The 60,948-nt window shown below is 45.9% G+C and overlaps 4 protein-coding genes across 5 annotated transcripts; 2 read left to right on the forward strand and 2 right to left on the reverse strand.

Moving 5' to 3' along the window:
* The first annotated feature begins 29,439 nt into the window (after positions 1-29,439).
* LOC119396757 (FAU ubiquitin-like and ribosomal protein S30) lies at positions 29,440-32,980 on the forward strand. Its single transcript, XM_037664064.2, has 4 exons — positions 29,440-29,566; positions 30,135-30,217; positions 31,016-31,160; positions 32,744-32,980. Exons 2-4 carry the CDS (start codon positions 30,143-30,145, stop codon positions 32,929-32,931), a joined length of 408 nt encoding a protein of 135 aa, XP_037519992.1. The 5' UTR covers positions 29,440-29,566; positions 30,135-30,142; the 3' UTR covers positions 32,932-32,980.
* A 1,335-nt stretch (positions 32,981-34,315) lies between these two features.
* On the reverse strand, positions 34,316-36,802 carry LOC119396758 (gamma-tubulin complex component 5). Its single transcript, XM_037664065.2, has one exon. The coding sequence runs from the start codon at positions 36,651-36,653 to the stop codon at positions 34,464-34,466; it is 2,190 nt and encodes a 729-aa protein (XP_037519993.1). The 5' UTR covers positions 36,654-36,802; the 3' UTR covers positions 34,316-34,463.
* A 115-nt stretch (positions 36,803-36,917) lies between these two features.
* On the forward strand, positions 36,918-53,399 carry LOC119396759 (ATP-dependent RNA helicase DDX18). Of its 2 annotated transcripts, none has more exons than XM_037664066.2 (12): positions 36,918-37,134; positions 38,005-38,115; positions 39,301-39,351; positions 42,411-42,564; positions 43,287-43,587; positions 45,345-45,459; positions 46,575-46,714; positions 47,255-47,416; positions 49,262-49,414; positions 50,140-50,310; positions 51,317-51,494; positions 53,198-53,399. In XM_037664066.2, exons 1-12 carry the CDS (start codon positions 37,032-37,034, stop codon positions 53,347-53,349), a joined length of 1,791 nt encoding a protein of 596 aa, XP_037519994.1. In that variant the 5' UTR covers positions 36,918-37,031; the 3' UTR covers positions 53,350-53,399. The 2 variants fall into 2 exon arrangements, with proteins under 2 accessions (XP_037519994.1, XP_049273171.1); XM_049417214.1 differs by having other exon boundaries at positions 36,985-37,134; positions 39,304-39,351.
* Positions 53,400-55,262: 1,863 nt separating this feature from the next.
* Positions 55,263-60,233, reverse strand: LOC119396760 (tyrosyl-DNA phosphodiesterase 2). Its single transcript, XM_037664068.2, has 6 exons — positions 59,978-60,233; positions 58,728-58,822; positions 57,828-58,025; positions 57,277-57,487; positions 56,593-56,763; positions 55,263-55,792 (listed from the first exon to the last, which is right to left on the reverse strand). The coding sequence occupies exons 1-6, from the start codon at positions 60,113-60,115 to the stop codon at positions 55,508-55,510; spliced, it is 1,098 nt and encodes a 365-aa protein (XP_037519996.1). The 5' UTR covers positions 60,116-60,233; the 3' UTR covers positions 55,263-55,507.
* Positions 60,234-60,948: the final 715 nt, after the last annotated feature.

The raw sequence follows: 60,948 nt of genomic DNA on the forward strand, positions 1-60,948 counted from the left end.
CACTCCGTGGGCCCGCCGGACGGCCGTGAGCTGAGCGTCGAGGTTGGAACTTGTGAGGAGTTCTCGCCACTTCCCCGTTGTGATGCTAGGAGTAGAATCTTGGCTGTCGACCATAAAACCAAGCGAGGTGCAGAAAGCTTGCAACACCTCCGATACTGAAGGGGTGCAAAACCACTTAAGGGGCAGAAATATGTCGGAGGGCGGCGAGGGTGGATCAACACATCGACTGAGGAGAAAAAGAAGAAGATGGCTTTCGCCTTGAATCGTCTTAGGCGAATGCATAAGAGACGCTGTGAGGTTTTTTTGTTGTTGTTTTGTCTTTACGCATCCATTGCGAAGCTTGACTTTTTTAGGACTTGACCAATAAAGAAGAGGGAGGTGGGGATAATGCTGTATATCAGACTTTTCTGTCATATTTTGATTGAACAGAACAAATATTTCATTCGCACTTGGTGTTATTGTGCCAGTCATTCCTCGGTCAGGGGAAAACTGCACAATGTACTGCGTGAAAGACCGAGGAAAACGGGAAGAAAAACAAGATCGATTCGATTGTTTACCATTGAGACTTCGATAATTAGACATGAAGTTACTTGCCAGATGCATATCCGCGTTTTCTAATGAGTCGGCGAATAAGAGAATAACACCAACGCGCATAGTGTGTATATAGCGACCACCCATGTGATGGCATAAACACAGCGTCACGCAGCGCTAAACTTATACCTATTCCCGCGCGGGCGCCGCTCATCTGCACGCTCTACGAGTGAACAAAGCGCCATAATTGCACCCAAACGCGCACGGGTCGCACATCCGGTCAGTGCGTTGAGGGGGGGAAGGGGGGGGAGTGGGGGGGGACCTTGACCTGCGCGCCCGGTGTATCCGTCGTCATACCCAGATTAGGGCTTAAGCGGAGCCCGTTCGCCGTGAATGTGTGTGGACGCACAGGGCTCGCTGACAGGTATGCATGCGCGCGCTTTCATTAGTGTGTGCCACGTTGCGTCACACGTGAGACGGTAAAACCCGCAGCTTTATAGAGAGATATGAGAAAATGCCGGAGCCGCCTGCAGCGTGGTCGTCACTACGACGGAAAGGCCCAGTGGTCGCGCGCGGAATGCTATGGAGGAACTGAAAATGACGGGAACGACCTCGCCGCGCGTGGTGTGTCGGGCCTACAGGTCTTCCTCCATTCGTCTTCCAGCGTGCACTTATATAGGTTGTTCCGTTCGAGCAGCGGGGATTAGCCTCGATGAGGCAAGGATTAAGCGCAAGTCAGAGAGCCTTTCAACTTGCACCCATTGGTTCTTTTCTTATTTTCTCTCAAGTTTTAAGGCGAAAGCTTTAGATGTCCCATCAAACGCGAAAATCGACCGTCGGCGTCCCGCATCGGCGGCATCAACACGAGTGATGTAAAAAATCATCACGTGATCATGCCACCATGTGACGTCACTAAAGTGACGTCACATGGTGACGTACATCACATGACATCATCGCTTTGCACTGCCTCCGTGATCGACCGATCACGGAGGCAGTGCAAAACCACGTTAGGTCCAGAAAGCTTTCAGGAGGGGGGCCGGGGAGGAACAATGCATGGACTGAAGAAAAAAAAAAGAAGATGGCTTTCACCTTCGAGTCGTCTTAGGCAAATGCATAAGTGACTCTGTGAATTATTTGTTCGTTTATTTTAGTTATGTGTGTCCATCGCAGACATGAGCACCCTCACGAGGACGTTCTCACCGTCGCCTGCCATCACGATCACGTGACTCGTTGTTTACCCTTAAGACGAAAGCCTTAATCGTTGCACGGCCCCTTGTGAGAAACACGGCAGTCGAATGAAGTGGTACAAAAATCCACGTGACTTGCATCACTCATTACGTGATGCTGTGACATCACCATTCAGTGACGTCACCATGCGACGACGTCATCTGCTGACATCGCCGTTTGGTCAAAAGTGACCCGATCCCGGAAGTGGTGCGACACCAACTGCGTTGCAGAAAGCGTCAGACTGGAGGGGGATGGGGGAGGAAAATTGCAGATGACGGAGAACGTCAAGGATAATTGAATTCAAAGTCATTTAATGTGTGTCTCTCACATTGCGGCTCTTTATGTATTGCAAGAAGTCTGGTCCTTAATGCGTTACCAATTGTCAAGCAGGCTTTCGCGTTCAAGTGTTACGGATAATGTAACAAGGTGCCGAACTTTTTTTTATTTGTGCACTCCACACACTCGCAACAGCTACAGACGGTGAAAGGGCGTTCAGGTGGAACTTTCGGAGTCATAAAGAACTGAGCTTCACTCGCTCTGAAAGAAGGAAAAAGCTGTGCCCCTGTGTATTCGCAATGCCCACGAACTATAGGTGGCGCGCTGTGCAGTTCAAGATGGCTGTCCGGAGGAGGGTCAACCCGTCTGCTAGCACAAGGAAAGATAGGACGTGCGGACGCACGCCCTGTGCCACTTTCACTGAATGAAGTCATCAGCTGCACTGAAATTGATATCAGGCCGAAATACTCGCCCAGATCATCTAAGGTGCTAAATGATTGCTACCTCATTATTTACTGTGCTGTGAAATGTTATATTTCATTTCCGTTACCGTGTAGTCAGCGATGCTTGGCGAAATAGTGTGCGTGCTACAGAAAACGTATGAACTGAACGGCACTCCAAATATACGTACCGTGCCTGACGGACTTGCCGTAAAGCCGGAAAATGGGACTCCGCTCTTGTAAGTGCAATGTCTAAGAGCAGCACCGCGGGCTGTTACCGTTCATGAGAAGCAGCAAAATTGATTGAGTGGCATTCTGCGCAATTGGTGTGCTCACGTGTATTTTCGAAGCGCTCGGCGAGTCATCTGCTATTCGTGGCATTGAAGCCGCGCTATATAAATTTACTGCAGCGGTTTTGCTTTTATGAAATACGTCACACTAGCTAGTCTGTTGGGCGATCGACCATTTATGAAAGCTAAAGCATACTGGGAACTCGGACTCTCCGCCCATGGGCCTAGAAGAACACGACAGCGCCCCTTCTGTTCCTGAAACTTGCAGACATCGCTTTCTTTTTTGGGGGCCGGGGGCGGGGTCTAAATATAATAAATATATAATTTGGATCTTTTGAAAAAGTAGAACCGTATAGGGGGCATGGAAGCCCAGTTGCAACTCGACTTCTGCACTGTAGGAAGTTATTCAGCTAAGGCAGCTAGTATAATATTAGGGCCGCTTGCGAGCCCATGGAAGTTCTCACGAATGCAGTGTTTGTAATCCCGGCGCCTGTTATGCGTACGACTTTTGCACGTCATGCCGCACCTACCATATTTCATTCATTCATTCATCCATTCAATAACCTAGCTTGATCAGCCAATTAGCTTATACTGTTCGAACGACCGGAAACAAGGGGAAGCCAGCTCTTGTCCAGTTCTGTTGTTCTTCCTCACTCTCTCCATTTTATTTTCGCTGGCTTCACCTTTCGGATTCATTCATTCATTCATTCATTCATTCATTCATTCATTCATTCATTCATTCACTCACTCATTCATTTCTTTCTTTCTTTCTTTCTTTCTTCTTTCTTAGCTTCGCAATTCCTCACTTCACTGACACGGCACAACACCACCTATACACGGATTTCTCCCGAGGGCTGTCGAGCGAAGGCGTGACGCCACATCTCGTAAGAGGCGGCTATACGGGGCGTCCCCGTGTCGAGCCTATATGTTGCATATATAGGATACATTATAGCACGCATCGAAGGTGCCTCCCGTTTCGTGCAGGAAGCAACACGCTTCCGATTCGAGCCAGGGCGGCGCGCAACGGTACAGTGATTAACCTTCCGCGCCTCCGCCAGCAGCGTGAGCGTGAAGACCCCTTTCGGGCAGAAACAAACCTCCGGACGGGGCGTCTATTCGAGCGGTGTGCATAGTACAACACGAGACGAGAAAGCATGCTAGCACGCGCCGGCCTCGTCTCGACCGCATGATTCCGTTGCTGCTGCTGTTGCCGCGGGGTCGGCCGGGAAATGGGCCTTCAGGAAGATGCTACTTTGGGAAATCGCACGACGCCGCCGCAGCAGCTCTCACGCCTTGCCTGTACTAACCTCAGTCGCCCTCCGCGAAGCCCATCTTCCACGGGATCCCTTCGCCAGAGCTCTCGCTTTTCACTCATACGCACGTTCTCGCTTTTTTTTTTTTCTTCTGGCGCTTGTAGGAGGCTGCGTGTTGAGGCAGCGCATACACTACTGCATCACCTCTTTCTTTCGTGTCTTTTTGTACGTTATTCTCGGCTCTTTCTTTTCTTTTTTGATTTTTTCTTGCAATTTCGTCATTGTTATTGTTATGCTCACTGCTTCAGCGTGATGGAGAGAACACGAAGCGCTGTGTTTTTCGTGGTGTGTGTGCGGGAGTGTGGCCGTTGTCGTTGTCGTGCGCTTCGCAGTTACGCGCGCGCTCTAGAGATTGCTATACGCCGCCGTTTTGTACGCCACAGCGGGTGATGCCGCGGAGGCGCCGGGAGAGGCGTGCGGGTTATTTCACGAGGAAGCGCGGGGGTTCCAGGATGTTTCCCGTGTAGGCGTGCAAGACGCCCATGCGCTGTGCATGAGACGAGCGGGTCGACGGAAGCTGCTCTTCGAGTGACGAAAGGAAGGCGCTGCGCGCCTTCCTCTCGTCACTCGAGATGGTGAAACTGGGTGGCGAAATGTAAATCAAGTGGAAATGATTCGCATAGACTTGGCGACTTCGAACGTATGCACAGAGAGAGGATTTGGTAGAAGGCGGGGAGGTCGGCCCAAGCTAGTATACGCTCTACACGCCGCGATGGTCTTGTGGTTATATGGTGCTCGACTGCTGACCCGCAGGTCGCAGGATCGAATCCAGGCTGCGGCGATCGCATTTCGATGGTGGCGAAATGGTGACAAAATGAGAGTGGGTGGAGCACGGCCGCTGGATGAAAAAGCGCACGTGCGCTTTTTCATCCAGCGACCGTGGTTGGAGTATGATGATAGGGAGAGGAAGAAGGGCGTAAATACAATAACTACGTAACACAGTGGTTTCACTACAGCCTGGCGTCCGGTTCAGCGGTCTTGAGAAAATCTAAAATTGTCCACGTAGCAGTTGTTGGCACTATGTGATCGCGCATCGCGGACAAAATAAAACTTTCCCTTTGTGCTTCCACTCTGATGCCATGCCAGCGTTGAAGCCAGCGTCTTCCGTTGGGACGCGTAGAGTTGGCGGTCGCAAAATAGATTTGCCGATGTTCAACACACCTGGCAGCGTTCACAGTTCGGGGCGCGTTCGTGGCCCTCCCTATTAAGTCGGTGTATGGGGCAGACTTTACGCCCCCCCTCTTCTTAGGGGGGGGGAGGGGGCTCCCTCGTGCGCACGTCTATGAAGGCAAGGCACAGGCGAATCCAATGGAGCACACTGGCATGGCTTCGGTTGATTCTAGCCGGAAGGCGAAAAGCATTCACGGGGGCAAAGAAGAAGTGAATCGAAAGGGAAAGGAGGGGGAGGGAGGGGGAAGCCAGATTAACCAGAAGGAAAAATCCCACATGCTACCTGTACTGGTGTACAAGGGAAGGGGAAGTTGAAAGACAAGAGAGTAAAGAGAGGGGGAACGCAGACACACCGTCACAGCCGGTCACTACATTGCCGCTGACTGTCATTGCGCAACATCGCTTGTCCATCTACTGATGTCTATGGAGTGTATAAGAAAACTATCGGTGGACGCTGCAGTTGCAATTGACGTACCAAATGTGAACGCTTTAGTTCATTGAGGGCTGTAGTGTGATTTATCCCGGCCGCGGCAGCGGCACTTCGATGGAGGAGAATGCTCTCTCTCTCTCTCTCTCTCTCTCTCTCTCTTATATTTCAGGTTCCAGGTATGACCCACAGGAGAAGGCAGCCTGAAGCTCAGACCTGCAGCATAAAAGTAAAATCAAGACCATTTCGTGCTGAAATGTTTAATGTAGAGAGAGAGAATTAAACTTTATTGTCTGACCAGGCGCGCGTTCTCTTCGCCCAGAGGTGGGTGACTTCCTTATTCCAGGTAGCCATGGCTTGCAGCTGATGCCAGAACCCTGTCCACCAGTCGGAGCTGGTCCTCAGGGTTTAGTGACGTCAGCAACGCCTCCCACTGGTCTGCCGGATTTTCTTGGATGCTCTGTTCGTCTATGGGCGGGATACTTGGGTTGTTTCGGCATCCCCCATACCATGTGGTAAAGGGTGTTAGCACTCTCCGGGCAGTATCTGCAGTTCCTACTGAAGTTGCCGGGGTACATTGCGTGGAGTAGTGTACCGTGCGGATAGGTGCCTGCCTGGAGCCTTCTCCAAGTCACTGCTTGCTCTCTACTCAGCCTTTTGTGAGCAGGTGGATAGTGGTGTCGTTGCTTCCTGTAGTGCGCGAGTATTTCTGAATATTTCGTCGGTATTCGCTCCTCTGCGCTTCCGGAATCCGAATATCGCTGCGGGGTACAGCCCGGTGTGTGTGCTTTCGGGCTGCGGCATGCGCCGCTCGGTTCCCCGCTAGAGATTCATGCCCCGGTGTCCAGAGGATACTTGCGTCTTCGAAGTCGCACTTGAGAAGAACTTGAAGGGCTGATCTGCTAATTGTTCCTTTTAGGAATCTTCGACACGCTTCTTGTGAATTTGTCACGATGGTTACTGACGAAGAACTTGTGCTGAGAGCTAATGCAATGCCCAGTTCCTCTGCGGTGTTTACATCATTTGCATGTGTCGAAGCAGCAGCGAGCTCTCTACCTGTTTCATCCACCACGCTGGCTACATATTGGTTTACTCCTCGGTATTTTGCAGCATCCGTGTATCGTACGCTCTCATTGTTGTTATAGCTCGCTAGCCTCTGCTGTAACAATTGTGCTCGTGCTTGTCTTCGTCCCTTATCATGTTCCGGGTGCATGTTCGTAGGTATTGTATTTAATGTAGAAGGTAGAATAATTCTCAGCAACCGAGTTCCGTAACTTGAGCGTGGTGTCATAGAGGGCTCGAGTAAAAAAATGTCGTGATAAGCACGCATTTTTCTCATGGCATTATGTGTTATATTACTTGTCGCTGTGTGTTTTCATGTAACATTGACGCAGCCAGAAGGAGTTTTCAACTTTAAAGAATAATTTTTTGCGCCATTGTATGTATGTATGTATGCATGCATAAATATAATACACACACGCGCCCGTGAATACACACATGGGGAGACAAGGGGCGTGAAAATTCTTGGCATTGAAATATCATGGCTGCTCTTATGCACTGTAGAAATAAAGAGTACATATTACACTTCCTGGGAAGTCCGGACTTGTCACACACATAACTGTCAATAAAGATTCACGTTAACTCTCTTTCGGAGTGTCACGTCTTCCACAGAGTATAAAGATCTACAACGAGGTGACAACTTCAGGACTCATCAAAAAGAATAAAAGGACTCCTGCTTCTTTCTTTCTTTTTTTTGGGGGGGGGGGGGGGGTGACATGCGCGTATAGACTAAACGCTGATACAAAGGCTATAACCTTTCTCGTATACACTGCAGCGAGACAACGGAACAAACGCGCGCACGGCTTTCGGCCTGAAATCACAAGCTCGTGCGCGACGACAATGCCACGTTTATAGACTTCGTTTAATGCCTTCCTCATCATGCAAATTACAACGCATCGGCGAGTACACGCCCGCCGACACCGCGGGGAAGCGCTCTGTGGGCTATATAACGCGCATCCTATATTTGTCACGCTAGGCGCGCGTATTCTTGTAACTCACATCCTATATATATACATACACGTTTACCGTAATGCTCAATTTGTTGCTTGTCGAGCAAGACCGCGTGTGCTATAAAGGAGAATTACGGAGCAAGGAAAAATGCGAGTAACTCGCAGTACGCCCTCCCCCTCCTAGATCGTTGTTCTTCCTTGTGTCAAAATCTCTGACCTGGTGACGAGACTGGCTGGGCTTTCTTTCTTTCTTTCTTTCTTTCTTTCTTTCTTTCTTTCTTTCTTTCTTTCTTTCTTTCTTTCTTTCTTCCTTTCTTTCTTTCTTTCTTTCTTTCTTTTTTGTTCACCCATCTAACTCGGTAACGGCTTGCCCCTTCATCCTTTCCGTAACCGATGTCGACTCGGTTAGTTTCAAAAAAAGAAGTTTCGCGGAATGATTAGTGTCAGGATCTTGTACCGTTCTAAATAAGCGAAGCCACACGCGATTGGTTGATGCTCGTGTGTACGTTCCCCGTTCGTGATATGCGCGCGAGACTCGACCAATCGCTCGCGCGGAAAAAATCTTCGTTCGTTGATAGAAAGCGGGTACAAGACCCCAGCCCACAGCGCGCAACGGCGTGTCAAATGTCGCTTAAGAAAATTCTAACCACTCGCGTTTACTGCGAAAACGGGTTTGTGTACGCATCGAATGGGAGATGTGGGCTTCATGTGACTTGCTATATAGAATTATTGCTATATAGCTATAGGGTCTAACTGATGAACTTCGATCTAGTGTGCTTACGCGTAGTCCGCTTCATTATAGGGATATAATAAATGAGCTTGAAAATAAAAGAGGAAAACAAAAAATAAAACAATTGTGACGATGGTGAAGAAGATTAATACGATCGTAATTATGATGCAAAACAATCTCGAGCGCGAGTCGCTTCAAGTAAATCGGCAGAGAAACGACAGGGAGGATAACAGTGGTTGTACACGTTTTGCTGTTGCAGTAGGGAAGACGGGAGCGTAAAGAAAAGAAAAACAAAGGAAGAAGGGAAGGGAAAACAGGTGTGCATGGGCACACAACAGCCGTTCATCGCGTTATCACAGTCATAGAGTCATAGAGTTCAGTCGTCTTGACAAGAGAGGGAATTTGTTTACAGAAGGGCAGAGATGTCAGCCTGAGCGATAGTTCGCTCTGGATTGCTACTCTACGCTGGGGAAGGGGGACACGTGAGCGAAAGAGTAATGAATGACGATGGTTACTTAGGGAGGTGAGTATATGCAGTTCCGTCACGTTGGGGCAACTCTAAAGACGTGCATTCAGCCCAGTGGCTTATAGGAATAGTATACAATGCTCTGCTGGGCCGCGGTGAAGATGGCTGTCGAGGTCGTGGAGCCAGTACTTTTTCTTTTGTCTTCAGTAAACGCTCTGTCGTCCAGTGGGTCTATAGGTGAACGCAGTGCCTGTCTTTCGTTGGATAGTGTATATAGGAAGGACAGTATATATGTAGGTATATGTTATATGATCTCGTCGCAATCACTAACGCTGCACGAGGTACTGCCTGCATGCCTTTCATGCGGGTACGGAAACACTAGGCGATTGCAAGGGCGACGCCCAACAACGAGCGACAAAGTACGGCTGCGTCGCATCGAGGTATATGGACCAGGTGGCACGGCTCGTATGGCATTCTGAGTTGATGAGTTGTGAAGCGCTGAGGGCTCCCAAGCAAACTACAAGAACTTTTGGGGTTTTACGTGCCAAAACCACGGTGTGATTATGAGGCACGCCGTAGTGGAGGGCTCTGGAAATTTCGATCAACCGGTATTCTTTAACGTGCACTGACATCGCACGGTACACGCGTGTCTCTAGCATTTCGCATCCATTGAAATGCGACCGCCGCGGCCAGCATCGAACCCGCGACCTTCGGGTCAGCAGTCGAGCACTGTAACCGTTGTACTACCGTGGCGGACCCCAAGCAAACAGTGCGCTCGCAAAAAGAGGAAACGGCGTTGATTGCCCCAGACCTGCAGAGCCACCCGCTCTATCTACACGCGCGTCTCTTTAAATAATGTGGTTGCGCGAACAACCTAAGATAACTTTTCCTTTCACTGCGTCCCGGCGAGAAGTTGTAAGGGCGAGCAGCGATCGAAAGCGAACGTAGTCGCGCTCGAACTGGGGCAAGTTCACGGCTTCGAGCGCGGCCCTTATCCATTATGAGAGCGAGTAAACTAAAAGAGCGGCGCACGCGAGCACTTGGAGACTATCTTCGGTGCGTGGCGTGGCACGGCAGCTTTGTAAAGTCGGCGGGGGTGGCATTGACGGAAAGCAACTGGTGGCTGCGGTTCTTCCAAAAGAAAACTGGCTGAGCGCTCTCTCAGAAGCCGCATGGTCAGGAAGCGTTGGAGAGCAGGGGCTATTTCGGTTTGTGGAAGAAAGCAATTTGTGGGTAGGCCCGTGATGAACGCCGTGGCACTTTATTTTCTCGCACTTCAAAGGCGCTGTTCCGAACGACTCCGCGAATGCCGCTCCGCCCCGAGGTCGACCGTTCCAATGAACCAAAAATATCTGCTCAGCGAGTGCGTACTGCGTACGCAGTGAATGTAGGGGTGACAGCGGTATATATATGCATGCATATGCAGTAGTCGAAAGTGAATGCCCGTTGTGGATTCACGGGAACCTAGCGCCTATGCACGCAGAATGAAATCCCGAATGCGGATATACCTCATTGGCAAAAGCTATGAACCAAAATTTTCGCATGCGGCACAGCGCCACTGGGACTATGAAAATGTGAACGCCGCTCCTCTTTTACATTTAAGTATACGCTGCAATACGTTTCATTTGTACTATCTTTTTTTTTTGCGTTCTGGCAGAGCGGATATATTTACGTACCGCTTCCAGGCACAGGGGTTACGCATTCATGTACTGTGCATTTGTAGTGTACAGTGTACTTGCAGCACACTACCCTAGTGTTACAGAATATTCATCCCGTAGTGATGGTGCGCGAAGATAAGTGAGGCACGAAAAAGACTAAGGAACCAGGGCCAAGAGAGGGAGATAGAAATGATAAATACGAAAACAATGATGACCAACTACGAGGGCGTGTCGAGGAACGTATTGTAATCACGAACTGTCTGTCTGTCTGTCTGTCTGTCTGTCTGTCTGTCTGTCTGTCTGTCTGTCTGTCTGTCTGTCTGTCTGTCTGTCTGTCTGTCTGTCTGTCTGTCTGTCTGTCTGTCTGTCTGTCTGTCTGTCTGTCTGTCTGTCTGTCTGTCTGTCTGTCTGTCTGTCTGTCTAGTGCACCTCACAGATGATTGTCCATCATCGCGTGTCAAAATAATATATATGTGCAATCCGGTCCACTGTTAAAAAGCAACACATTTAAACTTTTGTACCCCTGCAGTAAAAAAATAATGACATAATCACTTAGATATACCTTTTCACACGATGGATTTGTCTTCGGGTCCTTGCATCGAATCTCAGAGATAATCGATGGCAGAAATCAAATGCTGTGCTGTCTTTAACAGTGGTTTTGCGACACAAAAGCGAGGAATACGTTCGAGTGAAACAAGGAGTGCCTGCAGCGCTTTATTCTGCACACTTTCAACCTCGCTCATGTCCAATACGGAAGTCCGGATAGCAGGTTATAATGTTCATGCGTAACATCTAAGGAATGCATCGTCGTGTGGCTTAGCTAGCATTAGAAGATCTTAGAAAAACCGAGATCTTGCATTTGATGGCATCTGTGATGCACTTTATTTAAAAGCAAAAAGAAACTTGTAAGGGACAACCATACATAAAGCAAGAGCGATTAAACAGCACCTATGCACTCTAAGACGAAAGAGGATCTGGTCATTGGCGTAGCCGAAGGTGGGGCTCGAACCCCCCTTCCACCCTTAATCTTAAAATTTGTATATTTACATATACACACGCACGAACATAACACCCCCTCCCCCAAAAAAAGAAAGAAAGAGAGATCTGGCTACGCTTGTGGTGCTGGTTGCTCTTTAAAAAAATAACAAATAAAAAACACGACTGCTTGTCGTGTATTTAACTCCTTTTTTGAGGGGTCGCACGTATGCTGGGAGCATTCATTTACAAACGTAAGTGCGCTCCGTGCATGCGAGTACATTTACAATTCTGTGACTGCACTCACTTGTTGCGTAGATTCACATGCCTGTGCCCATTTCGAAGTGAACAAATTCTTCTGGGGGAGAGTATGCAGCAGCCTCCGAATGGTGTTAAATACGGGGCAAGCAGTGTTACGCCCAAGCTAAGGAGTTGCGTAAAAAAAAAAAAAAGAAGAAAGAAGGCAGCCGGGGCGAGGAAACAAATCAAGTCATCATCTGCCGTGGCGCTTGTGTACTTCGTATAAAAAAATAATCGAAAAAAATGTTTTTGTTAGTGAAAGGGCTCGGGGGCCAGTGAACGGTGTTTCGAAATTCACGTAAGGCCAACCAACGCTTGCTTGAATGCCGCGCGCACAAGTGTTCGAGTTGAATGGGGTAATGATAGTTTTGCGTAAACCAGGGTCGGCTTGCAGTGGCAGCCGTGGTTTTTGTTGCGGTTGTTGTTTTGTTTTTTACGCGTTACGTCGACACACTAAGACGGAGAGAATGAATGAAGAAGGAAATAAATCGAGTTAAATAAGAAAACTATCGAGAAATTAGAAAAGGCGATGTTGTGGCTGTTGCAGAGGGAAATGAGGGGGGGGGGGGTAGTGTTTCGTCGCGCTATAAACACGAAGAAGTGCCTGAGGTGCCCCCGAAACGCCGCGACGTGTTTTGTTCTCGAAGCAGCGAGTTCGCGAGTAAGAAAAAAAAAATAACCCCGCCGTGAAAATAAATAAGCGAGCGTCGAGAGAAGCGCCTATACCAACTGCTCTAGCACACAACGAGAACTTCAAGAAAAACCGAGAGTGAGAGGAGCGGGTCGGCCTGAAAGTCTGCTTACGCTGCTGGCCTGGAGAAACAAAAAGAAACAAAACAAAAAAGGACAGAAAACACAGTGCGGTAGAAGAAGAGGTCGCGCGAGTATAGGAGCATGTAGGCACGGATTTTCATTGCAGGTGGTCCCATAAAGCGAATGGCCCTAACGAGAGCCCACTTCGCACTTGCCGTCCTTCAAGCGGAGCTGGCGTAAGGCGACAAAGAGAAAATATGAGTGTATACGCATGCCGAAGAAGAAGAAGAGGAGGAGACGCTTGCCCCCGTTCTTCAGCATTTCGTTGTCGTTCAGCCTCTTATGCGCCCATCGTTTCATCGTTCCGGGCGATCAATGTTGCGAATGTAAGAAAAAAGGGGAAGGAAGAAAGAAAGAAGACCCAAACGGAAGAGACGAGGTTTTGTCACCGGCTTTTGATGTGGTCACTTCTTTTTTTTTTCTTTTTTTGCAGTTTCCGTTGCTTCCGCATGCGCGTATATGATATACCGGAAGACAACGTTTATAGTATTCTGCTCGAAAGTGCGAATGCGCCAAGCTAGGCTTTCGAGAACTGTTCCATACTCCTCGGTGATGATAGTGATGATGATGATAATGATGATGATAATAATAATAATAATAATAATAATAATAATAATAATAATAATAATAATAATAATAATAATAATAATAATAATAATCACCGGGGGGAGGTTGATGATGATGGACCACACCCCCAACCTTTTGGACGGGCGCCTAAAATGTTCTGGGGTTACAATGTACAGCAAGCTGAGCCATGTTGGTAGGGATTCGTGATATGAGACGGTAGGCGTGCAATACGGACACAAGAGAGTAATCACGACTTCTCTCTTGTGTCCATGTCTTATACACGCCTACCGTGTTATACAGCGGAATCTCGTTGATACGATTCTCACGAGCATTAAAAATGAAAATGTATTATCCGACACTCGCATTATCCAAACAGGGCCCGAAAGATCACAAACAGTACATACATATACTTGACACAAAAGTTGCTTTTGTCAAAGAACTTTAAAATACACCGTCACTTTGAGCTGAACTTTGTTTTTCGATGTCCCGCAGGAAGCTTTTTTTTTTCGAACTCGTGGAACGAGTAGCACTTTCATCACTAAACTCCACGCCTACGACAAGGCTACGAAGCGCGTCTAAAGCTTCGAGTGCATAGTTAGTAGTTACTGAGAAAGAATACTTAGAGCCTCCAAATGGATGGCTTCCAGACGGCTATCGAGAATTACAAGGTACGATAGCATTGTGAAGCGAGTGTTACAGATTTGCCGATGATTACCTTGTAATTCTCTTAGTAGTTAATGGCAGACGATTGCCGGTGCAACCTCCCGCCTCTTCGGTGGACGTCATCGCACTACTGCAAACGCCGGGGTGCCTCGACGGGCCAGTGCCACGCGGGCAGTGCCGGCGCGGAAAGTGAAACTACGCGAGGCTTTCAGACGTTTTCGCGGTCGTATTATCCAAGCCCACGCGGAAATACGGTCGTACTATCCGTGCGAAAATGCATTACCTCTATGGAGCGTCGGCCGGGAACAGAAAAAAAATAAAATTATTATGTTCTGAAAACGTATTTAGCTGGATCATGTCAACGCGAGTTCACTGTATCATGAATTCTGGAGTCGCAACCGGTCATTTTGCATTACGCGCGCTTTGTTTCTGTGTTTGGTCGGTCGCTGTGCAGAGTGGTACTTGAGCTTGTAAAAAGTGTGTTCGTGTTGGAATATAGTCTTTTAGCAAGGATACGGTATGCAAATACGGTACGGTGATACCACTCCTCCTGCCTTGCTCGTTATTCCAGTGAAGGCACCCCAACACCAGAAAAGCATTTTTCAAAAATTTCTGGGGGGTTGTCACGCCTCATTGTTGCCTGCCAGCCTACGTATTCTTAACGAGGAACCTGTCGTTCGGGGGACACAAAGAGCGAGAGAGCAAGAGCGCTACGGTAATGCCGGTATTACCGTAGCCTCGACAAGCCAACCTCCTCTGACGCCGCCCCTCCCAACCAGCGCGCTGTGCATCCTGGGTAGTACAGTAAAATCTCGTTAATTCGAACTGACGCCCTGGTCCCGGCACATACTGTGTATATTTCTATGATGGAAAACTCCCGATAATTCGGACTGGGAGCCCCCTGACTTTCATCGCTCCTCGCAGAAGTCGGCCCAGATCACAACGTGTTGCAAAATCAAACCAGACCAAATTTAGAAGAGATGCAAAACAACGAAACAGCAGCATTTCTCCGCAGATGAGAATTCGGACGCTGCGCTGGAGCTCTGCGCAAGCTGCAAACGATGCTCATGGAGTCGCGACACAAGAAGCGCAAGCAAATGCTGATTACTTTTAATTTTTATTGCGTTAACTATGTCATGTTAATGAACGTGTTTTGGAGCATAAATAGCGTCATATATTTCGACATGAATGCTTGTCGCCGCTTGTTTCTGGCGTATAAATGACTGAACAATTAGTTCTGTCCGCTCTTAGAGTTCCATGAAGTTAATTAACGAAATCACTTGCCACAAACGTGCAGTATTGCCTAATTCGCGATAACAAGTCCAGAGGTGGCTTCTACCCGCGCAGTGTGGCGCGATGTCTAGTCATTCAAGCGCCCGCCCGCTAATTCGAACTCCGCTTAATTAAAACAATTTTATAGTCCCCTTCGAGTTCGAATTAACCAGCTTTTACTATATGTTAAGACCTCGCAGCGTCCACACGCAGCTGAAGCGAACCGACCAGTAGTGGCGCTTGCCTATACCACGTGACCAGATCCCATTTCTCCCTTACTTTTCTTTTTTTATTAACAGGCTTCAAGATTGACACATCTCCTTTCTGTACTCTGGCACGGGAGTACAAAGGCCGACGTTACAGCCTCGGCAGTGCATTTTTGGGCGGTAACGCCGTCACAAAGCAGAGCTAGAACAAGAAGAAATGTTGTGGACAGGATAGGCGCTCAGTAAAATCGCGCTATCCTGTCCAACGTTTCTTCCTGTTCTGTGTTTAGTATCGCTCAGCGATTTCACAATGATGCAACAACTGGTCCAGCAGTAGAAGCAAAGAAAAAGTGGGTACGGGAAAAAAGAATCGTGCTCGCTATCGTTTTTTCATCACTTTCAACCTAAACCCCCTCCTCCTTCCCTTCCAAACATGAACAAGCATTATAATAACAGAGAGCTGAGCTAGTTGGCAAGTATTCATTCATTCGGCGTTTGTGGTGTCCTGAATTCTTTCTTGCGTCCGTGTTTGAATTAATTAATGAACGAACAAATTTATTAAAAAGAAAGTCCGGCGAGTTATTCGGGGATTTGGCCGAATATCCCCGCCTATAGGCGTCGGCCACGAGCCCTTGAGCTCTGAAAAGTTTATCTCTCTCTCTCGTGCAGGAATATTCCTGGAAATCACCCTTGTACGTATCGCTGTTCAAGTAGGCATGTCAGCGCTTTTTAACCCCTCCCATCGTCTGACCAGTGTGTCACACGCTGCTGGTTCACCTGCCAAGCTCCTGGCGCGAGGACATACCATGGCGCCACCATGCGGAGGCATCCCTGTGACGTCCAAGGTTGGATTGCTCCACCAGCCCTCTCCCGCACCGTTCGCAGCCGCTTTCGCGTCTCCCTTATTATTATTCTCGTTGCACTTCCCTTCGATGAAATCAGTAAAATCACTGATCACTGATCATACGAAATGCTAAATACCTGCTCTGAAAAAATGTTACGCTCCTCATAATACCTTAGACAATGTCCTGACTGCCGACGTCGTCTGCTATGGCCGCCTACATGGAAGCCACGGGGGCCGAGCGCGCTGCTTTTGTAGAAGGTTACGAACCATCTAGCGTCGAATTGAAGCATCAAATGGGCTTTAGCGCGTGCTTGCGTCCAGGGGCGCATTTAGGGACCTTCTTTGGGGGAGGCGGTTCTTTAATTCGGTTGGGGGGGGGGGGGGGGTACGCACAGCTCGCAGTAACTGAAGGGAAGGAGGCGAGAAGGCGAAGACACATTCCTTCGCATTAAGGTCTGCATTTCTCATCGCATGTGGCGCGATAAAGTGATTGTTTGAAACGCGACAGAAAAGAACCAGTTTTTTTAAAAAGGACTCTGGTGAAAAGTATCTGCACGAGCAGTAAATTTTCGGAAATGGGAAAATAGTACGCTAAAGATTTTTTCTGTAATTGCTATCGCTGGTTTCAAGTACCCGGGCCAGTACGAGCGAGCAAGAACGATCGCGCTTTCATTGTTATCAAAACCGTCCGAGAAAACGGAGCCGCAAATATCACGTTGCTTTTTGTTTCGTTCAACTAAACATCTGTATCAAGGAGTATCAAGCCTCAGCTTAATCTAAAAGACTTCGGAAATCATGTGCACACGAAACCAATTCACCGACCTACGTCGCAAAGCCTCCTTCGGTGGCAAAGTTCTTCATCCCGATACGACGCAGCCACCTCCCTCACCGTTTGATGCTCTATTTTCCTCGTGGAACAACAAAATAGCCTGTCTACTTTTTCACCGTCGTTTGAACAACCAGCATGCACCACCGCATGTCGGCATCGCGCTGCAGCTGATGCCACCTTGCTAATGGTAAAGAGCCTACACTGGTAACGCAGACGCTCCCCCCTTGGTGTCGTTTTTCGGTGAATGAAGTTTGTGGATCGTTCTTGCTCGCTCGTTCTTGCTCGCTCGCTCGTTTTCGGTGAATGAGGTTTGTGAGGATGAGACGACAGAGAGAGCTGACGCCAAGTGTAAGCAATGCGAGTTAGAGGCGAAGATGGAAATAATGATGGCCGCCCAGAATGAGCTCAAGGTGAGAATCTCCGAGCTGGAGAAAGCGGTAGCGACAGAGCGGGAAAAAAACGATGGCTATGGCGGAGGAGGGATTAGCAAAGGTAGCCATGCCAGCAAAGGTAGCCATGCCAGCACAGGTAGCCATGGGGAACAGGGAAGCAGGCGACAGCGGGAAAAATGGGGCGTCGACCCCCACAGTGGTAGGCGCGAAGGGGGAAACAGGTTTGGAAAAGACAGGTGCAAGGGACACAGGACCCACCTTCCGCGAAGTAGTCTTGGGAACGGGAGGGGACAAAACAACAGCAGTAGCACGCGCTAGTAACAGGTGCAGTGGCCAGGTGCGGGAGAGTCCACCAGAAAAGTCGGATCACGTGATAATCGCCGGGGACTCGAATTTAGCTACATGCGCAGAAGCAGTCAAGGAAAGGGTGAGAGGCGACAAACGAGTTTTAATAGGAAAGTTCCCGGGCCATAGGCTGGGATCAGTGATGAGACAAGCTAACGCAAAACTCGCAGCTAAGTCTAATGGACGTAACCCTCGTGATAATCGCGGGAGGTCTAACGACGTCTTGAGTAACGAATCAGCCGAACTAGCGACCACATTGGCGAAAGGGGTCGATGACATGCGCGCCATTTCCCCTCAGGTGCAGATAGTGGTATGCACAATACCGGAGGTACCGGTGCGTGACGGCAACCTGCAAAGAGCGGTTGTCGACGCAAACAAAGAGATATGGCAGATGAGTAGAGAGAAAGGCATCGAGGTAGTGGAAATAAACAGAGAGGTGCACAGGTGGGGTGGTTTTCGAAGAGACGGAATACACTTCGATAGGAGGCTTGGCCATGAGGTGGGTTGGCGTCTTGCAGGACGCGCAGTAGCTTTTTTGGGGGGCACGCGGGCCCTTCGGTGCCCATGGTAGCTTGTAATGAGGAAAACAACCAGGGGGACTCTTTGACAGGTAGTATAGCGAAAAAACAGAGAAAAGGTAAAAGAAGGGAGAAGGCGCGTGTTGCAATTAGTTACATTAACATGCAGGGTGGCAGAAAAAAGGCAAAATGGGTAGAGATTGAGGGACAGTTAAACAAGGAACAGATAGGTGTTTATGCGGTTACAGAAACACACCTTAGAGACTTGGAAGAACCACCACATATTGAAAATTATGTTTGGGAAGGATGTAACAGGATCACATCAGAAAGGAGAGGTGGGGGGGGGGGGGTTGGAATGCTAATTCATAGCAGAACAAAATGGGAGAGAGTGAAACAAACGTGTTCAGAGCACATATGGGTTTCGGGCACAGTAGGTGGAAAGAAAACGTGGCTAGGTGTAGCTTACTTGTGGACAGGGAATAACTGCAGAGAAAAGAATCTGGAGATAGTGAATGCATAAGCACCGATATTAAAGAATTTGGTCATGATGCCGAGATAATCCTTCTAGGGGACATGAACGCTCACATTCATGACCTTGACGGATATTCAGACACCAATGGCAAGTTATTGCTAGATCTCTGCGAGCAACATAGTCTTGAGATAGTTAACGTGGGGCCTAAGTGTGAGGGGCAGATCACGTGGGAAGTCAGAAACAGGCAATCGAGCATTGATTACTGTCTCATGACAGAAGGAATATATGACAAACTTAGAGAGATGAGAATAGACGAAGAAGGCATTAACAGCTTGGGTAGTGATCATAAACGCATAATATTACAAATGGGATATAAAACTGAAAATAAGAACATAGAATCAAAGTTTGGCAGCTCGTATCTAAATGACAAACAAATAACAAATATAGCCGCAAGAGTCGAGGAAAAAGTAGACGAACTACCAGGCAAAGACTGGAAGTATAGTGAGCTGCTACATGTAATCACGAAAGAAATGGAAATAGAGAAGAAAACTATTTGTTGGAAAGGAAAGAAAAAGGCAAAAAAGTTGGTGGAACAAAGAAATCCGGGAAGCGATCGAGATGCGACGTCAGGCATCACGGGAGCACAGACAGGCAAAAAAGGAGAAGCGGCCACAGGACGAAGTCAACCAAATATGGGAAATATATTTAGAGCAAAAATCGATTGTGCAGAAATTAGTCGAGGCAAAAATTAAAGGTGAAAGTGAACGCTGGATGACAGAGATTCGCGAAAAGAAGAAGGCCGCGCCTAGGATATTTTGGAGCCACCTAAAGGCGCTGGGTAGGAAGTCTGTCACAATGCAACAACATATGGTAGATGAAGGAGGAAATAAATTGGAAGGATATGAAGCGGTAGGTTACATCCGAAAGATAACAGCCGATTCGTTTAAAAAGGTCCCCCAGGGGATTCCCCCGGTGAGTAAAAGTACGCAAAGGAGTGCAACCGACGAAGATGTAGTACTAGAGAATTTCAATTGGAAGAAGGCCGAAGGAAAAATTCCTAAGCGCACTACTCCGGGCTTAGATGGGGTTCCCGTCAGCCTCATTAACGAACTCGGACATAACACTAAAGAAGCACTGCTGAAAGCCGTAGAAAAGTGCTTACAGGAGAGGGAAATACCAGACAGTTGGAGAAAAAGTAGAATGAACTTAATCTATAAAGGCAAGGGAGAAAAGGATAACATTCGCTCGTATAGACCGCTAACAATTACATCGGTGCTATACAGGTTGGCGATGCAGGCAGTAAAATTAAAAATAGAAGCGTGGGTAGAACAAAATGATATTTTGGGAGAACTTCAGAATGGATTTCGAATCGACAGGCGGTTAGACGATAATCTGTTTGTTCTTACCCAGTGTATAGAAATATCTAAAATAGAAAACAGGCCCTTATACGTAGCTTATCTAGATATCACCCGGGCGTATGACAACGTTAATCAGGAAATTTTGTGGGATATATTGATGGAAGTGGGTATAGGTGACGACTGTGTACAGCTTTTGAGGGAAATATACCGAGGAAATACAGTTTGTATAGAATGGGAAGGAATAAGTAGCAAGGACAGCGTTGAAATTAGCAAGGGGCTGAGACAGGGATGCCCTTTGTCCCCGCTGTTATTCATGCTGTACATGGCGAGGATGGAAAAAGCGCTAGAAGGTAGCAACATTGGATTTAATTTGTCACACAAACAGGTCGGAGCGATGGTTGAGCAGAAGCTTCCAGGTCTATTTTATGCTGATGATATTGTCTTATTTGCGGACAGTCAAGATGATATACAGCGACTGGCAGATATATGCGGAAGGGAGTGTGAGGCTCTAGGACTAGGATTTAGTGCAACAAAATGTGGATTGATGGTATTCAATGATCACGGAGACCATACGGTATTAATACAGGGCCAAAAAATACCGAGGGTAAGCGAGTACAAGTACCTCGGAGTATGGGTAAATGAGGGGGATAGATATATGGAGGTACAAGAGAAAGCATCGGTAGCAAAGGGAAAGAGGAATGCTGCAATTATGAAGCACAGAGCTTTATGGGGATACAATAGGTACGAGGTGCTTCGAGGGCTGTGGAAGGGTGTGATGGTTCCGGGGCTTACATTTGGGAACTCAGTGGTGTGCATGAAGTCAGAGGTGCAATCAGGAATGGATGTAAATCAAAGGACGGTGGGCCGCCTCGCGTTGGGCGCTCACGGGAAGACGACAAATGAGGCGGTAAAGGGTGATATGGGATGGACAGGCTTTGAAGTGAGGGAAGCGCAGAGCAAAATGAGATTCGAAGAGAGCTGAGGAAAATGAAGGAGAGTAGATGGGCAGAGAAGGTTTTCAGGTATTTGTATAGAAAAAGCGTTGACACGCAGTGGAGAAAAAGAACTAGGAGGCTCACCAGTAAATATACGGCTGGCAGTGCGGGCGATATGGCAACAAGGAGCATTAAGCGGAAGGTCAGAGAGGCGGAGAGGACTTATTGGATGACAGCGATGGAAAAGAAGCCGGCTCTGAGTAACTACCGAAAAGGAAAAAACGAAATAAGGAGGGAAAGGTTTTATGATAATTCAAGGGGAAGCGCTTTACTGTTTGAAGCAAGGTCGGGCTGCCTTAGAACGCGTAGTTATAAAGCGAGATTCAGTAACGAAGAAGAAAAATGTACATGCTGCGGGGGAACTAAGGAAACGATGGAACATGTACTGATTGAATGTGGCGATATTCACCCAGGTATACGTGTGGGCACGAGTCTACATGAAGCCTTGGGTTTTAGGGACAACAATGGAAAGCTGAACACGTCCGCGATAGAAATAAGTAAGAGACGGTTAGAGTATTGGTGGCAGAAAAGTAGAGATAAAGTACAAAAATAAATAATTGGGGAAAAGAAAAGGTCATTCTGCCTTAAGAGGCAGAGAGACGGACCGTGAATTTATATTTTTTGGTATAATAACATAGATTTAATCAATGTAGATAAGGCATTAGGACAACATGAAACAAGGAAGTTTTTTTTCTTCTTTCTTTTTTTTTCGCCTTCGAGCCTGGTGGCAGACATGTCACCGCCCCGTTTTAAAGGGGACGCTCATAGCATCCATCCATCCATCCAATTCACGGCGGTCATTGGACGGAGGGGAGGATGGTCACGCATATTTACAGCAGCCCAGAGGGGGGTTTGACTGTGCCCAAGAAGCCTTTCATAAACATTGTCCGCAGTGCCGACCTGTGATTGTGTGTCTCTCTCTTCTCGTTTGTCGTCGTCTTCGCGCCTATTACATTGGATAATCCAAGAAGCCTTCGTTGAAAATGAAGCAGAAAAGGGCAAAGATATGTGGAGAGAGAAAGCACGGCGATGAGATTCTCCTTTCCCCATTTCACAATTGTCTGCTCTTTCGTAGAAAAAAAAATACAGACCTTACTTCGCAGCTCGTGAGGGCATATAACCCTTCCTCAAACAAAGCATTGGAATGCTCTACCAATTGAAAATTCAAAAGGACGGACCTCCTATAGGCACACTGTTTCGTCCTATTGATATACTGTTTTTCTTTTTGTTTTTTTTTTTCCTGAATGTCCCCCGCTTCTCGGGTCACAATAAAATCTCCCTTCTACTCTCGGGAGCGTGACGACGATCAATTCGGGCTTTTATCGTCACACTCAACAAGGCAATGCTCACTTCGAAAAATGTCCTTCCAAGGTCATTTAACCTCCACTGGATGTATCGAGTGGGACGATCGAGTGTCAAGCCACGGCCGCTACATTTTTTATGTAGCGGCCGTGGTCAAGCTTTGCCGAAAGGCCTCATTGAGCACTGTCATGAGTCGCCTTCCGGCCAGGAGCCTTCGGGGCAGCAGTGAGAAAGACGTACGGCGACGTTGGGAGATAAAAAGTAAAGAGATGTTTGCTTGATTGCATATTGGTAGCGGATGCCTCTTCCAGCGGGCCGAAGTCCGGCTATGTCTTTCGGACGATTGTTAGGAAAAATATTGTTCACTTCATTTGTCCAATAAAGTAACAGTCTCCACACGACGCCCCGAAGCGGAAGAACGTATGGGACCACCCGGGAAAGGGCGAGGCGAGCCCGTCAGACTAGCGGCGCTATAACGACGTGATGCGGGCGTACGAAGGAAGACGTCACTGCCACAGCAGGGCATTCTTTTTTTCGGGGGGGGGGGGGGGGGGAGGCACGCATATTTACAACGTCATAGAGGGGATTAGTCGACAGCTGGTGAGCCTTCGTTGAAAGCCTGCATTGTTGAGTGCTGCACACTGTATGCGAGAGAATACCCTTCATGTTCGACATGTGGATGCGGAATCCGCTTTCCAGAAAAGGAAGATTTCCGGGAGGGAGGTACTTCTTTGTCTTGTTGTCTTGGGATGGAGGTGGTCCCATGAACGACTTTCCCGAAGAAGTCCCCGCGCATAAAGGACTGTGCAGTGCCCGTTGTTGGCACGCTCAAGCGAGCGATCATTCAAACACATTCCAGTTTTGTCCAGTGTTGGCGGTAACGCGTTACAAGTAACGGCGTTACCGGTAACGAGTTACTTTTTTCGGTAACTTAGTAACGTACTCGTTACAATTTAGAAACTGTAACGGATAACGTACTTACGTTAACATTTTTCGGTAAATTGTGGTGTCACGTTACTCGTTACTTTTTCATCCTGGGGGTGCAGTCTTCACAGAGCTCGCCCCGCAGCGTCGGACTGCTGTCGGCCTGCCAGGCATTGACCAAGAAAGCGCGGGCGGAATCGCTTTTCTTTTTTGTGGAAATTGTTGGGACCAATTTCTTAAGACGCGCCGACTCCTTGTGTGGAGGTTTTGGCCATCGCCACACAAAGCTTGATGAAAGCCGCATAATTCGCCATGAGAAACTGTACGGACATGCTTCTCGTGGAAGTGGATGTAGCAGGTGGATTGCTGGCACCTGCGCCTTTTCGTGCCCAAATGACAGGCCGGCCGAAGAGAAAGCGCAGGGGCTGGTTTACCCATCCCACGTGCTGGTCGTGAAATTTTGTACGTGGGGGAAACAAAGAACTCCCCCGAAAGGCTGCGACAACATAAAAACGATGCCCGCAAGTTCGCGTGACAAAGGAGTACACTCGCTGAGCATAGCATGGTAAACGACCACCGCATCGAATTCAACTCCCACGTCGTCGACTTAAGCGGCTTTCTGTGGAATTCTGGCCGATCCAGGCGACAGCCGGTAACGTCAACCGGTCTACAGGTGCGCTGCCGATCAAGAGTCTGCCTTATTGTGGAGAATAGACCTCTCCCTGTTTGCAAACAGTGTGACGTCACTGGCAGTGTCCCGCCCCCAAGTCCCGCCTTCGGAGCAGGTGCTGGTTGGCAAGAAAGTTCCGCCGGCGGGATCTCTCTGCATAGCAGCGCTGCGTGTGTCTGCTTTACTTCGATAGAAGTTTTTGCAAATTGCTGTTTTCTGAACTCACAGCTGTTAGAAGGAAGAGTTAAGGGCGAGACAGACGGTACGATTTTTCATGCGATTCGACGTCCGACACGGCGGATTGGAAACCGGAATGGTGACATTTCATAGCATCGTACAGCCACCATTCCCTCTCCCCCACCGCGGCGTCGGCCGTCGGATCGCATGGAAAATCGGACCCGTCTGTCCCCCGCTTTACTGCCTGTAATGAACGATTCTGTTAGTTCAACATATGATTTGCTCGTCGGGGATGACAGCCATAAAAAAATCTTATGCTCCTCGGAAGCGAACGTTGTACATTTTCACGGCGACTGGTGTTTGGAGAAACATTAGCATGGCATGAATGTCCGTCGCGGAATCTGCACTGCAGTTTTAAACGATGTACAGCATTGGCGGCTACTGTGCGCGAGGTCACGGATTCGATTCTCACTCACGGCGCAAAATTCTGATCAGAGATGAATCAAAGAAAAAAAACGAAGGAAACACGCATTAGCCTGCGTTCGGTTAACAAATCCCCGTGAAAATTAAAGCGAAGTTATCCCCTACCGCGTTCCTCATAATCCACTGAGCAGTTTAGAGATGTTGAACACCAATAATTTAATTATAAATATTCTCTTGCGCGGTTACGTCGCTGTATCTGATGCCTACAACGTGTTTCCATACTTGCTCCTCTCCTTTAGACTTGGTACACAAACTCGGAATGTCACTTCATAAATATCGAGCCGTAAAGATAAGCTAACTAGAATATGACAAACAAGAATCTCCACTGCTTCCATTATGACGTATATCTCCAATAAAAGGCGATACGCGTATGGTTCTGGATATTCGCCATGGTAAACCGTACGTGCATGTTCCGCAATGCTAAAACACGCTGGTAGCTCATGCGTAGTCTCACCTTTCAGCACGGACACCATGCCCTTTCTTTTTTCTTTTTTTTTTTGTGCACGCAGCAGAAACACTGAGATGTACGCACTCGCAGATCATCGCGTCAAATAAAATGTCCAATCCTGATGTTCCGTCGACAACCGGTCACTGCAAATTGCCCTGTTAGAAACAACGCGTGCCGATGTTTTCGCAAACAAGATGCATCGTTATTCACACAACACACACCACACAATATTGTCAGTTTCAACGTCCGCAAATGTGAACCGATATCGTCGCTGCCTTTCAACGCACACTACACGCCACAGTAAACGCGGCACATTTTCGAAGACGATGCCGCTGTGCCTTGCACAAACCACCACGTGGGTTCACTTCTCCAAGTTAAACAGCCAGCAGCGTGGCAAATTTTTCGTCACACAGTCCACGACACATTTATATGTTCTTTGACACATACCACAAATAATCTTGGAACCGAAAGATTCAGAAAAAGGTTCCAAAGAAAAAAAAAAAACGTGCGCCAAACACCGTGCGACTGTACTACGCTGAGCCGGCAGCGGGAATGTTTTGCCAACCACCCGCGGTTGCACGTGCGCCGAGAGGTCACGTGACCTGACGCACGGGGAGTGAGTGACGTAGGCTGGTAGAGGTCTATTGGCGTGACCCCCGGCTGGAAGAAAACCCTGAAAAAGAGTGCGAGCGGGACGCGAAACGTAGAACTTTTTCTTGTAAAGCAAAAAAATCTTTTTTTTTTTACTCACTACCTTAATACCGCTGTCACACGAACAGCCTTAACCGCGGTTATTCCAAACGGGTGATTCCACGAGAGATCGACACGGATTCGAAAACAAATATTTTAAGTTTAATTGAGTATTTTATATTTATGCATGTCCCATGCCAGTAGCCCGAAAAGGAACTTAATTTCCTTATTAACTGCATAATTTACGAGGGAAAAATATCAAACACATTCAATCCGGAGGGACCAATTTCATTACCTGTCGTTCTCGAAAGTTCACGACGTTGTAAACAGAAATATTATCGTTACAAAGAAGATATTTTGTGTATGAAATGTATACGCAACAAAGAGTAAAGTAACATTGTTTGAAACTTGTAGAGCTAAGGAAACTGTTTTTGAAAAATGTCTGAATATGCGACGTTTTATAGTAGCTACAAGGTTGATAAGGCCTATCAACTTTGTTTTAAAAAATAAATTTTGCTTTTTCTATCTGCAACTGCAGCGAAGTTTCTGGTTATTGAACTCCTGAGCGAGTGAGGCTGATCTTGAACACACTCACATAAACGCTCGCAATTTTTGCGGTAAATATACAGGTTAAAGTGAACAAAAAAATGTTTATGCACAGATATTTTTTTACGTAACTAGCCCGTTTAAGCATTTCTTTATTACTACAAAATTCGCGCATTTATTTTGCTAGCAGAAGCACACCATCAGAATTATTGTAAATTTCTTGAGATTTCATTGATGCTTTCTTTGCGAATAGCGTTGATGATTGACTCTCATATTCTGTATAATGTCACATTGACAAAAACGGCTTCACCATGTGTCAGAGTCAGAAGCCATCACACGTAACTCTAAAGGCAACTTTAAGCCCCTATACCATTGCTGAGGTCCGGTACATTTGTGCAAGTAATACTCATTAGATCAGAATTTTGGGTATATTCGTTGTCTGGGTTAGAAGTTTTATGTGAAACAAATTTCAGATTTAAATTATTGCTATTGTGGGTTCGTGCAGCAAAGACACATTGATTATAATTTATGATTGCGGAGTAACGGCAGAGGTAACGTCCGTTACTTTTTTTCGGTAACGGTAACGCGTTACATTTTTTTGTAGGTAACGTAGGGCGGTAACGCGTTCCTTTTTTTATAGTGTAACGGGTAACGTATTTAGTTACTTTTTTTCAGTAACGCCTACAACACTGGTTTTGTCTGATGGTGCGTAGAATGCGGTACGGGTAGAAGTGATGGGTACATTTCTCGCCGCAGCGGCCTAAAAAATTCCGCGTGCTGAGAAATATGCCGGGGGGGGGGGGGGGGCGATCGCCCTATACCCCCCCCCCCTAGATCCGCCACTGATCCCTTTCCTATGAAAGAAAATTAATTTCCTGGAACAGGAAGAGTGTTTGATCGGTCCATAAAACGTTTACTGGTTTCTTTCCATATTTGCGTCATCGATTATGCAAATTTCAGGCCAGGCAGAGCAGAATAAAATCATGACATAGTGCTCTAACGTTAAGAGCCCCTACTTAGCCTTCTCTGTAATGCTGCAGCGCAAAGCGTCCCATAGGCGGCCTGCACCGCAGAGAACATACAGTGCGTGGTCGTGAGACACTAGAAACATTCTCCACAGCAGAAGCGCAGGACAAATTTCATTATATAATTAAGTGATTGCTGTGTAGAAGTAAAAGTTCGCCTCAGGTCATGATTTCCCAGTGTGCAGCCGACAGTGACCACTGTCGAAAGTGTAGGGGGCTCCGCCCCCCTTGCCCCCCCCCCCCCCTCCGTAGATACGCCTATGACTCATTCAACCATTGGCTTCCCTTCGCCAGAGCGAGGTGAGATCACGTGATCCAACCCTGCACGTCACAGCGATTGCAGCGCCAGCGTCTCCAGTGGTGGGCCTCGCGCCCAAAATAAAAACGTGAACCATTCACGGGACCTCAGTAGCACGCTGACTGCCGATACCAGCCGATTCCCGCCCTTGAAGAAGCTGAAAAATCTTGACAGCCTCCACAAGTAAGTGATAGCGACCAATGTTTCTTTATGGCAGAACCCTTGTCCAATGTTTCTTTGTTTTTTAAGTCTGAAAGTCTGTTCGGTGCTTCAAAATGTCCCATATTACAGAAAAAAAAGGAAACACATACGTGTGAATGACAGCCTAATTCCTACAGATCTTGTTTTTTCGAGCAGCCTTTAAATATTTTCTATTTCCCCCATTTATGCCGCACTCATATTTGCGAATGCGAATAGTTTTCACAAAACTATACTTAAAGCATAGACGTCGTGCTTCGTTCTCCAATGCCACGTGCTTCCACGCGTACCGTCACGGAACGGGAAAAAAAACGTTAATGTGTAATTAATCAGCAAGCTTGAATTTTAGCCCGTTTATGAGATTGTGGTCCCAGTAAGGCGACACGCGCTCCACATTTTAGACGTATTGTACCCTGTCACACATAAAGCTCACTATGCGATTTCGAATGTTTTGATTGCCGTCAGGAAGAAAATTATCGTTTTGCGGCAAGACTATTCACCCTAAAGAAATGTTGTTTGCTGTGACATTACAGCTAAAACCTCATTCAACTTAGTTATGAAGCGATATGTCATATGTGCGAAGCTTTTCAGTAATCTGATGGTTGGCTCCCGAGTTATATCTTTGATATGACAAACGACATTTTGCAAAGTTCGGAGTGAGCGTCATGCTCCGCCTGTGGTTTGAAATCTTGCAGCTCTACTTTTATTTTTCGCGTTGTAGTCGTCTTTACAAAAAGGTATCCAGGTAGCCCAGATGCTGTGCCTCCCAACCAGGGGTGTAGCCACACATTTTTTTCGAGGGGGGGGGAGGGGGGGGTTCAACCATACTTTATGTATGTTCGTGCGTGCGTTTGTAAGTGTGCGTGTATATATACGCAAGCAAAACAAAAATTTCGTGTGGGGGGGTTGAACCCCCCCCCCCCCCTTTGGCTACGCCCCTGCTCCCAACATTCCTTCAAAAAATGTTGGAGTCAGAGTGCTAAATTTTCTTGCTGTAGGACGAATGCAAATTAGCCAATATTTAGTCAACTGTCGTGTTAACAGAATGCTGTTAAAAGCGCTGAGTTTTCGCCACAGAGTGTAACTTATCGGTTACACTCTTCAGTTGTTTTTGTGACCTTGGATCACAGCAAAACAAAGGAAAATTCGGAAATGTATATCATTTTCATCGCTACAGAGAAAATTTTTCACCTAGCGCTACCTACAGGGAACAATCAAAAGCGCTGGAAAATCGCGATACTTTTCAAAGGTTCTCTTACAGAAATGCGCGTCACGACCATATATCCTAAAATATTTTTCTCGTCCACTTACCGCATTAACAGCTCATAGATAGGGGAGGCAACTGCACGTGCGGGCTCGCGTGCCTTTCTCTAAGCACAAACCCGAACTTTTGTAGGCTACATGCATAACCTCCGAGACTGTGGTGTCTTAAGTTGAGGCACGTTGTAGTCTCGGAAGCCACGTATAACTGCTATAAAAACTACTTATAGGCCATCCCGAAACAACTTTAAAGCACCAAAAATATGTAGAAAATGTCGCGAAAGTTTAATACTACATATGACTCATTATCTAGCTGTGCTAATGTAGTTGCATTTCGCTAAATTTGACGACACTCGCAAATGTGCAACTGCTGATTGTAGCGCGCTCTGAAAACACGTGGCGCCACCTTTTACGCTTCATTCACGCTGGCGATCTGACGAACTTCGTCGCTAACACCAGGTATGTTGCGATTAAATGCTCAAATAACGTCCCGAATAGTTGGCAGACTTAGTGAAATACGTTATGACACATCGTGCCCTGTCGTAGCACCACAGTGCTGTATGTCCGTGAATTTGTTGTCGAGTAATTTCGCTGATGTTGCGGTTGGTGTGTTAGGCTTATCGCGGGGCGGCATGGTTTGGTAGCGTATCCACCGGTTTCTTGTCGCTTCTTGATTTTGCCAACGCACGCCTTTTTTTATTGAAGCCAAGGGCGCTGAGTTTTGACAGTTGGTTAGCCATGTACCGCTGGCATCTTTTCGCGGCGTGTGTGGCGCATCTTACGATTGCTAAACTCCCTGCTGCCGCTAGTCGCTGTCACATGAGCGCGTAGTAATGTGGCTTGTGTCGACTCGAATTATAAAGATAACCTTTTGTTTCTCTTGACTAGCTTGCTACCTTCGGTGCTAATAATGCGCTAGTTTAGTCGGTGTTCGTCCAGTATACTGTGAACAGTTGAGAGAGACACCCATGTATCTGCCGGCAAGTGATCAGCTTTCTTTATCGTGCGTATATCTTTTATTGTGCAGATATCAAAATGAAGATAATCATCCAATGCCAGGAGAGTCACGCCGTTGAGGTGACCGGCGACGAGACCGTTGCCTTCCTCAAGGTAAGAAAACTTGTTGCCTATGATAGTAGTACTGTCTGCTTGCGTAGAAAACACGCACGTACCGTGTTACATATGGCGACGGTACGCCTGCTTGTGCAAAAACAACCGGTTGGGTCTTGACGATCGTTTCTGTCGCGTGGTAGTGACCAGTAGCTGGGAATACAGAAACTAAATATTGCGCCCAAATGTTGTGTGTGCAAGCCGCTGGAAGTACGAAAGAGTGCAAAGGGCCTACAAAGGGATTTCTCTAATCCACTGCGTGAACTAAAGTCAACATACGACACAGCAGAGAGTAGTACTCCTGAATGCCCACGAAAACGTCATTACCCTGAAATGGAGAAAATGGCACACTTGAAAGCAACAAATTGCAATTGTTGCACCCTGTGTAACTGTACAATGTATGGATTAAGGGTTTGTTGCACGAAAACGGGGAAAATAGATAAGCAGATGGTTAGACCGGGATAGCTGTAGTAAACCCTGATTAGATCAAGTGGGCTGGCTGACTTTGTTGCCGGCCCTTTTCAAATGGGATTGCAATACAAATTGTCATCATCAGCCTTTTGATTAATGAGAACTAGCTTAGTGAGCACACTTTGGTAAGTTTTTTTTTTGTAATTTTCATTTATAAAACATCACAGAAGTGGAACCAGCTTTAGATGTACCAAGGATGAAACATGGCAGTGCATCACATGGACATAAGGCTTGCTGTAGATTGCTGTTGCTCTTTTTTCCACTGTTTTCCCGCTACTTTTCATGATGGTCAGTGCACTGAAGCCCTTTTCGTTTACTCCTCTGCAGAGCTACCTTCACACAACTGAGGGTATTGTGCCCGAGGACCAGCGGCTATACGCTGAGGGAGGCAAGCCACTGAACGATGGGGACCTGTTGTCTGCCTGCTTGACCGACGGCGCCCTCGTCAACGCCGTTGTGCCCCTGGTAGGAGGTAAGCTTAACTTCTTGTGCATCTGAAACTCTAAAATGTGTTAAAACCATAAAACAAGCTTGTCAGCTTGGTCACGTTCAACCAAGTGATCCGGCAGCTGTATTTTCAGACAATCCCTTTTAAGCCGAGGCCATGCTAATAGAAGCACCCTGCAGTGTGTGAGCCTCAAAAGCTGCCGCTTGGCAGCACTGTCGTGCTGCAAGAGAAATGGGTCTAGGGGCGATTTTTTGTAGATAGTGGAGGTCACTCAGGGTGGCCCCTTCAGTGATGTTTGCAAAAAGGTAGCGGTGTCATCCGGACGGCAGGTTTCACACTTGAGCCAGCATTTGGTCCACCCACATCACCATCTGATATGACTAGCGTTGGGATGTTGCACACTTTCCCGTTAGTGATGTTTTTTTCCCTGCTACGTGCTAGTGAGGTGAGCCGCAAGAGCACCTGTGCACGTGCATGTTATACAACCCCGTATAGTCTAAATGTTCCAGCATCCCCCCTCCCCCTACTATGTGTTTCACACATAAACGCCATAGACTCTTTCACATTGCAACACTACAATTAGAGAAACAGATTCTATTCTAACGTAAGCAATTTTCATTTGTTCCATGGCACAGTTGTGTGAGAGATTGAACACTGTAAAACAAAGAAAGCTGGGGATATTATGACTAACTTTGCCTTTGTCTTGCCGGTCCTAGGGTTTACTTTTGTTAACATGATTGTAGTTCTGCAGTCTCAATTTTCCTTGCTTGCTCAAAGCACATTGAACGTGTCCAATGCCCTTTATAATTTAAAGTGGTAGAAGCATCTTTATACTGTGATCTATGCGCATTGCAAACTATTCTGTTATAAATTTTATCGAACCATTTTGATAATATTTAACCAGTGGGCTTTCCATTGGTGTACTGTCGGCCGCAAAAGTTTGCAGGATCTGCAGCGTGTGACAGAGCGACTGAAAACTGCATTGCTGCATCACCTACTGTGATGCGCTGGGTGTTGAGGCTATCGGCGGTGGCCTCGACAATTAGCAACTGCGCGTTTAGATAACACGCTGTTGTTGGATCTAATCGCGGAGGCCGCAGCCGATAGCCTCGACACCGCGTCACGGTAGGTGACGCAGCAATATAAAAAGTGCTGTTGAAGCTGGTTCCAGGCGTGCTTCAGATCTAATGCTCTTTCATGATTGACGTAACTGAAGCTTTTGCACGCATTCCACAGCTATGTTGCTTGAACAATATGTTGCAATATTCAGCTTGTAGATTTTTTTCCGAAGTATCTTGATCTTGCAAAAAACAAAAGTGCAACTCATGTTGCAGACACACCATTATTACATGTTAGGCTGCTTCCAGCTTTTTGTTTTTATTGTGAGACTCTTAGCTTTTACTTTGTCCAGTCATTTCATTGTTTCATTAGTGGTAGCGGTGCCCTTTTTTTTATTTCTGCTTTGTTGTATGTATGACAGTGCCGACATTAGAGTGTTCACTTCTCTTGGAGCACACAGCTGCTTTTAGTACAGTTGTAACTTGTTTTTGTGTAGATGTACACTGAAAATGGTAGCACCGGGTTCCTAAATATGCATTCTCTTGCAGGCAAGGTCCACGGCTCCCTGGCTCGTGCCGGAAAGGTCAAGGGACAGACGCCGAAGGTGGAGAAGCAGGAGAAGAAAAAGAAGAAGACCGGCCGTGCCAAGAGGCGCATCCAGTACAACAGGCGCTTTGTCAACGCCGTGGCCACCTTCGGACGCAGGAGGGGACCCAACGCCAACCAGGCTTCATAGGCTATGTGCAGCACGAAAGCTCTACAATAAAAAACTGTTCTTACCAAAATTTATCTACGAGTTGACTGATATTCTACTGCTGTTGTGGCTTGGCAGTGGTGCATGTGTCCTTCCCTTAGCGGAAAAGGCGCTAAATGCCTCTTGATCTCTGAGGCTTTCGTTCTGGCGATTCCGGTTGTTCCGGCCCCTATCCTAAAGGCGGCACAAGAAAATGATAAAGGCAAGTTCGAGTCGAGTGAAATTCTATTCTGAGTGCGTTAGTGGCAATAACACAGATTTTCAGCATGATAAGAAAGTTTCCTACAACAGTGCTGTGAACCAGGAGCCACATCCACTGTGTGCATCGGGAAACCCTGCAGTTTTTACTAACTCTCCTGCAATAATTGAGGCCTCTGCTTTTCTGCCACCTTGTGTAAAACGAGCAGTAACCTTGCACCAGCCATTGAGCAATTGTTCACGATCATGCATGCACATCCCGTATCCATTATGATGTGAGCACATTGACCAGAATATTTCCATTTCTAACAGCTGATATATAGATGCAAGACTTGCACATCTCGTCATGGCTGTAGTGATGAGGTACGAAGCTGTGCAGGTTAACACTCCTTTGCCATCTTTGTTAATGTTTCATCCGTAAACATTTGTGGCTGAGTGTATGCTCTTGTAACACATTGGATATTGACGTTCGCAGTGAGGGAAAGTTGAAACTGGCTGGGGAAGTGGGACTTTGCCTAGACAATACCAAGAGATTAGCTAGAGTGAGTAAACGATAGGACTAATTAAAAGCTTGAAGTGGAGCTTGTCATAACTAAGGCATTCTGTTCTGTTGAAAAAACAAGCAGCTTTACAAAGCACCCCAGTGTGCGCATGGTACACTTCACTTATCCAATGCTTGAACAGCAGATTATATCCTGTGAGATACGACGTAAGGTGTGAATAGCATTTCGTTTTACAGTTCTATTTGTCCAGTTTTTATGACCAGTTTAGGGAACAATACGCCAATACTCTGAAACATGTGAGCCAACTTCTTTCATTACAACTGTTAATTCTGTACAGTCACAAATCTCACAATATTCATGTGATTTGCCCAAATTTGGTGCCAAGGAGGGGTGCAATAATTTGACTGTTCCGAGGATGGTAAAATACTGTGTTAACCATTCTGCACTTTGTGCATGCTGCTCCTGCTTGCCGATGCAGTGCACCAAACATTTTTTTGCTGCTTTGTGCTGTGACATACAGCATCTTAACGGGTGTTCCAACTGCATAAATCGATTCAATATATGCCTTTACTCTCCCTTCAAGTGCCCATGCTAGAAGTCTCCACATTTTCCATGTACAATGCTTGGTATGAAAAAAAAAAAAGTAGGCATCACAGATGTGGCATGGGAACATCCCAAATGTCTTTATTAGCAAATGGGAAAGTGAAGGTCATTTACACTAAACACAGGATTAAATGCTTGTACAATATGTAGGAAGACAGCAAAACATGTAAATTACAATTATTATACTGGAAGCACCGAATGCCAACGACATTAGGAATCCTTGGTTGTTAGAACGTATAAATAGGGTGTATCAAGACCAAACGTTAATAACTGCGACGAGTCTTCATACCCTCGCCTCACATATGCTATGGCTGTGCTCTTGAACGCAGCATGGTGTCTTATGAAGCCGTCGTGGATGCTTTTGACCTCAGACCAAGGTATATTCTCCATACCTCTATTCCAGAGGACATGTAACTTGGTGCAAAGCTTTAGAAAAGAGAGCAACGGTTCTCGCAGCTGACTGAATTGGTCGCTCAGCAGGCACTGACGAAACACTTTGGCAACGAACCCTTCGTGGCACTTGATGACAGTGTCCAGATCTGTGGCACTCTCTAGTTCCTTGTCAAAGGCTAATTTACTGCTATGCAGGACTTCTTGCATAAGACATGCATGGAAGGAGTTGAGAAAAGTGAGGACTTGAAATCTCAGTAACTGGAGAAAGCGAGCAACCCGCTTCATTGTCATTGTCTCCTTGACATAGCTCTTGTGGAGCTCCTGGAAATGCAGTTCTTCGAGAGCAAACTTGGCACATTTCACCTTGCAAAGGAAGACGAAGATCCGGTTGTACAAATCGAGGGTGGTTTCAGTCAACACGATTGACATTGGCCACGCTACATCATAGCGCAGGACAACATTGTCAAAACCATCCAGCGGTACTTTGGCAAAGCTCCCTTTCAGTCTCATGCTCAACTTCTTACAGAAAGGAACAGGTTGGCAGTGACAAGACAGTGCTTCCTGCAGGGCAAAATTCAAGAATGACAAGTTCTGCCACGTCTCTGGAGTGTCTGACAAAAGCTTCAGGAACACCTCAGAGGTAAACAAGTGCATAATTTCACCAGCGAACATAAGAAAGTGACTATGAACAGTGTCAATCTGTTTGGAAAGCTCGCACTCGGATTGGAGATAATGGAGGAACTTGGCACTGTTCTGACGGCATCTTTCCGTCACCGCAGTTGTGATTGCTTGCTGAACTTGATACAATGTGCAAGTCAAATTGCGTGTCACACTATCCATCTTGATCGACATGTGCTCGGAGGCCACATTAATCAGGCCAAAGAAACCAATCTGCTTAGTCCACTGATTGATTTCCTCAAATATCTCTGCAACATTTCTCAAAGTTGCGGCCTGGTTTGCCTCGCTTTCAACTTTGCTTGCAGAATGAGGTATGTTGTTGATAATGGATGTGTATAGTGTACCCGGCATACTCCTTTGGACAGGGTTCTTGCTCTGTGTTGCATGCATCAGGTGCTCCATCGACTTGCCTGCAGACGTGAGTGGCAGTAAATGGGGCCCCATGATGGTATTCAAGTAATCTGAATCGCATATGTAGAGAGATGACTTCCAGTACGTTGGGTCTTCAAACGTAACGTCGCGAGCGCGTCTGATAGGAAACTCTTGATACGGATCAGTAAGCTTTCCAGTGCTGCTTAGCTCATCGACGAAGTCAATGAAGGGTTTCAATGTATCCAGGTACAAGCTCACTGTTTGTGACCTGTGTTGGTTTAAAATTGTGGCACTTTCTAAGGCCCGCTCGAGAACGCTGAGAAGCTTGACTGTGCTTTGCACGGGGCTGGTTGTAGAATCACTGGGCAGAACACTACTGTAAATGTCATGCAGATGCCTTACACTCTCAAAATATGGATGCATGTCCCTAAACAGCATCATAAGCGTAAATGTTTCCTTCTGCTCTATGAGCACTTTTTCAATGTCCACAAGGAGTCTGTTGTATGGCACCAGTTGCTCCGCAACAGAGTTCGCAAAGGCTTGGTAAGTAAGCGACACCACAGAAGTCTCCTCTCCGACACCTGCAGTCGCTGAAATGAAGTCCTGCAAATGTGCTACGTAGGACGCATAGCGGCACACTTCCTCCAGCGAGTTCTTCACTGCTGCTTGTGTCAGGTGCGTCAACTTGAAATTGTCATTGACGACGAACTCCGTTCCATTCCAGGAAAACGCGAACAGTTCTTTCGTACCGCGCAGCATCCACAGCGTCTCGCGAAGCAAGAGCCGCTCGGACAGTATTCTGTGCTCGCCGGGCGGCGTTAAAACGCCGCAGCTGTTCAGGTATTTTTCCCATTCTTTGACTAAGTTCGAAGAAATAGTGGTGTGCGCAGGAGCCTCGACAGGATGGTTGTGACACCAGTTCCAGTACGGATTCAGGACGTTGCCTTCAAGTGTCATCGTTGTCGGTCCCTACGAAGCCGATTCCAAATGTAACGTTCGCATGCTGTCTTTGGCAGTAGCCGTAACGCGAACAACTTGCGTGGTTACTAGTTACTACCGTTCACTACCGTTACTACACGGAGCGTAAGAACAATCGCGCAAGTGAACGACTACGCGCGACGCGCGTTCTTTGTTGTGTCTCGTATTGGCTTGTCTTGTCTGAATTGTTGGCTTAGGATTCAGTATTTAGTTCGGCGGCTAGTTTTTCGGTTTTTATAGCCGACACTGGCCGACATTAGAAAAGTAGAGAAAGCCTCTTTTCGCACTTTCTGCAGCGTGGATAGCGTGGTGCGTACGCGCTCGGCTTTTGTGGTTCGCCGTTTAGAGATCTGAGCCATGGCAATCCCTGATCAAGTGGTAATGCGGAAGATCAAGAAGCGCCAGAAGAACAGAAAGAAGTTACGCGCTGTGAAGGAGCTGGACAGTGAAAGTCGACATGGTAAGGTGGAAGTCCGGTTATGTTGGTCTCCCTCGATACGCGGTGTCATTTGGTGCACATCCGTGTTATTTCGAAGTTCGCAGAATGCAGCCCTCAGAAGTGCAAGTAAAATATCGAAGGTGATAAATATCGGCACTGACATGGCTGATGTTTTGACCGATCTGTGATACGTCATCCGAGGGCGACCTGAGTACCCACGGTGCTCTCGATTGCCTTCTCATGGGCCTCTAATTAACCTACATGTGGTTGCGTTTCATAAGAAAGATACAGTTGGGTAGTAGTCAGGTAGCGATTGAGGAGGGCAAGTTTGATAGGGTTGTAGTGGATCACAGTAGGGAACGAGATGTCAAATCGTCTTGCGATGTATGACGCAGTTCCTTACCTATACTGGCCTTATGACTTATTCACAAGGGATAAATCTTATGCATTTGTTTGTTTTCTTCTATGTTTGTGGCACCTGACAGAAAGAAAGGAGGGAACGGGGCGGTTGCATACAAGCACATACTACCTGCATGCGAGCCCAGGGCTTTCCCCCTCAGTGCCCTATAAATTATAATACATCACTGTTTGGATAACTTAATGAAGACATTTCCGAGCACTGCCTTTGAACTTAAATTGCGGTTATATGACAACAAATTTGAGCAAGACTTTCCTTCATTGTATGGCGTATGTCTACAGTTTCTCTTTGTTCAGTTGCTTAGGCTACAGATTTCATTATTTTCGATACATTCATATCATCATTCTCCCTTTTTTTATCCTTGAAAGTTCGAGGGCGCCCTGCAAAATATTGTTCTGTGTTGGCCAATCAGTAAGAAAGCTCATTATTGCAATTAGGTGACAGTTTGATTTTTGTTTAATTTTGTTTTATAGCAAAAAAAATGAAGCTCGAAAAGGAGGAAGAAGAAGAAACGAAAATGGTCGAGGAAGAGCCAGAGGACCAGCCTCAAGAAGAAAAGTGTGTTGAACACGAAGAAAAAGATGGTGAGAGGCACTGATGAGCCACTTGTTTGCATTGCATTTCTCATGTGGCACAGCTGTTAGTCAGTATCTCCATGTGCTTTTAGTAGGTGGTAGTGCATTATGTTGTGAGCGCTGGTTCATAATGTGTGAGAATGTTGGCGTTGTGTACAGTGGCCGTGTGGCATGGAATGTATACAGGATGCAGTAGTTGTAGCTTCTGAAGATTGTTTAAAAATCATTAATACGTGTATATGTGAGGTCGCAGCCTCTTTATAAAATTTAAAAGTAGGTTCTCTGGACCATCCGCATTGCCCGAAACCTGGTGGTACTGCTCAATTCTGGAGAGAGAATTAATGCTTAAACATATGTTGCCATGTTAATTAATGAGCCACTAACTCATAAAAAAAGTGGGAGATGTGATTCCACAGTTGCCTGTCAAGGCGCTCGACATACACACATGCTTAACTCTGTGATTGGTACACATTACAGTCATGAAGGAAAATGAAGAAACTGCTAATGTAATTCTTGTTCCACTGATCTGTTGGCTGCCATGTCTTGGGCTTTGTAATGGAATGTTTATTGCAGCACAAAATGACCAAAACATAAGAAAACGGAAGGGACACGGACTAGCACTACTTACCAACTAGCACAAGATATTGCCAGCGCAAAAAATAGACAAAAGACAAGGGAGAGGTCCCAGACTAGCCTATTAGCCCAACTTTTGATCCTACTTCTTTGTAATAGAACCTTCCTACATATCAATAGTTTCCTTTTGGGGAAGGGAGGGTGCAGGTAACACCCATATTCAATTCCTGGCCACAGTGGCCGCATTTCGATCAGGGCAAAATGTAGACACCCTTGCACGTTAACTCATATATGCCCAGTGTCCTACACATAGCACGCTTCTTTGATGCACTCTAACATCGCTCTTTCTTTATCTGATAACTAGCGCCACCTACAGCACATCAAGCAGACCTCAATGAGGCCTGCTTGATGTGCTGTAGGTGGCACTAGTCATCAGCTAAAGAAATAGCGATGTTAGAGTGCATCAAAGAAGCGTGCTATGTGTAGGACACTGGGCATATACAAGTTAAAGAATCCCCGATAGTCAGGATTCATGCAGTGTCCCCACTACAGTGCACCTCATAATCATACCATGGTCTCTGCATGTAAAACCTTGGTATTTAATTCTTTTTTCTTATCAAGGAGAGGCACATGCTGACAAGGCTGAAGAGGCCGAACCAGAGCCAGAACCTCGTAAGTTTGCCCATTCATTTTAGCAGCTTTTTATCTGGTTGTCTTGCTGAAGAATCGCAGCTTTGTGCAATCAAGTGCACTTTTTAAGGTGAATATGTGCAACACATTGCTGGGGTTACCATCTCTCCTTCGCTTGTTAAGATGACTGATCATCTTGTAAATTTTCAAATGTTGCCTGAAATAACACATGCATGTGTAATGTGCAAGCTGATTTATGCATCATTACTTCCGCAAATTCTAAATGGCACTTGTTTTCCAAAGCCTTAACAGTGAACTGCCAGAGTGACCCTCGCTTCACTGATGTGAACTCTCAAACACTGCAGAAGTGTTGAAAGGCGGGCAAGTTGGTATAGGTTCATACTGAAAATTGGCAGCGCAAACAAACGGGACACAGAAGAGGAACACAAACAGGCGCAGACTGAAACTTGGATTTATTCACAGAAGATAATATAGCCCGAAAAAACATGAAGGGAAAGGGAAATACATGAGGGAAGGAACCACCATAATCAGGTGTCGTCCATAAACGAGATTTCACAATCTAAAAGCGATATAGAAGGTGAGCTGACACAACTATCGATATTCTTTTTAATGAAAAAGGCTTCCGCAATCTCCCTAGTTTTAGTGTCTCGATGGGCATATAAAACAGACGTGCGCGAAAATTCAGGTACGCAACCACACTTTGTGCAATGGGCGGACAAATGTAAACCCGGGGCAGACTTAAGCGCATTGTGGTGTTCTCGCAAGCGCACATTCAGGCAGCGCCCTGTCTGCCCGATATACACCCTGTCACAAGACAGGGTGTATATCGGGCAGAAAGGAAAAGGATGCCCTACAAATGATGTAAAAAAGCGACAGAAGTTTGCGGTTGTCCCGTATGTGCACGGATTTTCGCATAGGATAAAAAAATGTGCAAAAAAATTTAACCTTGACGTTGTTTTTTTCGCCAGTGAAAAATTGCAGCAGGTGTGTTCCAAAATTGACAGAAAATGCAAATTGAAAGCAGGCCCTGTGAAGGAAGGTTGTGGTGTTAAACATGTCAATTGTTTTACTAAGTGTCGGTCAAAAGTGGTTTATTGCATCCCGTTGTCTTGTGACAGGGTGTATATCGGGCAGACAGGGCGCTGCCTGAATGTGCGCTTGCGAGAACACCACAATGCGCTTAAGTCTGCCCCGGGTTTACATTTGTCCGCCCATTGCACAAAGTGTGGTTGCGTACCTGAATTTTCGCGCACGTCTGTTTTATATGCCCATCGAGACACTAAAACTAGGGAGATTGCGGAAGCCTTTTTCATTAAAAAGAATATCGATAGTTGTGTCAGCTCACCTTCTATATCGCTTTTAGATTGTGAAATCTCGTTTATGGACGACACCTGATTATGGTGGTTCCTTCCCTCATGTATTTCCCTTTCCCTTCATGTTTTTTCTGGTATATATTATCTTCTGTGAATAAATCCAAGTTTCAGTCTGCGCCTGTTTGTGTTCCTCTTCTGTGTCCCGTTTGTTTGCGCTGCCAATTTTCAGTATGTATCAAACACTGTATTGTAGTTTTCACTTTAGATGGCAAAATAAACAGCTAAGTGAGCAACAGCCCTCTTAAGTCTCGTATGAGTTCACAAGGACGTCACAATGAATAATTGGTGCTGGTTAATTTGCAGTCCTAACAGGATAGCCATTGAGTGCAATGCTTTAAAGGGACCGACAACCAACTTTTGTGGTACCTGTTTTCTTGAGTGCAATGGGAAGCTTACCGGTCAGAGCTTCTAATCACGGAGTGGTAACGCGAAGAACGCCGTAAAACATTTGTAATCAGAGTTTTTCGATCTGCAGCGATTATGCAGTCTTAATATCACATGCTGCAAACAGTGAGAGGTGAGCGCGATAGCGATTATACGCCAGCAGTGGTGACAAGTTATGCCCTAAGTATGAAAAGGCAATGTTACGTTTGCAAAGCCTGTGGTGCCGCGAGTACTGCTTTCTAGCCTATTAAATTATTTTACAATAGTTATAGCGTTTTTCTGGGGCTTCTTATAGAAGTACTTTGGCCGTACACAGGTCGCTTTATCACATTTTAGTCAAGCCAAGCCAAGCTAAGCCTTCGAAAACGAAACAAGTGGTAGGATACACCAGCAGTGCTGTTCATGAAGTCGTAGCAATCCTCCACAGAACAGTAAGTCGATGGCATTTTGCGAGCAGCAGCGCAAACTCGCGTGCTACTCTTCAAAAGTCCGATACGACGAGAGCAGACGAGAATCGAGCTACGCGGGAAACGCCGCCGGACACCGCGCGCATGCGCCGCAGCCTCCGTTTCACTGGAAGCCACGAAAGCAGCGCCGCATCTCATGCTTTACCTCTTTTACCTTAGAAACAAACGGGAATTGACAATAACATACATATTCAAATTTTCAGCCCTCGTTCTGGTGCGTGTAAAAGCATTAGACTACGTACAACAAAGTGCTTAAGACTGCATACGTCTGGTTCATGGCGCTCGCGCTAGGCTGCGCGACATACCGGTTTTCGTTACTTTTAAACGCGATTTAAAAATATAAATCCTACTCAGATCGCGAAAAGTATTCTGGAATCTGTCACTATAATTCACGGCCTTTTCATTTCCACCAGGATCTAATCACCCGTTCTGGCCAGTTGTCGGTCCCTTTAAACTAGTTGAGAAATTTAACCGCCATGCATAAAACGTTGCCATGCTTTTTTATGTGCCTAATGTTTTGCTGTGTTGTATATTTAATGAGTTGGCACATGCAACATGTACATAACATGTCGATGGAAATTGCTGTAAAATCAGATATAGCTCTCAGATGTGGTTTATTGCGTTGTCTTAACATCCAAAGTAAACTGTTTTTCAATGCAGATTACAATTTTCACACTCAAACTATCGCTAAGTTTGCCTCTTTGACTAGAGTATTAGTTGCTTTCACTCTACAGTATCGCCCAAAAAGAGCTTGCTTTCATAAGCTGGAAAGGGCCGTGTAACTAATGTGGCTGAGTGAAATGGCACTTTCACTTGGCAGATTCAACACCACTCTTTCGCTTTTCTTCTACCATAGTACCAGGCACAAGCTTTGGAGTGTTGTCGGACACACAGTTCAGCTCCTTGCGCGGGAAAGTGTCTGACGCCACACTGAAGGCCATTGAGGGTATGGGCTTCAAGAGGATGACTGAGATCCAGGCCAAGACCATTCCACATTTGCTGGAGGGAAAGTAAGTTCACAAAGTACAGATTATGTAGTGTCGCAATTACTACAGCAGAATCTTGTTATTTGAAACCCAAAGGGATTGGAAAATTGTGTTTAATTTTAACAGGTGTTTCATTTACTGAGGAACATCTACTATAGGGAGGACGCCACCCAAATTCAATACCAACCAAATGAGAGGCAGTTGTTTTGTTTAAGTAGCAATTCCATTTGAGCGATTCACATTTGATCAAATTTCACTGTGTTTGTGCCACCTGTGCAGATAAATGGTAGTCTTCACACCACGTGCTTTTCTTGTTTTTAGTTTTCATCTGGCTTTACCCTCTGCCGTTCCGCTTTTTGCTTTTGTTTAGAGTGGATGGCACATTCGCACAGCACATATTCAAACTGCAATGTGTGAATCACACTGAAGCTACGCACAAAAATGGCAAAAAAATACTCCCTTTGATAGATCCAATTACTTTCTTCTAGGTGCTCCACATGTTACAAATATCACAGCTATGATTACGAGAGCTGCCGCAGCCTCTTTACAAGCCACTGGACTAGAGACATAACGTTAGAGATGCTGCAACGTAGTGTGCAACTCTTCCTCATTCATCACACCTTTTCTTTTCTGTCCCGCTTCTTCAATGCAAACCACAGCAGTCTGTGCAGTGGTTCATGCAGACCCCTTCCCCTTTATGTAAACGAAATCCTCCTTTCTCCATCTCAACACCTGTTTGTTTACAGGGACGTGGTGGCTGCTGCTAAAACAGGCAGCGGCAAAACGCTGGCGTTTCTGATCCCCGCCGTGGAACTGCTGTACAAGCTGAAGTTCATGCCTCGCAATGGCACGGGGGCCCTGGTGATTGCACCGACACGTGAGTTGGCCATGCAGACGTTTGGTGTGCTCCAGGAGCTCCTCTCCGGTCAGAACCAGACGCTGGGCCTCATCATGGGAGGCACCAACCGGCAGTCCGAAGCCAGCAAGTTGGCCAAGGGCGTCAACTTTCTCGTTGCTACCCCTGGACGCTTGCTTGACCACTTGCAGGTCTGTCATTTCATCTTTGGCGTGCACATTATTAATAATCGTTCAAGAATAATGAAGAGGGGGGAGCGAGCTAAGAAGCTTTGATGTCACTGTCTGCAAACTTCTCTTATCGAAATTCCCGTTGTCATATCTGAGTCAAGTGCACCTCTACCATCCTTTGCACTGTGCTGACCTAAGGCCCAGTCTTTGGAAACAGCAACCATTCTTTGTCCCATAAACAAGGACAACAAAGCTTCAGATTGCACGTGACTTCCACTACATTTTTCAGGATACAACTTGTATTGTTAATGTCTTTCCCCACCATTTTCTTTGGGTTGTGTCACCATCACTAGTTCTAGTTTAGTCCATTGCATAAGTAGGTCTTTTCCTAATTGTGTGCTTCTTCAGCTCCGTGCCCATGTCGCCAAATAATACATACATACACAAGTCAACAAATTTCCTTTTAGTTTCACTTTACTTGGTGTTCTTTCCCGCACAAAACTTCCTGTTGAGATATAATGATGCAGTGCTCATATACAAAGTTAACGTTTACACAAAAACAGAAATAAGTCGAAATACTACTAGTAAAAAAAGACACAAGTACAGAAACTAAAAGCTGTTGAAATAGCAGCTTGATGGAATTTGTGACCCTGGCGTACTTGTCCATCTGCTTCTATATTTGTATTAGAAGACTACCTTTTTTTCTAGTAGGATGTTCGTAAAATTCTGCTAGTGTGTTACCAATGTTCATTTACCTTCTACCACATTTCTAGCCGTAGTATTGTTCTTTTTTAAAAGGATCCCTGAAACATTTTTCTAAGTTGTCATAAAGTGACCTTACTGTCAAAGTCTGTTGCCTCTCAAATCTCCTGCCACAAAATTTTTTAAGAGTCCATCAAGTATGAGGAGTCATCGCATGAGCCGACTGTGCACTCTCTCTCTATCTCTGCTTTTGTCCCCATGAGCAAGCTGAAAGCTACATGGGGGAAGCAAAACGGAAAGGCGAGCTAGTTGGTACTGATTCATAATGGTGTAATAGTAGCGCAAAAAAAAAGACGACAAGAAAGTGAACACCACAAGCGCTACATGGGGGGTAATGACAACAGGATGATGTGGCATCTTATGTCGCCGTGCATCATAATCTTCATTGTTTTCTCTTATACTCTTAATTTTTTTTCTTTGGATGCTACTTCTTGTTCACATGTGCACTGTGGTGGCACATGATGGCAATTTGGCACGTCGCCTCGGGCACCATCCGTTGGCACACTGTTCACATGATCAAAAAATCCCCGACAGGCTCGCTTGCTACGTAGTTAGTGACGGCATTGCAAAGAAGAGAGCAAGCAATTTTTATCAGTTTTTAGCGCAGAACCATAAATTTCCTGGTGCGTGCAGCATAATAATATTTGGCTCACATGTTCCTGGAAGTGTTGCCAGGCCCCTTTAAGAACTTGCCATGCTTTAATACGTGCTTTTCTACAAGCCAGCGAGCATCCTCCATATGTCCGGAACATATTACGGCACAATGCTCGATTTTCTAGACAATCCGAGCTGCTTTTTCCCAACCTTGCTGATTTTAATACGACAGAAAACATTCTATGTGCTTGTGTTTCTTATAGAACTGACACTAATATTCCTGAATGATCATCACCTTGGTTGAAAACAGTTTAGAAATGTTTTAATTGTCATTGGGATAAGCACCCACTGTTTTGCGTAATGGTCATCAAGCTGTCTTCTTCAGTAATAGTTGAATATCGGTTCTGTGTGTCTCATTTCAGAATTCCTCCGAATTTGTGTACAAAAATCTACAGTGCCTCATAATTGACGAGGCTGACCGTATACTCGACATTGGTTTCGAAGAGGAGGTGAAGCAGATCCTCAGAATTTTGCCAAGTAAGTGTTCTTGCCTTTCAGATCTTTGTTTGTCGCATAGGATTCATTGTAGCTTCTTTATCAGTACCATGGCTTTCGTTGTAAAAAGGCAAGAAAGTTGGGGAAAGCTTTACGAAAGGTGTTGCTGTAGCAAGCTTATTGTTTAGCACACTGTCGTGGCAAAAATATGGCACGGCATCGTACTTAGTTAATGCGTAAAGTGTTATTTTTGTAAGCATATGCTTATGGTGGTACAAGTGCATGGCTTTTATTAAAACTGATGCATTGATAGTCTGAAAGCTAGAAAACATGTTAAATACAAAAATATTTAGAAAGCTATTTCCCGAGTGTTGTATAAAACAAGCACAACGTGTAACACTACAGAACGTGTCTACATTGCAGTTCTGTTTGGTTACTTTCAGTCAGCCTTGTAGTTGACGTTCTCACATCCAATGTTCCTGTAAAGGGTTTGCGCATGGAGTCCATACTTGGCGAACTTGACAAAACTTACTGATGATATGAAAGTTCTGAATCTGTTCTGCCATGATGTGCTTCTAACGATTCTGAAGATGCAAGAAATGTGGTGAAATTAAATTGCCAATAGACGCAAATAACTGGTGCTCGTAGAACACAGAGCATTATTTAACATTTGCAATTTAAAAAAAAAAAGAAAAAAAAAAGGTGCCTGGTACTTTGATATAGGTACATACTAGTATTTATTGTTTTAGTGAAGTCCTTCTTTCATGTGGAAATTGAACACACTTTTTTTTTTCTAAATCTCGTTGTTATAGCAGGCTTGTAATTGCTGGGGTTTAATGTGCCAAAACTACGATATGATTACGAGGGACGCCGTAGTGGAGGGCTACAGGAATTTCAACCACCTGGTGTTCTTTAATGTGCACCTAAATCTAAGTGCACGGGCCTCAAGCATTTTCGCTTCCAGCGAAAATGCGGCCGCCGCGGCCGGGTTTCGATACTGCGACGTTCAGGTCAGCAGTCGAGCACTACAACCACTAGACCACCGTGGCAGGTGTTATAGCAGGCTTTGAAGTGGTTTTAAGTAAACGCAGGGGTGTGGTAGAGGGTCAGAATTCTGCAACCACCGATTGAATCTTCCATTTTCTTAATGCCGACAGAGCGAAGACAGACGATGCTCTTCAGCGCTACACTGACAAAGAAGACCGAGGACCTTGTTAAGGTTGCCCTCAAGAGTGAGCCCCTTTACATTGGCTTGGATGAGAACAAAGAGCAGGCTACGGTGGAAGGCCTTGAACAGGTATGCCGATTCGTTGGTTCCAGTACTCGACCGACGACTCATTTCTCAATATTAAAAAGCAAGGCGTTACGGAATTATACACCATTCATTGATGTTCTTTGACTAGGCTGTGTAGAGTGCTCAATACAATGCATTACAGTGCCCATATTTTCTTCCCTCTTTGGTGGAGAGGAAAAATATGGGGAGAGGGCTTTACGGACATGAAGTTATAAAAAAATAAATACTCTGTTATATCGAGAAATTCTTTATATTAAAGTTTGTTGTACCAAGATTTAACTGTGTTTTGGGCCAAAGTAAGTCCGTTTCTTTTATAGAGTGCACTTACGTGCAGTATGTGCTTCTATGTAGTTCAACTCTCCATTAGGTTTAAGATGAGTAATTTCCCATGTCAAACTGTGTAAAGCTCTCTTCTGTTGTAGAGGCCTGTATTAACCTTGGTATCTTGATACGATGAGATGACCCTGGTGCTAGCAACCGCCTTGTTACCAACAATGTTCTGTCATGTACCACATTGGTAAGTTCATTTGTTCCTTTGCATAGGGCTATGTGGTGTGCCCTTCAGACAAGCGGTTCTTGCTGCTCTTCACCTTCCTGAAGAAGAACAGGAAAAAGAAGGTGATGGTATTCTTCAGCTCGTGCCTCTCCGTGAAGTACCACCACGAATTGCTGAATTATATCGACTTGCCTGTCATGAGCATTCATGTAAGTGCATTAAGGTTCACTCTATACAGTTCAGAGTTGCCCTGTAATGTACATTTTTGAATCTACCAATGCCTTGACTTTTGCGACAGGAGTGTAAAGTTATGTTCAAGCTGACGGCAAGTGACACACGGCAAACAAAGTATCAATCATCAACGGAGGGAGGCACTACCTTGCCTTAACCGTATTAACGCGATAGCGTTAGAGAGCTCGTGTCGCAGAAATTCCGTCGTCGGTGTCGGCCCCGTTGGTTGTGAGCGAAAAATCGACCGTGAGCGAAAAATCGAGAAAGAAGCAAATAAAATAAAGAATAAAAATTTCGGTCCCATTGAGGATCGAACCTGGGCCGTTCGCGTGGCAAGCAGGTGTCCTACCACAAAGCCACGATGTCACTTGCAGGTGCGCTGCGGAAAAAAACACTACATAAATGCCATGTAGTGGAAGGAGTCTCCTTAACGCATTTTGTTCGACAGTTGTCACGACGAAAACGAGCCCATTCGGCGATTTGTAGGCGCATTTGGGAGGCCATCAAACTATGTCGAAAAAGGCCGGGATAGTGCAGCCATTGCCGCTAAAAAGGCACACGAACTTTCAAACAGCTCTAAAAATGGACAACTATGTCCATCTAGCGGAAAACATATCAACAAGCAAACAGCAAACGCTAGATAATGTGCTGCCATCTGTGAGGCATTGTGAGACTCTTCATGGCCTCCGAGATGGCGAGCGCGCTGCGTGTATCTCGGAGGCCATGCGAATCTTGCTTTAGATCAAACACCTGTACCATTCGCGCGCGCGCGCGCGTGTGTGTGTGCCTGTGTGCGTGTGTGTGTAACAATACACATTAATAAGTATGCACTTAGTGGTTGAAGTGCGCCTAGGGGCCGGATTTCGCTATTGCGTTCAACTCTTAAAGGCGAAGCTTAAGGGTCCCCCAATTTTTTGCTAAGCTTCAAGATACGCTGACCTCACTTATCCTATAAATCGAGTTGCCTCTATGTGGGCATATACAGAATACTATCTTCGACTTCTATATGCTGTATTTACTTCAATGGGCCTTGGTTATAGCGTGCTCTTCAACTCGATGTGGTAACTTACCAACTAACGTGTTGCCTGCTAAGCTCGAGGACTTGCATTTGATTGCTGCTGGCCACGGTGGCTGAATCACGATGGAGGCAAAGGTGCAAAAACAGCTGTGCACTTATGTTTATGTGCAGTGGTTGAAATTGCTCATCCAGGAGCCCCCCACTATATCTTGCCTCATACTCATGTCACAGTATTGGCATGTGAAGCCCAAGAATTGAATTAATTTTAATTAGCATGCACATGGGTTTTCACAGCTAGGAACAACAAATGAAGTCAGTATACTTGACTGTACATTAACTGCATTATCATTGTGAGAGGCAACTAGTGGCGATATGTTCTCATCTGCCAAAGATAATTTGTTGCTTGTGAACCATGGTGGACTGCAGGCATTACTGTCACAGGCCTCCTTATTGTTTCTTCAGCTACAGTAACATACTGATTGGATAGTATTTCAGATTTTTATGCAAGTAATGAGAGGTTATCATCATTAGAGCTTTGTTCCAGTAGGTACTCTTAATTGTGTGCACGTCATTTTTTAGGAAATTTGCCCTGCTAAGAAAAAAAAGGCCGTAAATTAGAGTAAATATTGTATGTTATTTGAACATGTAGCTTCAACAGTGTAGTTCAGAAAGCTGCATCTACAACTTCGTTGACCTTTGTGTGCAACATTAATGGTGAGCCTGTTCTTTTTACCCGTTCTCGTAAGCTTGTCATTGATACAGGTTTATGTGATCTAATGGTTTTGATTTTGTTTGAATTTTTCAGGGAAAGCAGAAGCAAGCCAAGCGGACGACGACATTTTTCCAATTCTGTAATGCGGAGTCCGGAATCCTGCTTTGCACAGACGTAGCTGCGAGAGGCCTTGACATTCCCGAGGTTGACTGGATCGTGCAGTATGACCCACCTGATGACCCCAAGGTCAGTAGACATAGTTTTGTTTCAGCGCCTTCTTTTTACTGCCAAGGCAACTATAGAACAATGCATCGATAACCTCACAAAATGTGTACATTATGATGGTACTTTGCCATCCCAGAGCTTACCACAAAAAAAATACAAAAGGTGAGACATTGGGTGGTTTCAAACTGCAACGTGAAGCTGGGCTTTCAAAAATTCAGTTGCCAACCATGAGTCTATGAATACAATGGGCACTCACGCCTCTGATTATGATCTGATGTGCATATTCGTACCGTGAATGTCGCATGGTGCCAACGTAAGGGTCTTCAGGTACTCGGTCAAGCTGCCTAGAGCAACTTTTAGCCCTGGGAGCATCCAAGTTTTTCCAGTGAAGTAAACTTTTATTGATTTATTGATGGATTGATAGATTGAGTGAAAGCAAAGAAAGAAAATAAAGCAGGATACTGATTAACAGTGACTGAGTTAAACAAAGCTCAGCCTGGAGCCGATGTTTCGGCAAGGGAACTCATCTTCATCCTGAGGCAACCAAATTGCTAGTATAAATATTGATTCATGGCTGAGGCTTCCATTGTTTGGCTGCCGTCTCCATCTTCCCTTAACCTTTGGCATACAAGAAAATGAAGTGTATACGATGAGCAACTTGCAAGGTCAGTGCTGTCGAATCTATCTGTAATGCACAGTGGGTGAGAGGTTGGTGTAATTAACGCGGTGTGCCTTGTCCCACGCAGGAGTACATTCACCGGGTGGGTCGTACGGCGAGAGGCGAGGGTGGGCGTGGCCACGCGCTCCTTATCTTACGACCTGAAGAGGTCGGTTTCCTGCGCTACCTCAAGGTGGCTAAGGTGCCTCTGCAGGAGTTTGAGTTCTCGTGGGCAAAGATTGCCAACATTCAGCCCCAGGTGAGTGCGATGGCAGTTCGTTGTGGCGCAATGTCCGGGCTATTTACTACAACAGCGGCAGCAGCAGACATATTTCATCACAGTGACTGCTCCGAATCTAGTGTAAGAACGAAGTACAGTCAACCGCAAAAGTTTACAGACAACGTGAGCGCGTGTTAAGCTTCCTGTGTGTGCCACCTAGCAGTGCGCCACCTACTGTCGACCGCAGCACTGGGCCGGAAATGGGTCTTGTTATTCACTGGCATATCAATTTTCCACTGCAGTGCAGTGCATTGTTAGTTCACTGCTTTCATGCAAAGCGTTTATCTGCAGTATGGCTTTCACACTTCTACTTTGATAGCAGAATCACAGCTATCACAGCGTGCCTCGAACTTGTGCCATTGGATAGATATCACTTTGTGAGGAAGATTGCATTTGATAAGAGTTATGCTGATAGACTGCTCTCGAGACAAAAGCACATAGCCCCGGCTGCCGAAGAGTGTGTCGTGTTAAGGTGGAATATATAGAGAAATGTGGCCCAGTGAAGAAATAGCTAAGCCATCGATTAAGAGAGGGATGCGTCTTGTGCGTAGTGCTGCTGTCGATCGCTGCTGATGTTGCGGAAATGTCATGGAAAAGCCCTTGGCCATTTGCTCGCATGATCCGTAAACTTGTGTGGTTGACTGTGCCCGCTGTAATGTTCTGGAATTCTGCTGCGTGGCACAATGCTGCAGGCTTGATTCCTGGCCACGCTTAGTGGAGGCAGAATGAAAAAATGCTCATTTATTATTTTGGTGTGAATCCTGCACTAATAAGGTACCGTTTCACAATTTTTTTTTAGCATTGCATGAATACAAAGCCAACCAAACCACACGTCCCCTTTAGGCAGCAGTTCCGCTTAAATGATTTCCGTTTATCATGATTCCACTCAACTTGACTGTCCACAAATTAGCCTAATGTTGCAGGAATTGCAACACTTTCCGCAGTCATTATTTTCATTTATTTATTCTTTTGTTTGTATGTGCAGTTAGAGAAGCTCATTTCAAAGAACTACTACCTGCACATGTCAGCCAAGGAGGCGTACAAGGCGTACGTGCGAGCCTATGACTCGCATCACCTGAAATCTATTTTTGACGTCAACACGCTGGACCTCATACAAGTGGCCAAGTCATTTGGCTTCCTGGTGCCTCCAAACGTTGACCTGAGTATCCTTTTGCTCTCGGAGGCTGAGTGGTTGTGATGTAAATGTGGGGACACATTGGACTAACAGGTGCCCATACTACAATATGAAAAGGAGAAAAAAGGGAAAAAAATGAATGTGACAGTGAGCGTGCAAATATTATTTCATCTTCAGTCGAATGATTCTATGAGATGGCCTGTGCAGCAAAGAATTTCTTGCATCTTTGGTACCACACAAGCGTTACGCTGCACGAGCTTTATAATGTAATGACTTGCATAATGAAGTATCTTGAACGTCCCCGAGTACTTTGTTATAACGGTACTATTTCACTGTATGTACTGTACTCACTCATTGAAGTGCAAAAATTTAGGGCTAAGTAATGCTCATACTTTCGTTTCCAGCAGCTACAGTTTGTTTCATGTCGGTGTAATTTTAACTCGAACACTTATATCAGAGCAATATTAACTTTAGCGGCCAGATTTGCAGCGACATGATGTGGTTATCACGAGCAGTTGCTCATAACAGTCGTTATACTAAAAGAAATTCAGAAGCCTTTACTCTATCGGAGGAAATGAGGGCAAGTGAAGCCTAGCGTGGTCGTGCCGAACGGACTGGTTTTCTTTGCAGAATAACAGATAGGTGGGCAAGTTGGTTTGGGTTCATGATATATAGTGATTCAGGAGAAAGAAGAGAAAGGCACTCATTTCTGTCTCTCATGAGGGAACACGCGCTTTTCTTGCTTGCTTGCTTCAAAGACAACGTTCTTGAAAGATGCAGGGATGTGAGAGCATTGTGCGAGTCCCCTCTGTGAGACTGCTCACTGTCCTCATACCAGTGCATACCCCCCTATGTGCATCCAAGAAGAAAGGCTCTCTATGGCTAAGTATGTGTCATCCCCTCTCGTAATCTACGGGGTGGGGTAATGTCTGGAAATGGGTATGGTGGTAAAGGAGAGGGTTGCTGCAATAGCTTCAGTTACGCTCCGTTGGGCAAAAGACACTTTTTTTTACCTTGCTGTACTTTCTCCGTGCCTTCTCATGACCCTCGGCTAAGCTTTCTTCTGTGCTCGGCAGCTGTGGGTGAAGAGGGTTTTAGCGAACCTTGCCAGCTTTGCAAGTCTGTTACTTCAAGCTTCACTTGAAAAAAATCTTTGTCACGTTTCAATCCTTGAGTCCTGTGCATACTTAGTGTCCCAGCAAATCCAGGGCTAGCTCTAAATAAATTATGTTAGCAACCAGAAGCATTGCCAGAAGTTTGTTCGGTGGGAGGGGTAGGGGGCGGGTTTCAGGCGCATTTTATGTATGTTCCTGTGTTTGTATGTGTGCGTGTGCTATATATATACTATACATACAAATGCAAAACTGAAAATTTGCAGGGGGGTGGGGGGCTGAACACCCCTCCCCATGGCTACATCTGTGCTAGCAACGTTCGCAAGGAGCTTCCAGTATTGTGTTCTTATCGAGTAATAAGTACTGCTTTCTTTTTTAGTCCATGGGTAACAGTAAGGCATTTCAAAGCATGCTCAAGAAAGAGCTATGAAGTTAGTGCATTGTAAGCACTTCAGAGTGATGTTTTCAAGGTGCTCTATACAAACCTCATAATGACAATGTGTTCCTAAACTAAATGTATTTTTAAAGAGTTAATCACTACTGGTGATATACTGGCAGCTTTTTCATTAGGTTAAAGCATCTTCTGTAACAGATATAAGCCTCCTTAACTCAGTCCCAGATGTCGGCAGCAACAAGGCACGGCCCAGGAAGAAGGGCCGAGCTGCCAACTACGGCTATGAAGGAGCGCCACCCAAGAAGCGCGAGAAGTCCGTCATCTACAAGCCTATTCCTGTTGGAACAGACAACAGGAAGAGGCAGTTCTCCCGGTAACCACCAGCACTCGATTGTTGTACAGCTCACCCATTAAAGTCAGTGCTACTGATGATGAAGAAAACTACGTAAGGGAAGAAGACCTGTGTTTTTCCCTCATTATCTCGCAGCTGTAAAGCCATGTGTAATGTAATCTAAACACAAAGAGCATCTTTTTTTCTGTAATTGACATGCAATGAATTTGCTCCTTGTAATGCCCGTGTTGTAATTCGTGCCAAAATGTGTTAACCAATTAAGTTTGGACATCCTTCAATGAATTTGAATTGAAAACAACTTTATTTGGTCCTGTGGAACGTGACTGAGTCGTGCACGTAGCTCAGTCCCACATAGGGAGCATCATGTTAGTGTGGTCATTGCACGATGTGAAGTGGATTACTGTCTCTGGATGGAACTAGGCTATACAGCAGAGATGTATTCTGCTACTATATAAATGTGTGCTCTTCAATCCGATTCACGTTTGAGCAACTGAAATGCAAAACGGTCATGTTTCCATAGCCCCTTATCGTCCATACACAATTTTTGTACGACATGGTTGTGACACCCTTCAGGGTTCACTGTAACATTGTTGCGTAGTTTGCGACACGCACCACTATCCTTGCATCCATTAAAGATTACCTACATGCCCCAAAGATAATTTTTCGGTTTCTTTCACATAAAAGGATTATACTTGACAAGCACTACATGCAACAAGAGCAATATTTCTGGCCGCAGTTGCAGATGGCATTAATATAAATCGTAGCAAAGCCAGCCACAATGAAGGTTAAAATGTATTCACTCCTGTGTACTGCTACTGGCTCATGTAAACAATTATAGTAAACTATTTCAAGCATTTAAGAGCTTGCTAATGCTTTTATTAAGGTATAGAGCATTCAAAACTTCATTTTAACACAATAAAGAGATGACAAAAATGCCATGCAAGTACTCCTTTAAGCTATCACTTTAAAGCTTGTTTGCTTTATTTGGTTGGGAAATGTTGATTACTTGGGAGAAAGTGAAGGCAGAATTTCGCTGCCCTAATTTTGTGCCAACACATCAGTGTTGAGTTGAGAACGATTATTGGGGTCATTTCATGTAGTTCTTTAAAGGGGCCCATGCCCCGCCACAGTGGTCTAGTGGTTATGGCACTCGACTGCTGACCCGAAGGTCGCGGGATCGAATCCCGGCCGCGGCGGCTGCATTTTCGGTGGAGGCGAAAATGTTTGAGGCCCGTGTACTTAGATTTAGGTGCACGTTAAAGAACCCCAGGTGGTCGAAATTTCCGGAGCCCTCCACTACGGCGTCTCTAATAATCATATGGTGGTTTTGGGACGTTAAACCCCAGATATTATTATTATTATTAAAGGGGCCCTGCAATATCCTTATTAGTTATTACTAAATGACCTTACTATTCTACCCCGTTGCCTTCCAAATCTCCTGCCAAAAAATAATTCAGATCTGTGAGTATAAGAAGGTTTATCTCACAAAACGAGTGCACTGAAAGCTACACAAAGGGAAGGCAGGGGGCAATGTGCTACCCAAAAGATAAATCGCCATGCATCATGGCATTGAGCATTTCCTCTTCTGGCCGCATATTGACCGCTACTTCTGGCTTGGGCATGTGCAGCATTGGCACATGGCAGCAACCGGCGGGCGGCCACAGCACCTGCACGATGCAGCACTTGGCCTACGAGATTGTCCGCTGGTGCTCCATTGACGAAATCTGTTAGCGCCTGTCACGCCACTTGCTTCCACTCGATTGTTTAACGGCACATTTGCTACGCATTAGTCTCTTGTTGTAGGTGAGAAACATGCTGGATTTTACTTTGCTGTAACTGTGTTTTTATACATTGATGTTCAACTGTATGAACTTGTTTCGTCGTGGTTTACATTTGGCCTCACAAGCTGCGAGAGCAACCTGTACTCACAGCTACATCAAACGGCAGGCACACATTTTATTTTAGAAATGAAAATTTTTATATACAGCAAATAAAGTATGCCGTGCATGGCACAATGACAAATCGGCATGCTTACTGGCATGCATTTTGTGGCCCTGAGTTGACAACAGCAGAAAAAAAAACTGTGCATCGCTGTTGGCGTCTTCCTTTTGTACGGACTAAAAACACGCACTGAAGCAAACTCAATGACTTGAGTTCGTAAATGCAACGGAATGCCAGCCAGACTAGAGAAGCTTGAAGTGGCACAGGAGACCCCAGTGATCACTGGGGAAGCATCTGTGAGGCTTCAGCCTCTCCAGCCCTACCATGCCGAAGAATGCTGGTTTCATGGTAGCAGGTTTGGCAGCTCTTATGTACACACGGTCGAAACGGCATCGAGGCTTGAAGCGGCCGTTCCAGGTAACATTGTCGTTGCGCGTCATGTCCCACGTGTAGCGGACCTCCTTGCGCTGCCCGCAGGATTCCCAGACGTCCTTCACACCTTGTGGCAGGCCACCCATGTCTTCAACCTGAAAGAGGGTAAAACCTACATATATCCTTCAATTCCGGAATTTTGCATGCCAAAACCACAATAGGCATGCTGTATACTCTGTTACAACCTACAAAAAAAAACAACAACCATGCGTGCAGTTCTCCGCCCACAGAACTGCACGCATGCTTGCCTTTCACCTGTGAAAGACAGTCGTGCCAGCCAGTCTCCGCTCAAACCATAAGTACTTTTTCTTGGCTAATGTAAATGTATATGCATACTAAGAGTTAAAGGTTCTTCGTTACTACCTAAAAGATTACGCTTGGCTGAGCACTGATAGCGGAATCAGTGACGAAAGTTACCAGGATGTTCAAGTTTCTGACCTAAACCAGCGACGTATGGGAAAGTCAACAATCTGAAACACTCAAGAAGTACTTGAAGTCACCAAAATAAGTACTCGACGGAGAATTTAATTCTCTTTGGGGGAGGGACGGCGGAGCTGACATTCTTTTTTTTGTAGGTTGTAACCGAGTATAGTGGGTAACTCCAGATTAATTTCGACGATCTGAGGTTTCTTGGTATGCATATAAATCTGAATGCATCAAATGAAGTGCAAACACATACACATGCTAGCCGGCCACACCAAATGACAACTTTTAACGCGATTCAGCCGAGATTCCAATGAAGCCGTCGCAAGTCGCGAAGAGGACGCAGCAACGTCAAGGCAGATAAAACACTGACTTAGATTTCATGTGAATGACGCTACACCACCGCAACAATCTGAAAAATTCCGCCATTGAAAGAGTTTGCATGCACCATCCCACGGCACGAATTGCATACCTCGCTGTCTCGCAGATTGAGATCGCCACCAAAGATGACCGTCCTCTCGTCAGGTTCCTTGACGCACTTCTTGAGGCATTTGTAGAACTGCACTGTTCGCTGCTCGGCAAAGTCGGCCGTACTCTCCAAGTGTGTGTTCATCAGCGTGATGGGAAAGCCCCCAAACGATGCCTAAGAAGCAAGTTTGACTGTTCACACAAAAAACCAAAAGTGCAGTTGTACACTATTACACTCAGACCTCAATATAATGAAGTAAATTAAGAATATTCCTGCCATAGACACAGTGTTAGGAATGTGCACTAATAACGCATTTTCGGATTCGCAGTTATTTTCAAACCTTATTGTAACTTTGTTACAATAAGGTTTGAGTGTAGAGTGAAGTCACACAGCAAACAATATGAAAACATATGTTGCAGCTAATGTTCGTAATAAGCTCGTACTGGTTACATGCCGATATTGGCAAGAAATATTTTTTTGGATTTACCTTGATATATCTGACGATTTGTTACATTCATGTTTAATATCGCCGTATAACAGATACAGGTAACAGTGACTTTCAGACATTGCTTAGAATGTGCAAGAAACGGTGACAAACAAAACACCTAATCCCAGCAATAGTTTACAAAAATGCCCCACCTGAACACTAGGAACACACAAGTGCCTTGAAGACAGCGGTCTACTCACCTTTATGTACGTCACATTTCGACCCATGGCAGTGTTGGAAAATGGGTAGATGACATGACTTTCATAGTCAATGGTTGCCTTCCTGAGCAGAGTGACTGTGAAGTACTCAATGGTATTCCCCATGATGCACTTGTATCCAGGAAGGAGTGTCTTGAAGATATCGGCCGAGGCAGGCACCACTTCTTGAAGAAACGCAACGTCTATGCCAGCACTAAACAAGAAAAAAAAGTTTTCGTGGAGAATCCTCCTCCCAACCACTATCCTTATTTTTGAAATAAATCTAGGAGAAAAATTAAAAAGTATTTTGCAAGAGACAATTCGGCTTAGCGCGAAGAGGATGTTGCCCATTTCTGGTATGTTACAATATTGGTTCTGTTCCTATCTTATCTCGTGCATCAAATCCTCATGTGATTAGCTATTTTTTGCCAAGCAGCTATGCTGTGCCAGTGATGCTTACAATTCCAGAGTTACGGATCCATCACATTTAGATGGCACGGAATATACACAGATCCATCATGTCACAGTCGCCATATCAGTGACGGACCAATTACCTTTCAATCGTGGAACAGACCGCCTTTGCACGAAGCACCAGGTTCTTATCATCAATACCATCCGTGTTCCACGAGATAAGCTTCAAAGTGTTGGGTTGACCTTCAGTGGCGCTTGGAGCCCTTGTCCCATTCCGGTTGCTCGTGGCTGCCTCAGCAAATATGGCAGTTGCGGCAGCTGCGAGACTTGGACGGCTGCCGCTGGAGCAAAGAAATACCAAGATGTCTCGACACTGACAGGAGGAACAAACACATGAGGTTTAGCTACTTGAGCTTTTACAGAATAACAATATATCAGATTATATGCCTCGACCAAGAACAACTTTTTTTTTCAGCTGCGAAACCTTCTTTCAGAGAAACATGTCCAAGTTTCCTTTGTAGTTTCATGCTACGAAACGGGTGCACGACATTCTTCTTTTTCAATATTAAGTGTGTGGTCTATAGATCACACAAGATGTGGGAATAAATGCCTGCCTAAACAGCATGTAGAACCATTAGACTATCAAGACGTGCATTCCACATCAAAGTTCTCACATCATACTACTATATGTACGTACATTTATGAGTGCAGACACTCAAACCTGCCAGAACATCAGAGCCCACAGATTAGACAACTTAAAGACCTTGAAATACTTTGCCCTGTGTTCAAAAGTGCCTTACCAAATGTTAATACTTTCCCTAGCTATAAAGTCTAGAAAGCTGTGCTCACATTTCTTTCTCGTTTTCCGGTTAAAAGGGCACATGTTGAAATAAGGCCATGCTCTTTTCCTGCTGTGAAAGTTTTATTATAAATATTTTCCTGCTATGCGTTGTTGCTGAATGACGTGCTGAATTACGTTGAACGGCGGAATAAGTAACAGGATGAAAATACAAAAAATTCACAATGTTACAATATGCACTTACTCCACAACAAGGACTACGTCTGCACGGTTGTCATCACCAGATACCCTGACGGCGCCCTTGTTTTTGCGGTCTTCGAAGAAGTCATTAACGGACCGCTGCAAAGGGAAAATATGCGTCAGCGAGAGCTGTTTTATATTTGACATGAGCATCCAACGGTGCTTACTAGACATGCAAATAGCAAACGCAACAGCCGCTAACGACAAAGCAGTAAGGCTGCAAGGCAAAGTGTGCGTTTTCAGAAGGCTGTTGCTAGGGTTACGTCCAGACGTAACTGTAGTCACCGCTATCGTTACGTCCAGACTAAAGTCCCTAGATTTTTCCCTGTTGAAGAGCAGGGAAAATCTAGGGACTCTAGTCATGTGGCTTTCCACAAACGTGAGTACATTATTTTCCTGTTGCTCAGTGAAGGCCCTCTGCGCCCTTCGGGCGCGGCAACCTAATCGTGGCTTCGCCCTCGCTTCGCGAGTGCGGCCATTTCGCTAACGCTCAATGGCCGGTTGGCAGGGTCACGGTCACGCGCTACTGGCCGCTGTCGCGGCCACGCGCTGTTTAGCCCGCGCAGCCTGCCCCTTCGGGGCAGGCGGAGGCGTACGTAACCCAAGAGCCTCGTCGCGCTTCTCTGGCAACAGACTTCAGCAACACCTGAGACAAAAAAAAAAAAAAAAATTGCAGCAGCAGCGAGGTTCGAACCAACGTCCTCGCAGTTCCGAGCACGACACGCTAGCCGCTGCGCCACCGAGGCCAATCGGTTCGGCAGGTCTAACGGGCTGTATTTGTATTGCCACGCTGGACGTAACTTTTAAGACTCGTTATTCTTACGTCCAGACGTAACTGCAACGGCTCGTACCATTACGTCTAGACGTAACGCTAGACACTCCCTTTTCGGAAACTTGCGTGAAGTCTGCAAATGACCGCTAAGGCATTCTGAAGAACATGAATCAGTATGGCACCTTTAGCGACAACAAAATCACGCTGTAATCAGAGATACTTAAGAGATGTAAGAGGCCTGCACAACGTATTGCAAAGGTGTGTGGTACAGATTTCAGTGCGGAAAATGCGAAACTTGGAGTCCTGCCTTGAGCTAACGAAGAGAGATTTGTCGACCTCAGAACAATGACAGTCCACTTGAAGAAAAATATCCGGCTAACTTAGCAAAGCCACGGGTTCAGATGAATCTTAATTATTTAACATAGATATTCTAAGACGTCGTGCTTCTGCAAAGAAGAAATGCGCGCAGCAGCGAAATTTACCTCGAGGTTCCAGGACCTGTCTTGGAGATAGAACTGCGCACAGGCCGTGTCCGTCTGTGTTATAGCCGCAAATTCTTCGCATAACTGCTGGCAGACTTTGCCGTCAGGTATGTCGTCATCGGTGTCAGAACTGCTCATTGTGAATGTATGAGTGGGGCGAGGTTCGCGAGAGACTTCACAACAGAAGACTACAGAGGCTCATGCCGCGCTTTTTGATGCAAGCACCACAAACACAAAAACACTGCTCTTCGGATTGGTTTGGCTTGGCTAAGTGTACCTTTCTGTGCTCGCTGTGTGCTTGAAAGGTTGTGTACGTTTATTAATTGCAAAACGAGAAAACGCTAAAGCTTCACTTTACAATTTAGAATAAATGGTGATGTTTTACTTTGTTTCTTTGAATACTGCAGTTAAGCGTGTCATCTACGAAGAACCGAAACCATGTCCCACGAACTGCGCCCTGCGACCGCCGACTCAAGCGCGGTAAGTTGCAAAGTTCGTGAATTCAGGCAGGATGGGCTAGGGGTTATTGTTGGGAAAAGAAAAGAACTTTCTGAAGCCCGCCAGGTAGCACGGCTCAACATCATAGGGACGGGAGTAGGAATGTAGAAAGCAAGAGTAGACAGAAAATTTGAACCACCGTGCGGTGTGGACGTCCGCACATCTACGATCTCCGTCGGCCAAGATACGAAGGCCGCGTCCGCTCGTGGCGTCTTCGCCGGTGGGGCTACCGTTTCAGGCAGGTTTCATGTTATCTTCAATGTTCTGCTGTTTCAGCATAGCTTGTGGAACGCTTTTGGAGTAGCCAGGAAAAAGGAACGAGTGGGAGCGACCCCCTCTTCGCGATCGTTGCCCACCACATGTACACATAAAACACATAAAATTAAAAGTCATGCTCTGAATTAAAATTAAAAAAAAAAAAACGAGCATGTGCCTCGGCGCTGGGTCAGGGAGCTTAACCTAGAAGCACTCAG

Source organism: Rhipicephalus sanguineus, chromosome 6, assembly GCF_013339695.2.
Source record: "Rhipicephalus sanguineus isolate Rsan-2018 chromosome 6, BIME_Rsan_1.4, whole genome shotgun sequence".
Lineage (NCBI taxonomy): Eukaryota > Metazoa > Arthropoda > Arachnida > Ixodida > Ixodidae > Rhipicephalus > Rhipicephalus sanguineus.

What these genes read in the sequence shown, in the direction of transcription:
- LOC119396757 (XM_037664064.2), top strand. Translation starts at nt 30,143, where the DNA reads ATGAAGATAATCATCCAATGCCAGGAGAGTCACGCCGTTGAGGTGACC. An exon ending in AGACCGTTGCCTTCCTCAAG is followed by an intron (nt 30,218 to 31,015) that starts GTAAGAAAACTT and finishes ACTCCTCTGCAG; the next exon opens with AGCTACCTTCACACAACTGA. An exon ending in CGTTGTGCCCCTGGTAGGAG is followed by an intron (nt 31,161 to 32,743) that starts GTAAGCTTAACT and finishes ATTCTCTTGCAG; the next exon opens with GCAAGGTCCACGGCTCCCTG.
- LOC119396758 (XM_037664065.2), bottom strand. Translation starts at nt 36,653, where the DNA reads ATGACACTTGAAGGCAACGTCCTGAATCCGTACTGGAACTGGTGTCAC.
- LOC119396759 (XM_037664066.2), top strand. Translation starts at nt 37,032, where the DNA reads ATGGCAATCCCTGATCAAGTGGTAATGCGGAAGATCAAGAAGCGCCAG. An exon ending in GCTTGCTTGACCACTTGCAG is followed by an intron (nt 43,588 to 45,344) that starts GTCTGTCATTTC and finishes GTCTCATTTCAG; the next exon opens with AATTCCTCCGAATTTGTGTA. An exon ending in TTGCCAACATTCAGCCCCAG is followed by an intron (nt 50,311 to 51,316) that starts GTGAGTGCGATG and finishes TTGTATGTGCAG; the next exon opens with TTAGAGAAGCTCATTTCAAA.
- LOC119396760 (XM_037664068.2), bottom strand. Translation starts at nt 60,115, where the DNA reads ATGAGCAGTTCTGACACCGATGACGACATACCTGACGGCAAAGTCTGC. An exon ending in GACGTAGTCCTTGTTGTGGA is followed by an intron (nt 58,026 to 58,727) that starts GTAAGTGCATAT and finishes TCTTTGCTCCAG; the next exon opens with CGGCAGCCGTCCAAGTCTCG. An exon ending in GAAATGTGACGTACATAAAG is followed by an intron (nt 56,764 to 57,276) that starts GTGAGTAGACCG and finishes CTTGCTTCTTAG; the next exon opens with GCATCGTTTGGGGGCTTTCC.